We start from the raw sequence: 72089 nt of genomic DNA on the forward strand, positions 1-72089 counted from the left end.
TGGGCACAGGTTCTCAGGACCTCCTGAGGCCCTCACCGGTATGTCATCAATCTTGGCAAAATAAACTTCTAAATCGATTGAGACCAGTCTCAAATACTTTTTGGTTTACAGATAAAATGACTGAACTACACACACACACATTGCACCAATGCCAGTTTCCTTGCATTGATATTATACTATCATTCCAGAAGATGGAACCCCCTGGGAACCGGAGTAATGGGTACATAGGACCTCTCTGTACCACTTTGCAACTTCCTGTAAATCTATCATTATTTTAAGGTATTAATAAAAAGCTTTTTTAAAAAGAACATATTGAACTACACCAAATATCCTCAACCATATTTTTTTTTGAGATACAGTCGTATTCTATTGCCCAGGCTGGAGTGCAGTGGTGCGGTCTGAGCTCCCTACAACCTCCGCCTCCTGGGTTCAAGCGATTCTCCTTCCTCAGCCTCCTGAGTAGCTGGGACTACAGGTGCACGCCACCATGCCGGGCTAATTTTCGTATTTTTAGTAAAGACAGGGTTTCACCACGTTGACCAGGATGTTCTCTACTCTTGACCTCGTGATCCCCCCACCTCAGCCTCCCAAAGTGCTGGGATTACAGGCGTGAGCCACCGTGCCAGGCCCCTCAACCATATTTCTTTGGCATGCCAAAGGACTCTAGACTCTTAGCAGGTTTATCACTAATGCTGGTGTCGTGTAATTTTGTAACAACTTAGCATACTGTTGTTAGCAAGAATGACAACCTCTAATGTCCACAGCATCCCAGCCTGGTAACATAAATAAGTGAAGTAGCCTGTTTATGAAGTAACTGTAGCTTAGTGTTGACAGCCTGCGATATAGTCCTGATAATCCCAATATTTAGATTTTTCATTAACACAAAACTCCCATTAAAAGCACTTGCCACATGTGCCTCAAACAAAGCATGGTCATCGGCTGTATCTTGTCAACAGACCAGCAGAGGTGATTCCATTTGACCAGCAACTTCTGCCAGAAAGAACAAATGCAAGGCTGCCAAATTGCAGGTCCTGGTGTAAAACAGGTGCAGCTTGCTACCTGCAAGAGGTTGGAGACATTGGTAAATAAAGTCAAGATAGTGCAATAGGAGGATTGTTTCTTTCCTGGACCGTGACAAGCCCTGACCTCCTGAGAATTAAAGAACAAGGTTAGGGAAGTCTCCCGTTCAACTGAAACAGGCAGTGACATAAGCAACGCGGGAGATGGTAATGCTTATAGAGACACTGTGAGACATTGATACTCCATAGTGATGTTTAGGTAAGTGCTGCAGATTTGCTTAGTGTGAATTTAAATTACACATACGTTCAAATATGCCATGGCCACTAGGGATGAAGATGAGCTCAGTCAGATTTTTTCACACACACACACACACACACACACACACAATAATACTATTGAAACTGCCTTTGCAAAATTATGACTGAGGCAGCGAAAGAGATCTAACTTAACCGACCCCATCTTGCTTCTAACCTCCAAGCTGTCCTTGTTCATTCCCGGGCGTAGGCTGAACTAACTTTGGGAGAAACTTAGTTTATAGTTTAAACAAGGATGGTAACAGTCCTTTCCCAAAGCAGACCTCTTTCTTGCCTGAGGACTAAATTGCCTTTATAGGACTAACATTAGCCACAATATTAGAAATTATGACTTAGGAGTCACGCAGCTGGAGGCTACAAGATTCTGACCCTCCCTAAGCTGCCCCTAAGATCAGGGCTTGAGATGTTTTGCAGACTCTGCACTTGATGGATCAACTGGCACCACCCAGATGGATAAACTGGCCCATATGAACTTGTGGCCCCCACCCAGAAACTGACTCAGTGCAAGAAGACAGCTTCGACTCCCTATGATTTCATCTCTGACCAATCAGCACTCCTGGCTCACTGGCTTCCCCCCACCCACCAAATTATCCTTAAAAACTCTACTCCCTGAATACCTGGGGAGACTGATCTGAGTAATAATACAACTTAGGTCTCCGCACAGCTGGCTCTGCATGAATTACTCTTTCTCTATTGCAATTCCCTGTCTTGACGAATCAGCTCTGTCTAGGCAGCAGCGGGCAAGGTGGATCCCTTGGGTGGTTACACGATAATACAGTGCTATTATGCATTATTATAGATCTATCTAAAATATTACCATATGTAGACGTGCTCTGGTCATAAGATAGTACCTTTATGTTTTATGGAGAATTTCCCTCAATACTCTGTATATACAAGATCACTTGGAGATCGTCCAGAGTCTAAATGTGAAGCCATTTATAAGTGACCTTGTCTGTAATCAATGCTAGGTTCACAAATATGCATAGGTTCCTGGATAAGTCAAACCACAAAAAGGAATATGAAAGAACACCAGGGCTACACAATCCTTTTAGGGCAATCCTACCTGTTGTTATTATCTTTTCCTTGAAACTTTACAGACCAAGATACGTGTTCTCTCACCCATCACCTGCTTCATTGCACCCATAAAGCATTTGATTGCAGGCCAGGCACGGTGCCTCATGCCTGTAATCTGAGGCAGGCTGATCACCTGAGGTCAGGAGTTCCAGACCAGCCTGGCCAAGATGGTGAAGCCCCATCTCTACTAAAAATGTAAAAATTAGCCAGGCATGATGGCACAAGCCTGTAATTCCAGCTACTCAGGAGGCTGAGGCAGGGGAATCACTTGAATCTGGGAGGGGGAGGTTGCAATAACCCGAGATCACGCCACTGCACTACAGCCTGGACAACACAGTGAGACTCAGTATCAAAAAAAAAAAAATTCTATTGCATTTCTAAATGCCTACTCTCAGCTGAGTAAATTCTTTCCTTAGATTGAAAAATCAGAAACAACAAAACTAAAGAAAAAACAACAGAAAAACCGACCTCCGTTGAGGTAAAAAGTTGCTCAGAATTTACAAGTTCGGTTAAATAATCAGACCCCACCCTTCTGTTCCCATTATCTATTTGCAATGCTAAGTTAAACCCTTCAGTGCCCTTTTACCTCAGCTTTCAAAAACCTTAAGGTACTGAGAAAATGGTATTTTTTAACCATATATATATTATATTCCATAGTATATAATATAACATATAATATATTAAATACATTTACTATATAATACATAATATATATTATATAATATATTATATACATTTAATATATAATATATATTATATATTATATAAAATGTATATAATATATAATATATATTATATAATATGTATATAATATATAATATATATTATATAATATGTATATAATATATAATATATATTATATAATATGTATATAATATATAATATGTATTATATAATATGTTATATAATATATAATATATATTATATAACGTTATATAATATATAATATATATTATATAATATATAACGTTATATAATATATAATATATATTATATGATATATATTATATTATATATTATAATGTATAATATAATATATATCATATAATATATAATATATTGTATAATATATTATATAGTATATAATATATTGTATAATATATTATATAGTATATAATATGTTGTATAATATATTATATACTATATAATATATTATATATTATATAGTGTATAATATATTATATACTATATAATATGATATATTATATACTATATAATATATATATTGTATATTATATACTATATTATATAGTATATAATATATTATATACTATATAATATAGTATATAATGTATAATATATATTACATATTATATATAATATAAATACATATTATATATATTACGTATTATATATAATATAAATACATATTATATATATTACATATTATAAATAATATAAATACATATTATATATATTATATATAATATATAATACATAATATATAATATATATTATATAATATATTATTACATAATATATTTTATATAATATATTGTTATATAATATATAATATATAATATGTTGTTATATAATATATAATATATATTGTTATATAATATATGATATATATTGTTATATAATATATATGATATATATTGTCATATAATATATAATATATGATATATATTGTCATATAATATATAATATATGATATATATTGTTATATAATATATAATATATGATATATATTGTTATATAATATATAATATATAATATTATATGTAGTATAATATATATAATATTTTATATAATATATAACGATATATTATATAATATACTATATATTATATAATATATAGTTATATATTATATAAATATATATAAATAATTATATATATAAATATATATAAATATATATAAATATATAAATATATAAATATATATAAATATATACATATATAAATATATATAAATATATATAAATATATACATATATAAATATATATAAATATATATAAACATATACATATATATAAATATGTATAAATATATATAAATATATATAAATATATATAAATATATATAAATATATATAAATATATAAATATATATAAATATATATAAATATATATAAATATATAAATATATATAAATATATATAAATATATAAATATATAAATATATATAAATATATAAATATATATAAATATATATAAATATATAAATATATAAATATATAAATATATTTAAATATATAAATATATAAAAATATATATATAAATACATATAAATACATATATAAATATATATGTAAATATATATAAATACATATATAAATATATATATGAATATATAAATACATATATAAATATATATATGAATATATATAAATACATATATAAATATATATATGAATATATATAAATACATATATAAATATATATAAATACATATATATATAAATATATATAAATACATATATAAATATATATATATATATTTTTTTTTTTTTTTGAGACAGAGTTTTGCACTCTTGCCCAGGCTGGAGTGCAGTGGCGTGATCTCGGCTCACTGCAAGCTCCGCCTCCCGGGTTCACACCATTCTCCTGCCTCAGCCTCCCCAGTAGCTGGGACTACAGGTGCCCGCGACCACGCCCAGCTAGTTTTTTGTATTTTTAGTAGAGACGGGGTTTCACCGTGTTAGCCAGGATGGTCTCGATCTCCTGACCTCATGATCCACCCTCCTCGGCCTCCCAAAGTGCCGGGATTACAGGCGTGAGACACCACGCCTGGCCTAACCTTCTATATTAACCCTAAAGCAACTACGTTTAAAAAATAACAGGTACCTAAATTGGAACACCAATTTCTCTAATCACAGATCAGGTACATAACTTTATGGGAAACATTTCCTTCAAAGCATGACAAGGAAGGCTCGTCTGATCCTGTATTTTATTTGTGAATTTATTTCTTGAGTTAACATGAATCTATGTCAAAGTAAAACTTATATCTGAAAGAATCCAAATCATGAGCAGCTTTCTTTTTATAGTTTTTCCCTTAAGAATAAAAAAGTTGGGCAAAATGCATTTCCAACGACAATCTGCAAACAAGATGACAAGAGTCTGGGTGAATACATTTTTAAACGACTGCCTGGATCAACTGGAATTGTCATTGGTTTCTTTATTTACTGTTATTTCACCATCATCTTTAATAATCTTGTTCAATAATATTTTATAAATAAATATGTAAATGAATCAAGAAGTAAATAGAAAATGTGTCTAGGAGATACTTCATTGGGAAACAAAGCTGATTAAAAGCATTAAGTGTTCATGAATCCATTTTTGTAAGATACCTGAGTGCACCTGTGTGTAGATGATTTGATCAGAAAGAATTGTTTTGCCATGTTAACAAACAAACTCAAAGTTTTAGAGTCAAAAGTGGAAATAAATATCCCTTTTTTACATAGCCAGAGAGACGCAATTCATCACGTTCATATTAATTGTCTTTATCCAAAGCCAGGGCTGGGGAGAATCAGGGGCAGGCAGGAGATTGCATTTTTGTGACAAGCAGGAAGTTACTTCTGGCAGCCATGCACCTAGGTCAGTGCCGTCAGATACAAGGACATAAGCTGACAGCTGTGAATGAATGTTCAGATCCCAAAAAGATGACTGCAACCCCTCCAAGACGCATTCCTAGAGTATTAAAAAAAGAGGCTCACTTGGCCTTTAAAAAGGTTGGCACTCATCTCCAATAGGTAGGAAAATGATTTACAAATACTAGTTTTCTAAAAGAAATCCTGCAAGGGGCAGCGGCGGGGCGGGGGGTGGGGAAATGGGTAGGCATTCTGTTTCCCTCTGGCCACCAAAGAAAGTTTATTTTATTATTATTTCATTGGCATTTATCCTCACAGTGTTTATGTTCTTCCAGGCGTCGTGTCAGTGGAAAGCGATTCATTGATGATGAAGACATTCTGGGAGAATTTAGCGTAGGCCAGTTGGAATTAGCAGACCTCAGTCAACCAGGATCCCCTGTTGGGCAAATTCTGAGCAGGTCCAGCAGGTTGGGGCTCACCCGGTGAGGAAGACTTCCTGGGTGAGGAAGACTCCTCGACGACTCCTTCCAACACTCCCTCTGAAAAGCCTTCCTGACGGGAGCCTGGCTGCCCTAGGAATAAACAAGGGAAGGGAAGGCATTTGAACCCTTTTCCTGGGGTCCTTTAGAACCAGTTCCCCTCAGTCCCGCTCATCATATTCTCCCAATTCTTTTCACCATTCTATTTTACTGTCACCTCCAACAGAATAAATCCTTTTCCATTTTTTTGAGGCAGGAATTGTGACTCTTAATAAATATTTTTTTCTTGTGTTCTGACGATTCACTATTCCTTCCCCAAATTTTAAAAATCAAAGAAACTCCTTTCTCTCTGGTGCAACATTCCTGCCCTGAGTCATAACACAGCATATGGCCAGCTCCTGGGATGAAAAAGGGTCCAGGTGAGATGGGATGAAGGGGTGCAGATGAGAAACCAAACACCTTGCATAGCACACCAGGCTCACTCACGGCCTGGCAACAGCTCAGAGTGGAGGCAGGGCCTTACCAGTGGTGGGCAAATCCCCACTCAGGCTCCTTGGTTCCTGTCTCCTTTCTTCCCTCCCAGAATCATGTAAAATGCTGACTTCTAGGAGAAAGAAAAAGCAAGCCTCATCTTCCATCCTAAAGCAGCTCCTTAAAAACAAAGAAAACACGAGTTATTTCAGCCACCTCCAGTATTTATCATCAAGTGATTTTGTATAATTCTCTCCACTTCGCAAAATCTTCATGCTCTGGAAAGGGCTGCTGGGGATAGAATCTCAGGTCAAGGTGGGGGCGGGGGCACTGAGCAAATGACCCTGACGCCTTCTTTGGATCTGCTGTTCTATGATTTTAGTAAATTGGAGTGAGGGTCCTCCGCCTCCCACTCACAACTCCTGCTCAGTTTCTTGGTTGCTTATTGGTTTTAGTTAAAATTCTTCCCCAGTCCATCTGATGTGGTTAGGCTTTGTGTCCCCACCCAAATCTCATCTTGAATTGTAATCCCCAGGTTTTGTGGGAGAGACCTGGTGGGAGATGATATGATCATGGGAGCGGTTTCCCCCATGGTGTTCTTGTGATAGTGAGTGAGTTCTCACAAGATCTGATGGTTTTATACGTGTTTGACAGTTCCTCCTTCATGTATTTACTCTCTCTCTCTCTCTCTCCTGCTGCCATGTAAGATGTGCCTGCTTCCTCTTCTTCCATGATTGTAAGTTTCCTGTGGCCTCCCCAGCCATGCAGAACTGTAAGTCCATTAAACCTCCTTTGTTTATAAATTACCCAATCTTGGATAGTATCTTTATAGCAGTGGAAGAACAGACTAATACACCATCCAATGGAGCAATGTTACACTCAACCAAACATAAATTAAGTATTTACAGCTCAATTGGAGAGAGAACTTAGAACAAGAAATACTTAATTTCATTAATGCTCAGTCCTCTGCCCTGGGGAGTGGGATGAGACATCTACATTTGGCTGCAGTTTCTGGGGCCTCTCCTGCTGGTAGCATCTCTCTCTGTATTGTGTTATTCTAATATTTAAAGATTTGTATTTTTCATAGAGCATGTGCCCTAAACCTGTGCCTACAACATTAGCAGCTGTGCATCTTCCTGAGAAGGATAACTCCTCTGCTGTGTTGATTCAGTTTTATTCAGTTATTTTGACCATCTCAGTTTCTCCCTCTGTGTTGTTTGTAGAATCCAAGCCCAACATCCACTGTGACTCTAGTGATGCTTCCTCTTCATCCAAGATTCTCTGTCCATTGACCCCACCAGGAATGAAGTGTCCCTGAGGTCACTGTGAGATACATCAGAGTCACTTGTGTTACTTTCTTTCCCATTCCTGCAGATGCTGCATTTGCTTCTAAAGTGGAAACCCAGCCAGGGCAATGTTGAAGGCAGGCAGCTGCCAATGGTGGGATGCCAGGCATCTGAGCATAAACCTGAGCCCAGAAGGATGGGGATGGCCTGCCAGGACAATCAACTGCAGAAGACAGGGCTTCCTGGTCAGTCAAACAGTGGCAACTCTTCCTCCTTTTCCCAAAGCTCTTGGAAAGCCATAAACTCCCTGGGGAAGTAGTTTTGAATGTTCATTAAACTGGGAGGGGTTTACATTAAAAAACAATTTAAGGAATCTCGTCTAAAACCCAAAAGTCCTCTGAAGAGTCTTCTGCGGGCTCATCAAAAACCACACAATTGGCCAGGCACAGGCCTCTCATCCCAGCATTCTGGGAGGTCAAGGCAGGTGGATAGTTTGAGGCCAGGAGTTCAAGACCAGCCTGGAGAACAAGGTGAAATCCAGTCTCTACAACAAAATACAAAAATTAGCTGAGTGTGGTGGCTCACAAGTAGTCCCAGCTACTCAGGAGGCTGAAGTGGGAGGATCGTTTGAGCCAGGAGTTCAAGGCTGCAGTGAGCTGTGATTGCACCACTGCACTTTAGCCTGGGCAACAGACCAAGAACCTGTGGAAAAAAAGAAAAAAAGAAGCTACACAATCAGCATAATATAAATGTTGGAGTCACGTGGAATGGCTGTGCTCCTCAGGCCTTTGCCTTGGGTGCCAGAAGCTGAGGGGATGGAGGTTCCGTGTGAATGTGGGCATGGTGGAGGGAGGGCTGAATCCACACTGGAGTGGGGAACCTGGGTATGGGGGGCTCTAGATGAGGGGATGGTGAAGGTGGTGGCCAACACTTGTTGTGTCAACTGCAGTCAACCCTTCCTTCTCTCCAGATTCCATGCTCAGCAGCCGCATGTGGACACTTTCCATGAACATCCACATTTTGGACTGCCTCCCTTTGTTGGGACCTCACTGCCCTGGCTTCCTGTGCTGCTGGGGTGGTCAAGGGACCTAAGGGTATAAACTGGACAGTTGCCAGGAATCTTCTGGGAGAGGACTCCAGGGAACAGGGAAACCTATGGGTTCTCCCCCATGTCCTTTCTCTATGTGGTTCAGTTATGGGGAGGGGACTCTTCTGCCCCCTTGTGACCATGAGGCACCAGCCGTGAAGATGAAGCGCCCATCCCCAGGGCCTCGAGAGAGTGGAAAAGGGGACAGTGGTTGGTAAGGATGATAAGGATGTAAGGTGACACAAGGGGGATTTTATTTTAATTCTTTTTTTTTTTTTTGAGACGAAGTCTCGCACTCTCGCCCAGGCTGGAGTGCAGTGGCACTATCTTGGCTCACTGCAAGCTCCGTCTCCTGAGTTCACACCATTCTCCTCCCTCAGCCTCCTGAGTAGCTGAGACTACAGGCGCCCACCACCACACCTGGCTAATTTTTTGTATTTTAAGTGGAGACGGGGTTTCACCATGTTAGTCAGGATGGTCTCGATCTCCTGGCTTTGTGATCCGCCCGTCTCAGCCTCCCAAAGTGCTGGGATTACAGGCATGAGCCACCACGCCCGGCTCAATCCTTTCTTTTAACAAGACAAATAGTTCATGTTAGTGCCAAACCACTAGGAAATACTGATTAAAAGAAAGGGAGAAAAAAAAATTACCCATCCTTTGTAGTTCACAATGTTCCTATTGTTTCTCTCTGTCTCTCTCTCTTTTTCTCTCTCTTTCTCTCTCTCTCGAGACAGCATCTCCCTCTGTCGCCCAGGATGGGGTGCAGTGGCGTGATCATAGCTCACTGTGCTTCAGCCTCCCAGCTCAAGCAATCCTCCTACCTCAGCCGCCTGACCATAGTCACACACCACCATGCCCAGCTAATTTTTTAAATTTTTTTGTAGAGACAGGATCTCACTATGTTGCCCAGGCTGGTTTTGAACCCCTGCTCTCAAGAAATCCTCCCACCTCAGCCTCCCAAAGTGCTCGAATTACAGGCGTGAGCCATCAAGACAGAAGCCAAGCGTGTTTCTCTCTCAATCCTTCAGATTTTATTTCTTACTAATTTTCTTCCCCAGCACAGAATCAGGGAACACACTCAGTTTTCACTCTCTCTCTCTCTTCCGTCTCTCCTAGCTCTCCAATTCCCAAATTAGAAAAACCATCAGCTCTGAATGGCCTCAAGAGCTTAACTTCTAAGGCCTCCCCTGGGGCTGGCCTCCCATGCGTTGCACTTGTCCTGGTGGTTGCAGATACCAAGTTGCCTCATTGCCATTGAAGGGATGAACACACAGAGCACTCCGATGTTATTGCTTCTTAGGAGCCCGGATGGAGCCGGCTCGTGTACACTCACAGAAAGTCACTTATTTGCTTATCGCTTCTTGAGTCTCAAGCACAATCTCTTTGGAGGATTGATGGGCTGATGGGGCAACAATTCAATGCCAAGATAATCCAGCCACAATAACAAGCAAGCCTTCAGAAGCACTGAAATAATTGCATGGTCTAAGAGTTGGCTCCAAACAGTGATTAACGCAGGAGCGGCAGCCTTTTCAGAGACCCTCACTGGCCGCACAAAAGAATCAGGCTCTGTGCTGATAAAGGAGCATTTCCAGCCAGTGCAGCTGATAATTAAGTGGCCTTGTCAGAAGGCTTCGATGTTTACCGATGCGGTGGGAAGATGTGAGTGAAAACATACATTTAAAAGGAGAGGAAAAGAATATTAAGAATTGCCTTTAAAACCACTTTGATGTCAACAAACTTAAAAACATGCTGCAAAAATAAGACACACAATCCTTTACTGAAGGCATCATTATAAAAATGTGGCTGAGCTTGACAGAAGCCTGAAGGGTACTTTTGTGGGATTTCTAATGCTTATGTACATGCACTATTGAATTTTTAGGTATGTAAATCGTGGCTTAGTGAGGATGGAGGTTGTTTATTTAACAAAGGGACAGACAGGGCTCAAATGCACTTAGAATGAAGAGACTCAGGCTTGGCCAGGAAGCCTCCATGTCCACAGCGAAATTGCTTTGCCATTAGACCAGATTGAGCCAGTGATAAGCAAAGTTAATGCACCACGTCATCCTCTTCACAGCGAATAACGCTCAGCATGCCTGGAATCATCTCCTTGTTTATTACAAGCCATGCAACCCTTATCAGCACCCGCATTTATGCACATCGTGATTATTAAACAGCAAACAACAGATTATGATTCCAGTGTCTGATCAGGTGAATGTGGGTATCCATCAGCAGCCGCCAAGTTATCTGCAGAGGGGCAGTGCCGTCCCTCAGAGCTCCAGCTTCGATACAGAGTTTCCTGTGCTCAGATCCTAGCTGGGCAGCTACTAGCTGTGCAAACTTGAGCAAGTTCCTTTCTCCCTCCCCGTGTCAATTTCATCTGCAGTATGAGGATGATAGGGTGGAAGACTGAATATAAAAATGGACAATGGCAGGACCATATATGACATTAGAATGCTGACCCACTTCCTCTGCAAAGACCAGCCCAGGAAAGCAAGCTACAGTTTCTGCAATCAGTGCAGAAGAGTCAGGACTTGGTAATGTTTGCCCTCACTTTCTACTCAAGATCAACCAGAGGCAGCCAAATATGGGCCCCAGAATAATCCTGGAATATGTGCTGCTTCTAGTTATCCCACACAGCCTCCAATCTGGGCACACAGGAAGTCTTGCTTTTTTTTCTCTATAAATCTTTCCCTCTCGTCTCCCTGCCTTTGAATCTCTGCCCAGCATGAACCATGGTGGCTGACTCCCTTGTTTTAGAAAGATCTGGATAAAGGGCCTGTGTCTGTTCTCATTTGGTCTTTGTCTACTTCCACATAGTAATAGTACTTATTTTAATGTTGTGAAAATTTGATTAGTTAGTAAACATAAAGGGCTTAGAGCTGTGCCCAGAACTTTGCAGGTGTTGGCTACTCATATTGTTAGAGTCTCCTAAGCCCTAGACCAGGGGTGCCCAATCTTTTGGCTTCTCTGGGCAATAATGGTAGAAGAAGAATTGTTTTGGGCCACACATAACATACACTAACACCGACAATAGCCAATGAGCTAAAAAACAAATCTCAAAAAAATGTCATAATGTTTTAAGAAAGTTTACGAATTTGTGTTGGGCCATGTGTTGGATAAGCTTGCCCTAGACTCTTTAACCATGTTAGTAAGAACTGAAGGCACCTCTGCTTTCCTCCCTGTTCCATACTCTCCTGAGGCAATGAACAGACAGCTGTGTTTCTGCTGGGATGAGGAGAAGGAAAATAGGCAATAAAACAATAACTAAAACAATAACTAAACAATAACTTAAAATAACAATAACTTAAAACTTAATAACAATAACTTAAAGTTATTGCCCAGAGTATAATTTTAGTCATATACATGAAAACAACCTGAAGCCATTTCTATTCAGGAGAGGGTTGACCATTTGGGACAGTCAACTGCAGAAGATGGCTCTGCCTGGTGAATCAACAGTGATAAGGTTTCCTCTTTTTCCCAAAGTTCTTGGAAAGCCAGAAACTCTCTGGGGAATTAGCTTTGAATGTTCATTTCTCCAGGAGGGGTGTTCTCAAGGTTAAAAAAATATTAAGAAATCTCCTCTAAAACCCAAAGTTCTTCTGATAATATAGCCTGTGTTGTGGGCCATATTATCACCCACAAAACCCAACCTCATGGGAAAGAGTCTCACAGGGCCTGCCTGCTTTTGTACAGATGGAAAAGGGGTGACATGCTTCTGTTGGGGGTGCACAGAGGGACTGAGCAGTTCTTTGGGGACTCTTTGGCTGTTATCATTCAGCTTTCTCCAGAATCAGCCAGGCCTAGGAGACTGCTAGGCATGTATATAAATAGATAGCCCCAAATGGATACTTTGGCCCAAGAGATGATAAATTGAGTTGCTCTCCTCTGTGAAAACCAGAAATGGAAAGAAATGAAGCAAAAGCCCAGAGCAACATCATAGCACAGGAGTCTGGATGGCATGCAGAGTTTGTGCTCATTTGAGAGGTGGGAGTGGGGGCAGGGGGTGTCCTTAGTTCTCTATGCAGAGATAAGAACTAGGGTTTGTATCTCTACAGTTGCGCAGAAGATATTAAGCCTTCCTTTCTAATAACATCATGATCATGCAAACCTGCAATTTTTTTCTATTAACTTGCATGTTCTTTGATATTTTAGGTTAAAAAAAAAGTATATACATGTCACATTTTGAATCTATTCATCCATAAGATAACTTTTTTTTTTTTTAAGACAGGATTTTACTCCCAACAGCCAGGTTGGAGTACAATGGCCCAATCTTAGCTCCCTGCAACCTCCCCTTCCTGGGCTCAAGCAGTTTTCCTGCCTTAGCCTCTCAAGTAGCTGGTACTACAGGTGCATGCCACCACGCCTAGCTAATTTTCTGTACTTTTTGTAGAGACAGAGTTTTGCCATGTTAGCCAGGCTGGCTCCGAATTCCTGAGCTCAAGTGGTCCGCCTGCCTTGGCCTCCCAAAGTGCTGGGATTACAGGCATAAGCCACCATGCCTGGCCATATGACATCATTTTTTAATAGGTAATACATTATTAAAGGAAATATCTATTTAAAGTCTTGCCATTGTAGGTAAAAGAAAAAATAATCAGTTGAGCTGGTTCCAGAGAATCCCTGAAAAGTCAAGCAAAAGAAGGCTTTCCCCTTAGCGAACAGCTGAAAAAATACTTTCCAAGAGTTTGATAAGAAATTCTCTGACAACGTAGATGCCAGATCAATTTTTGATTAGGAGTATGTTGTGTAAGTGCCTACTCTGTTCCAACCCAGTGCTGGGATCCCCTGGCTAAAACCCAATGGAGATGATCACCTTGAGACATAACACTGCCAAGTGCCTCCCCACCACTGCGTCTGTTTGCAGTATCAGCAAGGGATAATTATTGAAAGGTTTCTGGTGGTCCCAGCATCCCTTAATTATCCCACTGATCACTTTTTGGAACTGATAGGAGAAAACGTTAGGAAGCAATTGGTGTGCTGGCCAAAAGAATCAGAGTCAGCAACTGAACTGAAAGAGTCTCCATTACTTAGAAACCAAAGCCTTGGTTCCAATTCTGTTTTTGGTCTTTATAACAGTTAAGGTAAAATGAGACAATAAAACAATCAAAACCAGATATAGATATAGATATAGATATAGATATAGATATAGATATATAGATATGGTGGGAAGTTTATTTCCCACTCAGAAATTTCAAAGCCAATGCCCTTGGTGAGTGGCTTTTCTCCAGGGGATGTTTAGGCTCTCCCATCTTTGGCTCCTTCATTCTAACATATGGCTTCTGAGGTTCCAGTGCTGCTGGGCACTGAGCAGGTGGGGGAGGATGGAACATGCAGGATTATGGATGGGAGCTTCACACAGGTTGGTCTAGGAAGGCAGTGCCATCATGTTTGCTCCCCTGCCACTGGCTGGAAGCCAGTCCCATGACCACAGTGAACTTCCTGGGGGCTGGAAATAAAACATAACCAGGAAGGAAAGCAAGTGGGTTTGGGGAACAAGGATCCAGTCTCCTCTTCCATCTTTAGGAATCCATGCAGATTGCAGATTTAGCTAGGCGTAGTGGCACACTCCTTTAGTCCCAGCTACTCGGGAGGCTGAGGCAGGACAATTGCTTGAACCCGGGAGTTGGAGGTTGCAGTGAGCCAAGATCACGCCACTGCACTCCAGCCTGGCAACAGAGTGAGACTCTGTCTCAAAAAAAAAAAAAAAAAAAAAAGAATCCACGCAAATACCAGTATCAAAATATCTCGTGTACTCCATAAATATACATGCTTACTATGTACCCCCAAAAAATTAAGAATTAAAAAATTAATAATAATAATAATACAGAATCCATCAGAGAGGCTTCCGGTGTAACTAGGGAAGTGTTGTAAACTTCCAAAGACACAAAGGGTTAGGGCACAAACATCTTCTGCCTGTTTTCTTCCAGAACTAAAGCAATTTGACATGACATGAGAAAGGCTTAATTCATTCATCCATAATTTTAAAAATAAAATGCTCCATGTATCAAAATATATAAATGCCACAAAGTGGATGCCAATATGTAGAATACAAAATAGGCACTTTTTCCCCAACATGAAAGAGAATTGCAAAAATAGAACACAACAAAAACATAGGAGTTGATGGTTTATATACAAGTATATTTCAGACAGAAAATTTGCTCTCACTTTTATTTCATAGATATGAAAATCAGCAGGCTTTAGATTAGACAATCTTCATTGAAACCATTTGCACCACCAAAGACACAAAAGGAAAGCAACATTCTTAAGAACTCACTTGCCACTAGTGGGAAGTCACAGAGCTTACACACGTATTTGCATGGCCGGGCTAATGCCATATAATTGTAATATAATAGTGAAAATATTAAACATGGTATCATCCATCATCTCACCTGCAATAGAGCTTTAATTGAACAAAAACCCCACGAGATAGGTACTATGAAGTATTTCTCTTTTACAGATATGAAAATTTAATCACTCAAGATGTGCTTTGCATGCGTTGTTGTGGAGGTTTGTCTTAAAACATCCTCAGTCATAGTGAGGTGCTGGTTAATGCTAAACCAGGGAGAAAGATAGAGCTGGCCTGCGTTTCAGGCATAAAACTCTTAGCATGTTGTGTAGAATTTCAGTTAATGGGAGAGAAACAAAATGTAGTTGCTCACGATTCTATCCACAAATTTCTAGCCCAGGATAGGCACAGCACCTCGTCCTCCCATTGACATGTCTAAGACGAAGGATAAAGAGGCAGAAGGAGGGGAGAGGGTGCACAGGTTTGATTCAAGGTGCAGGGATTCTGCAGTTGAAGGATGGATGTTCTAACGCCTCTTGAGGGCTCAAGGCAGAGCATGGGGGTGGTTTTTAAGTGCTTTGAAGTCTTGTGTGGTTGACAGTTGCAGCTCACGTATAGCAGAGACACTGCCTTCACGCTGGGAGAGCCTCCTGTTGCATTTTGGAAGCCCAGGTTCAATCACCATCCAACAGCTATGATGAGTCTCCATTTCTAAGATGCACATCGTGGTGCTGAGGGTCCCTTGTACAGAAAGTGGGAGGAAAGTGAAGCCAAAGATATTCAAATATAAAGCTCTTTCCTTTAAAAATGTATTACCTGTAAAAAAAAAAAAAATATATATATATGGTGTTGGCTGGGCACTGTGGCTCACAACTGTAATCCCAGTACTTTGGGAGGCCAAGGAGGGCAAATCACCTGAGGTCAGGAGATCGAGACTAGCCTGACCAACATAGTGAAACCGTGTCTCTTCTAAAATACAAAAATTAGCCGGGCGTGGTGGCAGGTGCCTATAATCCCAGCTACTAGGGAGGCTGAGGCAGGAGAATCACTTAAGGCCAGGAGGCAGAGGTTGCAATGAACTGAGATTGCGCCACTGCACTCCAGCCTGGGTGACAGAGCAAGACTCCATTTCAGGAAAATAAAAAGAAAAAGGTGTCATATGGATGAATAAATTTAAAATATGATATGTATACACGATATATACATGCAATATGATACAGCCTTTAAAAAAAGGAATTATGTCACTTGTAACAACATGGATGGATGGAAAGAGCATTATTTTAAGTGACATTAAGACAGGCACAGAAAAACAAATACTGCTTCACTTACATGTGTAATCTGAAAAAGTCGATCTCATAAAGAGAGAGAAGGAAGGTGGTTGCCGGAGGCTGGGGGCAGGGCAGGAATGAAGAAAGGAGAGATGCTGATCTAAGGGTATGAGTTTCGGTTAGACTGGAAGAATGGATTTAATGATCTATCACATTGCATGATGACCACAGGTAATAATCATACATATTTCAAAATTGTTAAAATAATAAATTTTCAATGTTCTCACCACAAAAAATTATAAGTTGATAATGTGATAGATATGTTCATGGGTTTGATTGAATCTTTCTACAATACATACATAGATCAAACTTCACTTTGTACTCCATGACACATACAATTATTAGTTTTCAATTAAATCCATTAGTCAATAAAATAGGATGTCAGGATAGTATACAGTACAAAAAATACTTGATAAGGTGATTGATAAGGTGATATATTGATTGATCATAAATTCTTCTGGTTGCCTTTTTGCAAATTCACTTATTAGATCGTCAAAATTTATACTTTTGGCAATTTCATTTTCCGTCTATGTAATTGAAAGAGATGTCGGTTGCTTTTGGAAAATGCAAATGATTTTTGATAATTTTTAATTTTGAGAAGGATCTTTCTGCTGATGCAGCCGTTACTGGAGCAATTAAGAATACTTTATAGGCTGCAACAAATTTGAGATACATTTCTGGAAAATTATTGTGAAATATATGTTTTAGTCCACCATGAGCTGATGATACTTGCAGAATGATTTTTCTAAAAATATTTAAATATTTATATACGTCGATTTTGTGTCAGTCTGGATTGAATTTTAAGTGAGAATTAACACAATGGCATTTTAACATTTCCTTAGACATCTCCTGTACCTTACAGGGGTCTTTAAAAAAGTGGAAAGTGGCTTCATGATTTGTTTATGATTCAAAACATGTTCTACTGCTCCATTATCAGTTAAGAAAACTTTATTTTAAATTATTTCTTTGTTAATGACTGGTTCATCCAAAGCTTCATATGAAAATAGAGTTATTTCCCACTGAATGCAATGATCTTTCAATTCAATGTCTATATCTAACCTGTGGATATTTGCTTTGCAATGTTGCAACAGTTTTCAAAACAAGAGGTTCTAACTCAGAAGCCTCCTCTAACTCCATTATATGCTTTGGTAAAATTTCCATGCGAATGCTTTTATTTGGTAATAACTACTGACGAGTTTCTATCTTTGTACAGATGTCACAGAAATGGACTCTGTGGGCTGACAGGCCAGCCGGCCGCCCACGGCTTGTCCACGTGCTGCTCACATGAGCCCTTTCTCTCTCCTGGGCAGCTGCTGCCTTCACCACTGTTGATCTTTCTGCTGCTGCTCCATCTGCCAATCTGGGCCCAGGTCCTGGCCCTGCTGCCCTGTTGGGGCCTCCAGGAGCCCCAGCATGTGTGTGTGGGCAAGGTAGCCCAGCCAACTGCCCGGCACCCCTGCTGCCCACTGCTGTAATCCAAACAACACAGCTATTTCCTTGGCTCATTTTTCTTCTAGCATTTGTTCAACGTATCCCAGAAACCCAAAGAGTAATCTCCTTTTTCCCTTCTCCTTATTGGCACGCATGTCATTGGTGGCCTCTGTGCATTCCAGAAAGTCTGGAAATGGTTCAGGAAGAAAAATACAACTCAAAATGTCACAGAACCTTTTCTCAGGTAATGACAAGGAGACTCAGAAAGCTGTCTTTTCCTTTTACAATTTTTAAGTGTGATGACAGCTGTAAAAGAACCTATAAATGAATGGAATAAAGGTTAAATTAAGCACCTGGTCTCCACCCCATTATATCAACCTGGCATCATTACTACCTGTAAAAGTCCCTGTGACATCCCATTGTGATGTGGCTCAGGGTGAAGAGAATTTTATGTGTAGGGGGAGAAAAGCCTGTTTTGACAACCAAGACATCACGACCTTTCGTTCACAAATAATACTGTTGATTGAAGCTACCCATGATGGCTCCCTTCATGACCCCAACCATGATGCAGCTCCTTTTGTAAAATGCCAAACCCCATTTGCACTGAAGCTGTGATTCTGAGGTTAAAACAGCATGGGCTCTTTGCTCTGGAGAACATCATTCCACGAAACTAATTTTTTTTTTCGTTGCTCACTATGCAAACTCTTAAGATGGAGAATTGCTCACACGGAACATGGCACTATCTCCTCGCCTCTGAATATGAATGCGAGATAGTCTAAGCCATTCCATCACACTGTCCGAATAAGCTGCAGTCTTTTCCCTCTAGGTACAAAGAGGGGAGTTCAGGAATATTGTAAAATGCCTTTCAATCTTGTTTTAAACTCAGGGCCCTGTCTGCTCTAAGCAATTTTTGAAAGGAGGCACTGTCTACACTGCAACTCTTGGAGCCCCAACACTTCCCAGGAACTTTTTTGTTTCTGTACCTTTTTCCATTTATTTCATCCAAAACCATGCTTTGAGCCAGGCACAGAGCTGTTTGATTTAAAAACAAAAATTAAACATTGTCTGTCTCCTGCCATCATAAAATTCACAGTCAATCTGGGAGACAATCAGCTAAAACTTTGATAGTAATACAAATTCAGGGATACCCCTGAAGGAAAGAAGACTACAGTGACAGGTAAGTTTTGATTAGTTATCAGAGTATGTTAACAAAGACTTATTGATGTGATTGTGTTACGTATCTATTGCTGTATAAAAAAATTACTCCAAGCTGGGCACAGTGGCTCACACCTGTAGTTCCAACACTTTTGTAGGCCAAAGCAGGAGGATCACTGGAGCACAGGAGTTGGAAAATAGCCTGGGCCACATAGTGAGACCCCATCTCTACAAAAAAAATTATCTCAGTGTGGTGGTACATGCCTGTAATCCCAGCTACTTGGGAAGCCGAGGAGACAGGAGGATTGCCTGAGCCCAGGAGTTGGAGACTGCAATGAGCTATGATTAGCATGGGAAGCAATGAGACCCCATCTCAATAAAAAAGTACCCCAAAAATTGGCAGCCCAAAACAACACACAGTTTTTTTTTGTTTTTTTTTTTGAGACAGAGTCTCATCCTGAAGCTCAGGCTGGAGTGCAGTGGTGTGATCTCAGCTCAGACACCAAAAGAGCTGGGTCTACAGGCATGTACCACCAAGCCTGGCTAATTTTTGTATCTTTAGTATAGATGAGGTTTCACCACATTGGCCAGGCTGGTCTTGAACTCCTGACCTCAAATGATGTGCCCACCTTGGCCTCCAAAGTGCTGGAATTGCATGCATGAGCCACCGTACCTGGCCACAACACACAATTTCTGATGGCTAAGAATCTAGGGGCAGCAGAGCTGGGTGGGCTGGCAGAGGGTATCTCGTAAGGTTCAGTCAAGCTGTTATGGAGGCTGCATCATCTGAAGGCTTGAATGGGGCTGGTTTACTCATGTGGCTGGCAGTCTCGGCCCCTCCCCATGTTGGCCTCTCTGTAGGGTGGCCCGGGCATCATGGCAGCTGCTTCCCCAGAGTGATGAGAGAGAGAGAGAGAGAAAAACCAAGATAGACATCTTTCATGACCAAATCTCAGCAGGGACAGCCCAGCATTCCTGCCGTATGATATTCCTCACACAGATCTGCCGTGGCCCAGTATGGCAGTCATCTACATGGGAGGTGACACTGAGGACAGGGACACTGGGGACCATCCTGCTGACTGCCTACCCCAGGGACCTCCTTGAGAACACGAGCTCAAGCACATATTCTAGTTAACTGTGATATTAATGAAAAGTTTAGAAAATGTCAACACGGGGAAAGTTGAGGTCTAAAAAGCCTGGATGCCTTCTTTAAAATCAGTTACTCTGCTGGATACATCCCTTTAATCCCTGCAGATTGCTCTCCTTCTTCTCCACCTGGTCTCTACCTGGAGAAGGAACCCAGTGTAGCCACCACCAAGGCATGGGGTGCTTTCTGGCACTCAGTTGGGGTGGACCAGTGGAGAACCCTAGGGGAAGAGTATGGATTCCTGGCTCCATCTCTGCATGGTCACTACAGGCTAGCTGGGACCCACCCCCAATTCGCCACTCTTCTCAAGCTGTCCCTCCACCCAGCTGTCTCTCTAGCAGCAACTCCCTACTCTCACCCCTTCACCCTTCACTCACTCACTTCAGAACTACACCATCACGCATGCATCTCCTAATAGATTTAATGAGCTGGCACTCATAGACCATACAATTCACCCACTTAAATATACAATGCAGTGGTTTTGACTGTATTCACAGATGTGTGCAACTATCACCACAATCAACTTTTAGACACTTTTGTTACCCCAAAAATAAATCACACACCTGTGCCCTGCCACCCTCCAATCTATCACCCTGAGCGACCACTGATCTACCTACTGCCTTATTAGATCTGCCTGTTCTGGACATCTAATGAAGTGGAATCACACAAAATTCCCCACACATTGTTAAATTGGTTCTTTATTAAATTAGAAAGCCAGCCAATCTGTCGTGCTACCTCTTTTATCCTGGGACCTTAACTGACATCGCTACAGATTAAGTCAAATGTAAGTACGTTCTTCTGTCTATAGATTAACAGGAAAACCTAAAGTTATATGAGTCACAGTAATCTGAAGGTTCAATCCTTTGTTGATAACCTAAATAACATCAGTAAAATCTAAGAAATGGAGAAAGGGGTAGAGACCCTGAATATGCCTCTGGTTCTGCCAGTCCTTTGCAGAAGAAATAAGTCCATGTTTCATCTTTTAAATCTTTCATTCTTGATGTTCATCATGTGCCCTGGGTTAAAAATAAACTTTAAGTGTATAGCTAGAAGAAAGAAAGAGAACAATGAAAATCAGAGATGTTGTCTCCCAAAGGACTAGGCATCGCAGGGACGGAGGAAGTCATGATGAAATGTTGTCTATCTATTGGAAAGCCAGGAGCCAAAAGGGACCTGGGGGTAAGAATGACAAACAGGCAAAGAGACAGAGCATCTGCGAAGCGCAATGGCAACACGTAAGAGTGCAGCCGGTAAAGCCCATGCTTTCAGTCATCTTATGTAGTGCAGGAAAATACTAATTATGATAGAATGTAAAAATATATCAATAAATACAATGTATAATAAAGTCGGTGACCAATTGTGTTTAAAATTTTAATTAATTAGCTGGATGCAGTGGATCACATCTGTAATCTCAGCACTTTGGGAAGCCGAGGCAGGAGGATCGCTTGAGCCCAGGAGTTTGAGACCAGCCTAGGCATCATAGTGAGGCACCCCCGCCCCCCAGCCCACTACAAAAAATACAAAGATTAGCCGGGCATGATAGTGCATGCCTGCAGTCCCAGGTACTCAGGAGGCTGAGATGGGAGGATGGCTTGAGCCCAGGAGGTCCAGGCTGCAGTGAGCTGTGACTGCACCACCGCACTCAGCCTGGGCAACAGAGTGAGACCGTGTCTCAGAAAAATAAAGTGAAATAAAATTTTAATTAATTAATTTTAATCCTCTACACAGCCAGTATAGGGGTTGCAAGCTCAAGCTATGCAGTCGGCATCTGGAGCTAAAAGCCAGCGTTCACTCCCGAGGACCTTTGTCAAAATGTGTGACTGCCCTGAGCTTTATCCATAAAATAACAGTAATAACGGTACTACTCTATGGTTTTGTAGTGAGGACCAGAAGTGGTGATTTGTGAAAAGCACTTATACCCAGTAATTCTTAAACTACTTACTCCAGCACTTGGCCCATGGCAAATTTCCTGGTAGCCATATGTACATATACACATGCTTTTAAATACATAAACGTATGTACATATACTTTTAATTTACTACTAAGATTTTATACATTTTCCAGTAGTTTGTATGATGAACATGTATATACCTCCCTTTAAAGTTAAACAATAAAAAAATCTTAATTTTTCTACCTTAAAATCTCCTCTCATCACGTCATCCAATGATAGCCGCTGTTAACATCATGTTCCTATTTACTTCTGCTTGTTTCTCTGAAGATGTACGTGAGTGGGTAAACACGATGTAATTTGACATTGCGGTTTTTAATAGCATATCACAAATATTTTCCTGTTATAATTTCATTCACAAACATGGTTCTGATAGTTACATAATATTACACCATATGATCATTTCCTAGTTTACTTAGCTATTTCCTATGGTTGGATATTCTTGGCTTGTTTCCAATATTTTTCTATTCTAATTCATCTCCAACAAAAGTCATCATCTGTGAATCTTTCTCTGCATCTCTAAGTATTTCCTTAGAATAAACTCCTAGAGTGAATCTGTTAGCACATTTGTTTCTCTCTTTTAATTAACAACTGGAAAATGATTATTGCAGACACATTCTCTTCAAGTGAATATTTCTTCTCGGCTGAACTTTGCTTTACTGAGTATTTTTCCCTCCCTTGGCTGCATTTTCATTCTTCTTTTGCTGTTTTGCGTTTCACTCCCACCTACAAAATATCCAAGTTCCCTCTCCCAAAATAAAACCCCTCTTGGTTCATGGCAGAGTCAACTTTGTTCAGCTGTCTTTACCCTGCAGGTCCAAAGGTCTATTGCCCAGAGTATTTGCTGAGGGGATAAGAGGTGCCAGGTCCTCATCAGAGTAATCTTTGCATCTTCCATTTTAGATGATGAGGCTGAGGCTAAATAACTTTTTGTGACTTGAACAAAATCACGCCCGTCATTTTGGAGCAGAGATTGGACCCAGACCATCTGACTGCAGTGCACTTGGTTACTACACAACAGCCCTGGAAGCTGCAACCTGAGGACCTCCAGCCTCACATGAATCATCTTCATCCACCAACCTTCTCCCATCTGGGTTCCCACACTCCTCCCATCACCCAGCATGGGGGGCCTCATGGTGGTGGTTGACCCTTCCTCTATCTCCACCTGCATATGGGGCACATTCTCCCCAAACCTCACTCCAGTCCAATCTCACCTCAACCCCACTGTCTCGCTCATAGGGTTGAGGAAAGACAGAATAAACCCTGGCTGGGAAAAGTCACTTTAGTCAATGTACGGTCAGTTTTACGTGTCAGCTTGGCCAGGCTAGAGTCCCCAGTCATCCAAACGCCCAGTTGACTGTAAGCAAAGACTATCCTAGATAATTTGGTCGGCCTGAGACATTCAGTTAAAAGACCATAAGAGCAGAACTGAAAACAGAAAATTCTGCCTGTGGACTGCAGCGCCAGCTCCTGCCTGAGAGTTTCCAGCCTGACCTTCCTAAACTTGCCTACTAATCCCCCACAATTGCATAAGCCAATCCCTTGCAATAAATAAAATAGATCGAGATGTAGATAGACAGAGATCCAGATCCTACTGGTTCCATTTTCCTGGCAGAACCATGATGGATATGATATATGTCCCATAAAGAGCCTCCCAGTGGTGTCTTTTTGTTTTGTAAAGATGGTTTTAATCCACAGATTTAAGAGTGATATATATATGTTAGTGATATATATATAAAATATATATCACTCTTATTATATATTATATATATTATATAATATATAATATATTATATTATATAATATATTATATATTATATAATATATATAATATATTATATATTATATAATATAATATATTATATATTATATAATAATATAATATATTATATATTATATAATAATATATAATATATTATATAATAATATATAATAATATATAATATATTATTATATAATATATAATAATATATAATAATATAATAATGTGATTATATTATATATAATATGTAATATAATAATGTATATATATTATATATGCATTATATATAATGATTTTCTATCAAATGTATATTTAAATCTACCTACTTGTGTTATATATTTATATATGTGTGTGTGATATGTATAATTTTAAAATATATCTGTATAGCTACTTAATTTGTATTTCCAGCCCAATTCAGTCTAGTGACAGAAAATATAACTCATCAAGTCTGGGTAATCTCAAATAATTCGGCTAAATTCCTCAATTCATCAATTTCTCCCTCCTCCAGCCTCCGCATAATTGATTCTAACTTTCAGGGAGTTGAAGCAGCACTGCCCTGGGGGGCTCTCTTCCAGCTCTCAGCCCCTCCCTGCACAGCTCTGGTGCCCACGGGGATGCGCCCACGGGGATGCAAGGCCCTGTATGACCATCAGACCTCCTGTCCTCACTTGAGATGTTTATTTCTAGTCCCCAGTCCTGCCCCAACCACAGGATGTAACCCAGACCCTGGTCTCTATTCCAAGATTCATCCTTGTCAAGCGGTTCTCAGCAGCATGCCTCTGCCACGCCCAGTCACAGAGGACGATATTGGCTCCCCTCTTTATGGGGGGAGGATAAAAAGGATCATATCCCAGACCCCTGGGCTTAAGGCTTCCATGTTCCCATCTCTACTCTTTAATGCCAGGATGACATAGGGTACTTTCTGCAGGCATAGACAACCAGGCAGGAAGAGGGGCCCATGTTCCTTGTAATCTCAGATCACAAGTACCCTCTGGGGATCTATCACCCCAAGCTTGGTGCATGGACAAGGGGTACCTTATTCTCTTCCTTTCTTCTAAGACTATGCACTGCCTCTCCCCCAGGCAAATGGAATCTTGTCAATTCCAAGTGAGTTTGGAAAAACTCATTCTTTTTTACTTATTGTTTAGATCGGAACCTAAAATCGAAAGTTCCAGGAAGCTCAAGTTCTTATAACTAAAAAGGCTTTTCTCTCTCAAGAGCATTGGCTCTGTCTTTTCCATGTTCTACTTTGAAACACAAAAGCTGAGCTCGACATTGATTTAATTGCTTTTTATTTGAATGATTGCTATAAGTGACACCTTTTGGGGCAGTATGTCCTAGCTGGTTGAATTAGAGTTGGGAAACACATTGCAAGAAAGGGTAGAAAGAGGCATACTTTATTGAATCTTTTGGAGTAACTTTTGTGCCTGTTACCACAAGCTTATTTTTGATAAGATGCTTCCTAACTTTCCTCGCTCACCCCTACCTCATCTCAGGGCCAAGCACGAAAGTTGTTTTATACATGCTAGGTTTGGCTGATTTCAATGTGACTTCCCCAGGGCAGAAGAGACAGTGGTTGAAGGATGAAGAATCAACCTACCCGGGGGAATCAAAGATTGATCCCAGGGAATGGAGCAGATATAATTAAATAAGTTTTTTCTTTCCCCAGTGTATCTAATATTCATTTTTGTATTTACTTGGAGCAAATGAATTTAAATGAATTTTTAGTTAGAGTTAAATCAACTCATTAAAACACATTGAAGGAATTAGAAATGTAAAATCATTTCCTGCTGCAATTCATTCATCTCTAAGTCTATAACTGACTTGAATCTAGGTAAAGGTCATTGCTTAAAGGGGACAGTGGCCCTTATTCTTGCAACCTACAAACTTTTACAGTTTGCATGGAGTTTTCACATCCATGAACTCAAGCAAGACTGAATAGGCCTGTATGGTGAACAAACAGGAGTAAATGCCTCCACTATTCAGGGGAGGAAAGTGAGCTCAAAAAAGTTTAATATTGTTGCCTAAGGATACTCAACCAGCAAATGGCAATATCGAGACAGGAGCAGGTCTTCAGTCCAAACCCACAGAGCAGAGCTTGCCCAGGAAGCTGATCATTCTTGTACCACCTTCTCCATCACTGGACCTACACCCTGCCCTTCTTTACCCAGCTCTGACCTCTCAGATGCTGAACCTGGGGTGCCCTTGTCATTGAACTTCGAGTTGCATTATTTTCCCATTGTTTTACCTACAATTAACTTGCCGTCTTTTTTTTTTTTTTTTTTTTTTTTTTGAGACAGAGTCTCACTCTGTCGCCCAGGCTGGAGTTCAGTGGCACCATCTCGGCTCACTGCAAGCTCCGCCTCCCAGGTTCACGCCATTCTCCTGCCTCAGCCTCCTGAGTAGCTGGGACTACAGGCTCCCGCCACCATGCCTGGCTAACTTTTTTTTTTTTTTGTATTTTTAGTAGAGACGGGGTTTCACCGTATTAGCCAGGATGGTCTCGATCTCCTGACCTTGTGATCTGCCCACCTCGGCCTCCTAAAGTGCTGGGATTACAGGCACGAGGCTCCGCGCCCGTTCTATCTTGCCTTATTTTTAAAAGTATTGCTCACTCTAATTTTCTTCTATACTAACAGTTTCATGAAGAACATTTAAAAATTTAATCAATCTGATTTGTGCTAGGTGACATGGATAAAGTAAGAAGCCAGCTTCTTGTTCTCTAAATATATAGTTGATAATTAGATAACAACCTAAATTTCCTTCAAAGTGATTTAATTTCCATAATGTTCCAAATTTGCATATATACTTGGAGTGGTTTCATGGCTATATTCTTCTTGATGGACCTGTCCATATCTGCATGAGTACAATGTTGGTTAAATTACTCTAACTTTAATTTTTATTTAAGTGGCTAACCAGGCTGACCCCTTGAATTTTTTTTTTTTTTTTTTTTTTTTTTTTTGTGGTTCTTTAACATTTTCTGGGACTTTCTCACTTGTATTTTTTCAGCATCAAAAATCTTATTATCCATGTAAGTACAACTTTTTTTAAATTTAAATTTAACCAAAATTTAAAACTACGCAAATTAACAATCCCACTCATGGAAAGACATGGTCATTTTCAGAAGAACAGAAGTTCCTGTACCACAGTGAAAATACATCAACTGTTTGCATGTTTGAGTGTGTGCTGTTGTTCCAGTGCATGTTGGTGCTTGATTCATTTCTTCCTCAGTGGCCTTATATAGTGTGCACTGTCATATCTCCATCTTACAGATGAGAACAGTGAATTTTCTCACTTTTATCTTATATCAAGTTAACTTTTGAAAATTTTTTGTGAAAATCCAATAAATATCCTACTAGAATGCTAGCAGAGTTCGTCTCACATTTTTAGATTAATGTGGGGGAAAGGAGTTCTCCCTGATGTTGAATCATACCCAGAGAAGGTACATGTCATTGGGCAGTCTTTCTATAACATGAGTCTTCAACAGAGTTCTATTGTTTTCGTCATATAATTCATACACATGTTTATCTCATTCTTATTTATTTCTGCATGTTTTATGATGTTTGTCACTATTGTGGAGAAAATCCCTCATTATAGTTTTTGGAAAACAAAATATATAAATATTGGCTAAGAAGAGAAAGCAAAATTATTTATTTTGCAGACAATATAATTACTTTTAAGAAAACCCAAGAGAATCTACAAAAGTATAGTATTAAAAACAATAAAACAAAATATGTGGATAATACCAAAAAATATAAAAATCAGTAGCTTCCTATAAAATAATTACTTCACCTTAAAAATTACTTTCCTATGGAAAGGAAGTTGTATATATATTTTACATAAACGCCTAATATAAATCACAAATTTTACGTTGAAAAATGTTCCCTTCTAGTTCAGGCATTATTTGCATCTATAAAATTTTAATTGCTTCTATCAATATGTAGTGTTTTACTTATTAGGATATTTTAAAGTATTATTTTTTAAATCACATTATGCTCAGCAAGTCACTAAGTACATCTGACATTACCCTTGCACCCTCTTTCACCGGCATGCAGATGTGCAACCCGCAAGCAACTTGTCACCACTTCAAATGTTGGTGAGGATAGTGGAGCTGAAGAGCACTGTAAATTACTGTGGGATTAGCATGACTAATGTTTAATTAACTGGGTTCTAGAAAGACCAGAAGATGTTCCGCCGTTTTCCCTGGTGGAAATACTGCCCCTTTGAGAATGTGTCTCGCACAGCCCCCTCCCGCATCGGTCCGTGCTAGCTCTGCAGCTTTATTTCATCAGGCTGGAGTCTCCTTTTCTCTCCCATGCTACAGTTCGTGAACAAATGCTGTGGATGCCATCAGGACCAGCCTCCTGGTTCCTTTATGACCATGCGGTCACAAAGCGTCCCTTGCTTGGAAGGGGTTCAATGCTCTGCTATCACGGTCATGAACTTCTTCATAGTTTTTAAACAAGAGGCCCCACATTTTCATTTTGCACTACACCTTGCAAATGATGCCATTATGTCCTGTCCAGGCTCTGATCACGTCTCGCTGTTGCCTCTGTTGACATCAGGTCCTGGCCACCATCGCCTGTCTCTTAGAGGACAGTACAGGCCCTTCAAGTGCTCCCTGCAGATGTCCTTACTCCAGCCGACTGTGGAATCTCTCAACCAACAGCCAGACAGAGCCTCCTAAGCTCTGCCCACCCAGATGGTGTCACTCCTCTGCTGACCCCTCCCCTGGGGGACCAGCTCATCAGAGTCAAGGCCAGGGTCATGGCATCGGCCTCCCAGGTTCACCCCGTCGGGGCCCACTGTTCCGCCTTTCCCCAGCCCTCTCCCTCACTCCTCAGTCACAGCAGGATGGCCGCTCCTGTTCCTCTAGCACGCGAAGACCCTTCTGCCCAGGGCCTGGCATTGTTCACAAATCCTCCTCGCCAGCGGCACACAGGACTCCTGCACCTGCCTCCTTCAGGTCTCTTTACTCAAAAGGAGCAGTGAGGCCTTCCTCAACCAAGGTCATTAAAGTTCTAAAGTTAGAAGGGTTGTCAGCATTAGAGAGTAAAAATACAAGACCCGATTAAATGTGAATTTTGGATTAACAATAAATAGTTTTAGTATAAGTATATCCCCAGTAGTTCATGGGAAATATGTATAATAAATATATGTACAAAGTGTATGCATGTGTGTATATATGCATAATATATATAGCACATATATATTTAGTATATGTATATGCCATGCATATATAAATTTAGTACAAGTATACTAAATATAAGTGACATATATATATTTAGTAAAAGTATACTAAATATAAGTGGCATTGGACTTTATGCACATGGTCGGCAAAAATAGTGAAAAGTATGGTATAAATATACATATATGATATAAATATGTTATATATACGTATGGTATATTAGTGTATATATTTATTTTACTTATATTAAATATATACATAGTATATCTAGTATTACATATACACATAGTATATATAGTGTTATATATACATAGTATACAGAGTATTATATAGAGTATATATAGTATTATATATACATATATAGTATATACACATAGTGTGTATGTATAGACTATGTAGTATAGGTAGACTAAATATATAAACTAATATAGCACACATATATATCATGTTTCTACCATATACACACATATTTATATCATTTTTTTCACTATTTTCACTGACCCCTGTGCATAAAGTCCAATGCCACATTCACCACCAGTGGCCCTATAGTCCTCCCATGTATTATTTTTCAATTGGATGTGTTGCTATCTGGCGTGCTATATATTCGACTTACTTATCCTTTTAAAGAAATTGTCTGGCTATCTCCTCTGATCGATGGCCATAGGTGGGTGAGTCACCTTCATTGTCCCAGGTTTAGCTGGGAACCAGGGATAGTGTCTGCTTGGATGGTAACTGAAGAATGCGTAATTATCAACCAGGCATTCTTGGGACAGCCACCCTCTCCCTTGTGCCCAGAGAGACCAGGTAGGTCAGTGCACAGAGAGAGTGAGCAGAGGGGAGACACAGAGGCAAGTCAGCCCCTTCCTCTGGCTCCGGGTCCTTTCTGGAGCTGGCTGTGTACTTGCCCTGGGTCTCCCCCAAACACAGCTCTTTAATAAAAACCTTCTTTTTCCATAAGCTGACTCAAGCTGGTTAATGTTACTCACAACTAAAGAAGTCTTTTTAGCAATATCCTAGAATGAGGCATTATAGAAGCTTCTGTATTTAAATTCTGAAAGTTCTTCCCTCAGTCTGACCCCAATCTCCATGAGGTGCATCTCTTTCCTTATGCCCAGGGGATGCTAACAACTATTACTGCAGCAGTCTGTGGCTTCAGGTTTAGCGCCAGAGCTGCTCTTGAGAACTGCCGGGGTGACAAAGCAGAATTCCAGCGGTGGGGATCTGACATCGGCACTCTCTCAAGCTCTCCGTTCTAACCGCAGAGGACTGAGAGCCACTGATCTAGACAGGATTGATTGGAGGTCACACAAAGGGTGGCCGTGTTGGGCCTGGATCCCAGGCTTCCGGACCCTGTAGCTGGATTCTATCTAGTGATGCGTCCTTGATGATCAATTTCTTTTGAACCTGGTAAGGCTGCCTGTTCCTATCATTGATGACTCAGTATCAGTTGTGATTTTCCAAGAAGAATCTGCTTTAGTGAGGGTGTTCACAATGTATGGGCTTGAGAACGCATGTCTTCTTGCTCACAAGGATGGATGGTCACATTCAGGAGTCATTCACAAATCCGCTTTCTTCATATCTTTGGAATCTGTTCCCTTTTTCTCACCTCTGCAATTCCCCTCATTCAAGCCCTAAGCACTCCCTGGCTGTCTATGCATCCCCTTCTGTAACCTCCACCCCATCTGTGACCATCCATTTCATGTCTGCCTTCTCTGCAAGCTCTGTCAGAAAAAGGAGGCCCTCAGAGGCACTGGCGTCTCCACCTCCAGCACGCAGAACAGCTCCCTGCAGAGGCTGAGGGCAGCATCCATCCCTGTGGAATGAATTAATGAGGAAGTTCCTTCCTCTCCCCAGGGCAGTGCCTGCCCCAGGGCACAGGTAAATTCCTGACTCCTGGGGACTCACCTCATAACAGTGTACGTCTTTCTCTCTCTAAAGACATTAGCAACCACTAGATCATATACACAGGGAGTGCAGGGAGCACCCTGCAGTCTGCAGCAGTAATTTCCGGCTGGAAATGAGACCAGGCTCCGAGAACTTGAAATGGGTTATTTTGTTTGTCTGTTCGTTGCTTGGTTGGTTTTCATGTTATCTTTTCATCTGCTTCACTCTCTCACTGGGGCTCTTCTCTCCTTGCAGAAAGAAAATATGTTTCAAATGACTTTGCCTGTCAGTTCCCTCTGCTCTGTGCCAGCTCTGCGCAAACTTCAAGAGCTCTCAGGCTCACACTGCCCTGCTCCTCGGTTTGCTAAGGGAGATGCCTTCAGCTGCCTGTAAGGTTGGTGGGGTACGTGTCCTGCTAATTAACCTGTTAGCAAACACTGAGGACAAAGAAGCCAGCTGTCAGTTGGTACAGAGGAGAGGAAAATTCAAATGGTGTGACTTGTACTCGCCCCTCAGAGACATCACTCACCTCTACCTGTTTCTGGTTGGGAGAAACAGGATGTTTCATCGCAGGCTGCAATCAGTCCTGTTATTTGGCCCAGAGTGAGCCAGGGCCTCCCCGCAGACAACTGCCCGCTCCAGCATTGCCTCTGGATGGCAAGATGTACCCTGCAAAGGATGTGGAGGGCATAATTAATCCCCAAGCTATTACACTGTGTCCAAAGCACACGCAGCTGAGAAATATAAATGGAGAAGGAAACTGTGGGTGCAACTCTGTGTATAAGTCATTGCTTTTTTTTTTTCCTTAATGTTGGGAGTAAAAGGTTTACGTAATTGGTAGAATTAAGACGACTTTTTGTAAAGGCAGAATTCCTTTCTTCATATAAGGCACAAAATTTCCTGGAATTTCAGAAATTTAGGGGGATGACTCCCAAATATTTGTGCCTCTTGTGCCCATTACAAAAAATACTCAAGTGAAAAGCAACAACTTGCATAAGTCAGTAAGGTTTCCGAATCATGGAGCCTGCGTAACTCAGTAAAGTTTCTGAAGCATGGAGCTTGCATGAGTCAGCAAGGTTTCCAAGCACGGAGCTTGCAGGAGTCAGTAAGGTTTCCAAGCACGGAGCTTATATGAGTCAGCAAGGTTTCCAAGCATGGAGCTTGCATGAGTCAGTAAGGTTTCCAAGCATGGAGCTTGCAGGAGTCAGTAAGATTTCCAAGCATGGAGATTGCATGAGTCTGCAAGGTTTCCAAGCATGGAGCTTGCATGAGTCAGCAAGGTTTCCAAGCATGGAGCTTGCATGAGTCAGCAAGGTTTCCAAGCACGGAGCTTGCAGGAGTCAGTAAGGTTTCCAAGCATGGAGCTCTCATGAGTCAGTAAGGTTTCCGAAGCATGGAGCTTGCATGAGTCAGTAAGGTTTCCAAGCACGGAGCTTGCAGGAGTCAGTAAGGTTTCCAAGCATGGAGCTTGCAGGAGTCAGTAAGGTTTCCAAGCATGGAGCTCTCATGAGTCAGTAAGGTTTCCAAGCATGGAGCTTGCATGAGTCAGCAAGGTTTCCGAAGCATGGAGCTTGACTTGGGAATGGGTTGGGAGGGTTTGTAGGAAGAGAATTTCTTTTCCTTTTTTTTTTTTTTTTTTTTTGAGAGGGAGTCTCAGTCTGTTGCCCAGGCCAGAGTGCAGTGGCAACATCTCGGCTGACTGCCACCTCCGCCTCCTGGGTTCAAACCATTCTCCTTCCTCAGCCTCCCGAGTAGCTGGGATTACAGGGGTGCACCACCATGCCAGGCTAATTTTTCTATTTTTAATAGAGACGGGGTCTCACCATGTTGGCCAGGCTGGTCTCAAACTCCTGACCTCAGGTGGTCTGCCTGCCTCGGCCTCCCAAATTGCTGGGATTACAGGCGTGACCCATCACGCCCGGCCTCTTCTAACTATTTTGAAAAATAAAATAGATGATGGTAAATTATAGTCACCCTGCTGATTTATCTAACACTAGGTCTTCTTTCTTCTAGCAAACCATATATTCGTACCCATTAATCAACTCCTCTTTATCTACCTTCGTCCTTATCTTTCCTGGACTCTTGTAACCACCAACTTCCTGTCTTCATGAGATGCCTGTTTTTATCCCCCACATATGAATGAGAGCTTGCAATATTTGTCTTTCTGTGCCTGGTTTATTTCACTGAACATAATGACCTCCAGTTCTATCCATGTTGCTGCCCATGACTCGATCAGTCTTTTTTTACAGCTAATATTCCATCCTGCGTCTATATCACAGTTTCTGTATCCATTCATTCATTGATGGGCACTCAGGTTGATTCCACATTTTGGCTACTGTGAATAGTGCTGCAATCAAGATGAGAGTGCAGGGATCTTTTTGATTTATTGATCTTCTTTCTTTTGGATACCCCACTTGGTAGTCAAATTACTGGGTCATACTGTAGTTCTGCTTTTAGTGTTTTTTGAGGAACCTCCGTATTGCTCTTCACAGTGGCTGCACTAACATAGGTTGCACCTGTGGACCAGGGTTCCCCTTTCCTCCCATCCTCACCAGCATCTGCTATTGCCTGTCCTTCAAATACAAGCCATTTTAACTGAGGTGACATGATGTCTCATTGGAGTTTTGAATTGTATTTCTTTGAGGCATAGAGATGTTGAATATTTTTTCTTTTTCTTTGTTTTCTTGAGACAGGGTTTCACTCTGTCGCCCAGGCTGGAGTGCAGTGGCACGATCTCAGCTCATTGCAACCTCCACCTCCCGGGCTCAAGGGATCCTTCTGCCTCAGCCCCCTGAGTACCTGGGACTACAGGTGTGAGCCACTACATCCGGCTGATTTTTGTAATTTTGGGTAGCGATGGGGTTTCACCATGTCGCCCAGGTTGGTCTCAAACTCCTAAGCTCAAGTGATCCACCTGCCTCGGCCTCCCAAAGTGCTGGGATTACAGGCGTGAGCCACCACACCCAGCCCATTTCTTCATATTTAAAAAAAGGAAAAGAAATTATCTTCCTACAAATGCTCCCAACCCATTCCCAAGTCAAGCTCCATGCTTCGGAAACCTTGCTGACTCATGCAAGCTCCATGCTTGGAAACCTTACTGACTTATCCAAGTTCCAACTTTTGGCCATTTGAGTCTTTTTTGAAAAATGTCTATTCAGATATTTTTCCTCCCTTAGACCATCACTCTCCTTACTCTCCGTGTGGCTACCATTAGCATCCTCTCCTAATTTACAGCTTAGCAGCTGCTGAGAACTAAAAAATCAGATAACCAAGATGGTTGGTGTCGAGTATAAATAGATCCCGAAGTCTTTGCATGAAAATATTGTGAAACACATTTTCATTTTTGGAGTCATTTTTTATTAGTAACATCCTGATAGTTGAATCTGGTAGATAAGTGACTTCCAGTTACCAGTTCAGACTGGCTCAAGGTCAAAGATAAGGGCTGGGGGGTTGGATCTGGCTTCTGGGTGCCATAGATCCAGGTGCTGAAACTATGTCATCTCTTGCTTGCCTGGGTGGGCTGCAGCAAGTTCCAGGCTGCAGCCTTCCAGCTCCGTGGCATTTAGAGAGAGCTGCCCCTTGTCAGCAGGTACAGCAAGAACCCCAGGAAGATCTCACCTATAAGCAGAAGACAAAACAAACAGGAAAAAAAAAAACCATCCTGGGAAGTGTAAACAGCTCTGGAGCCAGGAAAGGTGGGTGAGTGAACATCCTTTAGGCCCCAACACACAGACTGGGAGGGAGGGAGTCTGGATCCTCGAAGCAAATTGAGCAGCTTCTACCAGAATAGTAGAGGGGTTGCTGATTAAACAAAAAACATATATTCATAACTTCATTTAATTTTTTAATGCAGTTTCTTTTTCTTTTTCAAAAACTTTAATTTCTGGGATACATGTGCAGAACGTGCAGGTTTGTTACATAGGTATACATGTGTCATGGTGGTTTGCTGCACCTAGCAACCCGTCATCTAAGTTTTAAGCCCCGCGTACGTTAGGTATTTGTCCTAATGCTCTCTCGCCCCTTCCTCCCCACCCCTCCCTCCTGACAAGGCCTGGTGTGAACCAACCCAAATGCCCATCAATGGTAGACTGAATAAAGAAAATGTGACATATATACACCACGGAATACTATGCACCCGTAAAAAAGAATGAGTTCATGTCCTTTGCAGGGACATGGAAGAAGCTGGAAGCCATCATTCTCAGCAAACTACCGCGGGAGCAGAAAACCAAACACCACATGTTCTCACTCAGAAGTGGGAGTTGAACAATGAGAACACATGGACACAGGGAGGGGAACAACATTCTTTTCCTTTATCTTATATTTGTATGTTGAGAAGCTAAGAATGATTCTAATTTAGGCAGTTCAAGCAGTGTTTTTGAATCAATTCTACTCTACTTTATGTTGGATGTCTCCACAATGGAAGATATTAGAGGAATATTGGAGAATAGGGTGATGAGGCAATAGGGGTTGCTATGAGCCATTGAAGACAGGCTAGGGCATGACCCTTTTTGTTCCTGAAATCACTCTGGGTGCTATAGCAACTCATCCCCTGATGGAGACATTATCTGCACAATCTCACTGCATCTGCCTCGTCTCATCTCCGAAGACCACAGCGGCTGAGAGCAGAAAGATCACCAGCAGGTCACCCCTCATTCCACGCTGAAGTCCCCTCCAGCACAACCACACCGCCTGGTCATCCAGCCCATGACCTCTCAGAGGATGCACAAAGGGAGGGCCCAATAACTTTTATTTACTTATTTTTATTTATTATTATTATTATTTGAGACAGAGTTTTATTCTTGTTGCCCAGGCTGGAGTGCAATGACATGATTTCAGCTCTGCAAACTTCGCATCCTGGCTTCAAATTATCTCCTGCCTCAGCCTCCCGAGTAGCTGGGATTACAGGTGCCCACCACCACACCTGGCTAATGTTTTGTATTTTTTTTTAGTAGAGACAGGGTTTTACCATGTTGGCCAGTCTGGTCTCAAACTCCTGACCTCAGATGATCCACCTGCCTCAGCCTCCCAAAGTGCTGGGATTGCAGGCGTGAGGCACTGCACTCAGCCCCCAATAACTTTTTAAGGCTCTAAGAAAATGTCTTTTTTAAAATTAATTAATTAATTTATTTATTTATTTTTGAGATGGAGTCTTGCTCTGTCACCCAGGCTGGAGTGCAGTAGTGAGAACTCGGCTCACTGCAAGCTCTGCCTCCCGGGTTCACGCCATTCTCCTGCCTCAGCTTCTCGAGTAACTGGGACTACAGGAGCCCGCCACCATGCCTGGCTACTTTTTTTTGTATTTTTAATAGAGACGGGGTTTCACCACATTAGCCACGATGGTCTCGATCCCCTGACCTCGTGATCCGCCCACCTCGGCCTCCCAAAGTGCTGGGATTACAGGCGTGAGCCACTGCGCCCGGCCGAAAACTTCTTTTTTTTAATGAAGGAATTACAAAACGGGCTTTGAAGTAATGTAGAATACACTTATATATTTACAAGTTGACATGGGGACACACTCCCACAGAGTGCACAGTGACGTGAGTGTAGTAACTTAATGTGGTAAGATTACATGACCCCTGCACGTGATGAAGTCTGGCCATGAGCCCTGTGGGAGGAAATTTTGATAAATGTCTTCCTTCAATCATTTCACTGTCTGCGTCCTGGTTCTGAACTTCAAAAGTTGCATGTGAAGTCTCTTGCGAATATGAGACTCGGGCCACATAGCCGATCGCACTCACCCATCATCCAAGATGTCTGCCTGGGCTCTGATCTGCTCTGTTCTTGCTTTCCTCCAGGGACGGGTGGCTCAGTACCTCACAGAAGCAAGTCCTGCCTTTGGAAAGGAAGTTCTTTACTATTTTGATATGAAATATGCCTGCTTAGTTCTCAGAGCAAGAGTGTCAAGAGTACACAGCCCAAGAGGCCCGGTGGAAGCTGCAGCCTTCTTACCTTCTTATGTTGGAGATGGGAAGCCCCAGAATGTCCCTTCCACAGCGTTCTGTGGTCGGCAAGTCACCAAGCCAGCCTGGATTCCAGGAAGCAGAAAGGGAGTTCCCTTCCGCCTCCCTAATGCCATGGAATGGGGAAGGGTACAACTCTAGGATCAGACCCAAAGGGAACTGTTGTGAATCTTGATTTTGTGACTTCTTGGCTATTGGATTTGGGCCAATTATTTGTCATCTCTGTACCTTAATTTACTCATCTATGAAAGAAGGACTAAAAATACTTATCATAGGAGAAGACAATATGTAAGCCACTTGGCAATGTGCCTGGGACCTAGTGAGCGATTCTTCTCACTTATTATTGTTTTCGTCATCATCGACATCATCGTCACCATTACTTTTCATTGTCTTTGGAAATTTGGACAGAGACCACAGGCAGATGCGGTGCCGTATTCCCACAGGGCTGGAGCAGCGGGTGTGTTTTTCTGTGATAGCAGCGCTTCCCGGAACCAGCAGGGTACACGTTATTTGACCTGAAGGGCGAGGGAGTTCAGAGCCTACAGTGATGAGAGAAAGCCCTGAGTGAACGTTTCCTTTCAGCTTCGTGAGAGGAAGAGTCTAAATAGGGGAGCCATCCCCAAAACCTGACCACGAGCAAGGGTGCAAAATAGGGTGCAGTCTCTTCACATATCTAGACAGGAGTATGAACCTCCTTGGGAGCGTGCAGGCTGGCAATACCCGTGTGTGCATGTACGCGTGTGATTCCTGTGTGTGCGAGCTTCTGTTTATGTGTGTGAGTGTGTGCATGTGTTAGTATGTGTAAATGTGTGGTTTATGTGTGGTGGAGTGAGCACATGAGCATGTAAAAGTGTGTGTGCATGAACAGAAGTATGTATGTGTACTGCATATGTATGTGTGAGTCTGTGTGGCATATGTGTATGTGGAGATGTGTTTGTAGTGTGTATCCGTGTGTGTACCTGCAAGTATGTTTGTGTTTATGTGTGAGTGGTACGTAGTATCTATACACAGGTGTGTACATTGTGTGAGTCGTGTGCATGTGTGTGATGACTCTGTGTTTGCGAGTGTGTGTGCTGCATGTACCAGAATGTGTGTATCTGTGTATGTGAGGGTTTATGGGTGAGTGCAATGTGTCTGTATGTGGGCATGTATATCATGTGAGTTATGAATATGGGTGCAATGTATGTGTGTATCTTTATGAGTGTGTTGTGCTTGTATCTATACATGTGTGTGCACGTGTGCATGCATACATTTGTGTGTGTGCATACATTTATGGGTGTGATGTGTGTGTCTGTCTGTGGGTGTGTATGTTGTGTGAGTTGTGTGTATATGTGTGATGAATGCATGTGTATGTGCATGCATGCATCTGTGTCTACTCGTACTTTATGGGTAAGAGGTGTGTGTGTGTGTGTACATTGTGTGAGTCGTGTGTACATTGTGTGAGTCGTGTGTACATGTGTGATGAATGCATGTGTATGTTTGTGCATGTGTGGTGCATGCATCTGTACATGTGTGAATCTGTGTGTATGCATATATTTATGGGTAAGATGTGTGTCTCTGTATGTGGGTGTGTACATTGTGTGAGTCGTGTGTACATGTGTGATGAATGCATGCGTATGTGAGTGTGTGGTGCACATATCTGTGCATATGTACATCTGTGTGTACACATATATTTATGGGTGAGAGGTGTGTGTCTTCATGTGGGTGTGTATGTCATGTGAGTCGTGTGTACATGTGTGATGAATACATATGTATGTGAGTGTATGTATAGTGCATGTATCTGTGCATGTGTGAATCTGTGTGTATGCATATATTTATGGGTGAGACGTGTGTCTCTGTATGTGGGTGTGTACATTGTGTGAGTCGTGTGTACATTGTGTGAGTCGTGTGTACATGTGTGATGAATGCATGTGTATGTGAGTGTGTGGTGCACATATCTGTGCATATGTACATCTGTGTGTACACATATGTTTATGGGTGAGAGGTGTGTGTCTTCATGTGGGTGTGTATGTCATGTGAGTCATGTGTACATGTGTGATGAATGCATGTGTATGTGAGTGTATGTATAGTGCATGTGTCTGTACATGTGTGAATCTGTGTGTACACATATATTCATGGGTGAGACATGTGTCTGTACGTGGGTGTGTAATTGTGTGAGTTGTGTGTACATTGTGTGAATCGTGTGTACATGTGTGATGAACGCATGTGCATGCATGTGTGTGGTGCATGTGTGCATCTGTGTGTACACATACATTTATAAGTGGGGGTGTGTGTCTGTGTGTGGCTGCGTGTGTTGTGTGGGTCATGTGTACATGTGTGATGGATGTATGTGTATGCTTTGCTTTGTGATGCGTGTATCTGTGCACAGGTGAACCTGTGTTTTTCTCCCTTGTTGAAAGGCAGGATGACACGGCAGTTAGGAGCTTCTCTGGGGCCTTCAGGCAGACGGTCTGGGCTGTGTCCTGGCTGTGCCTTTTCCCAGCCCTACCTGCAGTCCTACACATCTTCTCCACCTCCAGCGGCTTCTCCTTCTCACATCCACCCTCTGCGAAGGCATAAATAGTAGCAACTCCCTTCTGGATTCTATGAGGTGATAATTACATGAGATGGCAGAGCCTGGAGCACGGGAGCTCCTCAGTGACTCAGTCATGTTCATTCCAAGGAGTTCAGGGTCCTTGCCGTCTGCAAACCTTTCCCCTTATTTTCAAGATCCTTGAGTCTGACTGTCAAGCAGTAACATTCCAGCCTCAACTACAACAATACTTGTAGATGGTAAGAAACATTGAGATAGAGGAGAATTTCTTAGAGAAGGTCAGGGTCTTGGATTCCTTCATAGAAAAGAAAAAAGGGCCAATTTATGTCCTTTGCTAACTCAAGGCCTGATTTAAAACCGTAACCCATGGGTAAAAATGTAAAAAAGCTCAACCACAAAAGCATGTATGGGGACGTGTTCCCTGCTGCTGGGAGGGCTATAGGGCTGGGTGCCATTATGTTCATGTACAATGAAGAGTGGGAACTCCTCTATGTGGGGCCAGCCACGAGCCTGACCCCATGCACAGCATCTCATTTAAGTTTCTCCACGTACCCACAGAATGGAGCTTCCACTGGACCCCATGTCACTGGTGAGGGACTTCAGGCAGAGAGAAAGCTCATCCTTTGCCCAAGGTCACACCGCTGGTAAAAAGCAAATGAAGTTCAAACTGACCTCCTCATCCCTGCCCTTGTCCTCCCAACAGGCTCCTCACAGGTGGAAAAATCAACCCCTACAGCAAACTCATTGTTTTTTTGACCTCTCCTAAAATTAAAATCCAAGATCCCTCATGAGCTCTGTGATCTTGGGTAAGGTGTTTTTTTTTTTTTCACCTCTATGGGTTCCAGTTTCCTCCAAAGAAAAACCAAGGGTTTTGCAAACATTTAATTGTCAGTGCACATCATGCCAGTTTCATGTCCTTGACCTTGGGAGAAGGCTGGCCAGTGGCCAGAACCGTCCTCTATGCTCTGAGGCTGAGAGGCGTCAAAGCAAAGCTCTGTGACACACATTACCTTTGAGCCCCCAAAGAACATGAAGGAGCCCAGCCTGGGGGGTGCTTCTACTCTCTCTCTCCCAGTCCAGACTCCAGCTACTTCCCCTAAAGAGGAAGGCCATGCTGAGTGTCTCCAGCTGAGGACGTGTTACTCCAAGACTCATCTCCTTTGATGTCTGGTCTCGTTAGCGGCTACGGTGGTATAGGTGCTGACTGGGTTAACTCCATCAATATTCTCCTTCTTACTCACCTACTTTGCTGTTTAATAACATAATACATATTCTTGTATCTTTTGCTTGTAGTTTCTATTTTGTATTATGAAATGCCCCTGGATTCCTTTGAGTCTATTTAGTCAGAACATAAAAAAGCAACTATCCTGCCATTTACCTCTTTCCATTTTACTACTCAGCATGATCTTGAATGACTCTAATATTTTGCATTCATGACAAAAATATACAAAAGGTGACAGATGAAATGTAGGTCATGCTAAGTTTTTTTTCCGGCCCAATAAAAGTGCAAGTCCTCTAAAGAGATCTTTCCCGGAAAATATGAATATGGCAAAGGAATGTAAAAGGAAGGATTTGAGACTGAGGCCATAGTAATCATTTTAAAGCAGTTACAAGCACATTTGCAAGTAAATACATCCATTTCTAGGCGCTACCTAGAGCTGATGTTGGCAAATACAATTCCGAGAAGCCCTCAGAGAAGGAAAGCATTGTTTGCTAAGCAAGTTGCCGAGATGAGATCAGTGGAATAGAAAAATCTTATTTTTGATGACGTGAATCTAAATGAGTTATGGGGAGAGGTAGGAACTGGGAGTGGGGACGTCTCTTCCAAAAATAAAATCCTGAGATTCTGGGATGTGATCTGCCCAGTTGATGCAGTACTTTGATTTTTACCCTTAGCATCAAGTTAGGTAAGAAAAAAAAATAGAGCGTTTAAACTGTAATTAATCAAAAGCAGTTTCTCTATGGGTGAATTTCATCTTATAGGTTAATCCTTTGTTCTGCATGAGTTATAACACTTTGGCCTTCCAGGATCAGTAATCCAAGAAATCACATTCACAGGTACTTGGAATTAAATTTTTAACCTATCTTTCCTTGGACACAATTCAACCAACAGCCGTAAGTATCATTGGTATGATTAGAATCAAGATTTCTTGTCTCTCTTGAAACATTCGAATACCTGTCTGCACTGGACTCGTCTTTCTGCAGCAGCGATGGGCTGGGGCCGAGTGGCGTTGACTCCATCAGCCTGGACATTGACACATGGCTCTTCCCAGCTACCAATCTAGCCATGCTCCTCACTCAAATTACCCAACGACCCTTCGAGCCCGAGAGAGGTCATCCAGCTGAGAACTGTTACGGTAATCTACAATTGGGGGTCTTCACATTTTATATCCATGAGTTTAAAATAAAACCTCAATGACCACCACAATGAAAAACTATGGACACAATATTTGAAAAAGACAGTATAACACATGAGTATTTACATTAACTATAAATGCGCGAGTCAGACCAGATTCAGCCACCACTGCGCATATTGTTTTTGATTTGATTTGATTTGGGAATGCAGTCGTGCAAGTGAGACCTGCTTCTTTCAGCCTGAAACACAGCTCAGCTCTCCACACGGCACTGCACTGCTGTCTGCTCTCGCACTCTGCTTCTCTCCCTCTGCCGGGCCCTGGAGTCACTGGATTTGAAACCCTGGTCCCGGACCTACCTTCAGCCAGACTTTAGATTCTGCAATTAGAGATATTCTCACTGATGCACCTGCCAATATCTATTCTATGTTTTAAAGCAATAGAACCTCACATTTTCACTGGGTAAAAGGCAACTGATACCTTTTTTAAAAACACACACACATTTTTTTCTATCTTCCTTTGTATATCTGTATGGCTGGCCACATGACTGACTTTAGCTCTGTGAGATACAATGAAAATGTCATAAAGAATGCTTGGTAAGTCTCTGGAGAAAGGAGCTAATTCAGTTAGAAGGAATCTTTTTGTCTTTCCCATTCAGTTTTTATGCCAGCCTAAAAAACAGATGGGATGGCTAAAGTTTCCATAGCCACCGTGGGCCCTGAAGTGACCTTGAGTAGGAATTCATGTTCATTATTGAATAATGGTGGCTAAGAAGCAGCCAGGAGCACAAGTCCTTGTAACAGCATGGAGCTGCCTTATCTGCTGTGGATTTCCCCAACCTAGACCACTTTTACAGAAAGGAAAATAAACACCTACCTTATTTAATCCATCGTTATCTTGCAAACTCTCTGGGTCCTCTCTCAGAGATAAAGTAAATCTTAGAAGTGTCACAAAGCATGTAGGCTGCTGATAACCTTATTGCATGTAGGGTTGTGGAACATTTCTCATAGCAGGAGTTATGGGCCACACAACACAAGAGTTATTAATACCTACAAGGTCCGAGTCCTATCATTTATGCTCACCAATCCTCACCAGAACCCTAAGAGATCACCACTATTATCCTTGATTTTCAAATGAGGAAGAACAGTGCAAAGAGTTTGCATGAAATTATCCAAGTCACACATCTCGTAAAGAACAGAGGTGGGTTCATTCTTTCATTTCTTCTGCTGGGTACCATCAGTCTACCTAATGTTGGGCTGAACACCAAGTATGGAAAGATGGACACACTCCCTGCCCTGGGAAAGCTCACACTAGACAGGGGTCAGAGGCACACCAAGAGATACATCCAAACCTACACAGAGCATTCCACGCTATCCAGTCCCTCAACTGCAGGTTTCCTGAGGGCAGGATCTGGGTCTGTCGACTTACCCAGTGCTTGGGGTATGGAGAACCCAAGAAATATGTGAATTGTCATGGAATGAAAAATATATGTGTATATTAGAACAAATAAGACACACCTAGTGCATTCTCAGGACAAATAGTTAGAATAAGGTTAAAGCAGAGTGAACTAAACACCGCTGTACCGAGGTGATGGATAACCTCAATCCCTTGACTCGAACATGATGTATTTTATGCACATATCAAAATATCACAAGTACCTATAAATAGGTGCAAATATTATATATCAAGAAAAAAAATACTGCTGTAAAGCTCCTCCGTGTTATGTGACCAGGGTTGACAGTGCTGTCCGTTGTCTACTGGGAAATCAGAGACCATGAATGACACCTTCCTCCACCTGCCCAGGCCAGAGGTGTGTCAGAGGAGAAGCAATAAGACAGGAGTGGAGAGCTGGAAATGTTCCTCATCATTTCCAGTTAATTGGCTCCCCTGGGAGCACCAATACCAAAAATGCCTTTATTTTAAAAGATGATTTTTATTTAGTATTTTTTTTCACATTACTGATGGATGTTTCTAAATATTAGAACAAATGACAAGCAAAAGCAATGCTGTTTATTTTTAAACATGCTCATGGCCTAATGCACCAAGCCAAGGGCCTTTCACCAAGATCCAGGAATGGCAAAAAGGAAGACAAGACGTGCCAAAACAAACTTACAAAAAGTGGAACATTGTTAGAATGTTTATATTTAACAAAATAACTCCCGTAATAGGAAAATAAAGTGCTATCTAATAATGAAATTCTAAAAATAATTAAAAGATTGTAAAGAGTTATTCATCCACTATGTGGATCCAGGTGTGAAGTGTGTGGACGTTTTCGTCAGACCTGTGATTGTATTTCTAAAGCTGAATGTATATGAACCATGTGTCAATTATTTCTAGTTTAAGTGGTTAGACATTTGTTAATAGGGGTCACCAGGATAAGAGAACTTCCATTGTCTTCACACAGGGTCAGACTTTGCCAAGAAGGAGAAAGCCCTCCTATCCTTTAAAAATCTTAAAGATAATTAGATATTTGTTATAGCTGGGCAGCTGAAACAACTGACATTTATTTTCTCACAGTTGTGGAGGTTGAAAGTCCGAGATCAAGGTGCGGTCAGGGTTGGTTTCTAATAAAGGTTCTCTTCCTGATTTGTCAATGGTCACCTTCTCCTTGTGTCCTCGCATGGCCTTTGCTTTGTGCATGTATGGGGCGAGATCTCTGGTGTCTCTTCCTCTTTTTTTTTGAGACAGTATCTCATTCTGTCACCAGGCTGGAGCACAGTGGTTCCATCTCAGCTCACTGCAAACTCTGCCTCCTGGGTTCAAGTGATTCTCCCACCTCAGCCTCCTGAGTAGCTGGGACTACAGGTGCCCACCACCACACCCAGCTAATTTTTGTATTTTTAGTACAGACGGAGTTTCACCATGTTGGCCAGGCTGGTCTCCAACTCCTGACCTCAAGTGATCAGCCTGCCTCGGCCTCTCAAACTGTCTTCCTCTTCTTATAAAGAAACCAATCCTTATTGGATTAGGGCCCCATCCTTATGACATTAATCAACCTTAATGACCTCCTTAAGGGTCCAAACTCCCAAAACTGTCACACTGTGGGTTAGGGCCTCAACATATGAATTTGGGGGGAACACCATTCAGTCCACAACAAGGTTCACTTACATTTTTTTTCTTTTCCCTTTAAAGTAGAAAATATAAGTAAATACTCTTTATAAACAGTTCTGCAAATTGTAGGTTTCCTGATGGCTTGGATTCCAAAGAGGAACTTCAGCTTCAGGCAGATGCTCAATATTAGTTCCCTAGAGAAATGAGGTGTTAGTTCACTAGCTCCCAATGAACTAATGAAATTTGTTCATTGGTTCCCAAGAGAAATGAAATATTAGTTCACTAAAATGATGCAAGTCAAAAGGAAAGAAAAGGGCCAGGGTGTCGTGGGCATGATTGTTTTAGGAGAGGGAGGACACACAGGGCTTCCTGCTACGTGAGAGTACACATAGACAGTGAGGAACCTGTAACTTCACTGTCATTGGAATTGCTTGCTCTGTGGCCCCTGGTACCAAGACCATCGCTCATGAGTGAGCCATGGGGAGACGGAAATACAGGCAATGTGGGTTCAACATAAGAGTCTTGTTTCTGTTGTTTTGTGTTTTATAATAGTTTATACTTCACATTTTAGAATCTTTGTGTTTAGTCACTCCAATATGAACTCTGAACCTACAGTCTTCGTGAGCTTGGGTTCGGTAAATATTTCATAGATAAGACACCAAAAGCATGATTCATAAAATAAAAAAAATTAAGAAATTAACTTTCATCAGAATTCAGTTTTGCGCTCTAGGAGTGACATTGTTAAGAGAATGAAAAGACAAGGCACAGACTGGAAGGAGATATTTGCCAGCGCATGCTTGTAAAGGATTTGTATTCAGAGTACATCAAGACCTCTGAAACCTCAATAATAAAAAACAAAAATCCAAATAAAAAAGGGCAAAATATATGGATACTCTAATAAAAAAAGATGCAAATGTGCATATAAAAATGCTGATCATTATTAGTCATTAGGGAAAAGCAAGTCACAATCACAAAGAGACACTCCTGCACCTCCATTAGAATGTTATTGTTGTCCTTTAATAGCAGTACCAGGCCTGGTGTGGTGACTCATGCCTATAACCCCAGCACTTTGGGAGGCCGAGGCAGACAGATCACTTGAGGTCAGGAGTTCAAGACCAGCCTGACCAACATGGTGAAACCCCGTCTCTACTAAAAATACAAAAATTAACCAGGTATGGTGGCATTTGCCTGTAATCCCAGCTACTCAGGAGGCTGAGGCAGGAGAATCACTCAAACCTAGGAGGCAGAGGTTGCAGTGAGCTGAGATCAGGCTTCTGCACTCCAGCCTGGGCAACAGAGTGAGACTTTGTCTCAAAAACAACAACAACAACAACAACAAAAGGCAGCTAGAGCCATATTTGAAAGGAAAATTATATCAATAAATGTACATATTAGAAAAGAGCTGCCCTGGACTTGGGGACTCGGGGTAAGCCCCATTTCAGCAGAGGAAGTGTAGCTGGACCTTCAGGACACCCAAGCTTCCTTCCTAGCCAGGGAAGGACCTGGGTGAAGGAGCAAGACTCTGTCTCAAAAAAAAGAAAAAAAGAAAGAACATTCTGTATCTAGCTCTGGGAGGGACCCAGAGCTACTGGAACCCTCACACATTGCTGGTTTGTATGCAGAATAACACAGCCACTTTGAAAAATAATTTGACAGTTTCCTACATGATTCAACACCCTATAACCCGATGATCCAAAGATTCCATTCTAGACATTTACCCAAAAGAAATGAAAATAAGAGATCACGCAAAAAGCCAGTAGGCAAATCTTCGTAATGGCTTTATTCGTGATCACAGAGGACTGGAAATCAGCCTTGTGCTCTTCATCTGTGGTATGTGTGGACATGGGATTACTACTCTTCAATAAAATGTAACACTCCTGTGAAAACATAAATCAGAATGCTTTCTGGTATAAGAAAGATGTTAGATTCAAAAAGCTCCATGCTTTATGATTTCATGTGTACGACATTCCAGAAAAGTTACATCTCCAGAGACAAAGTGGACCAGAGGTTGCCAGGGCCTGGCAGTGGGGTTAGAGGTTGAGTTCAAAATGATACAAGAGAATTTGGGGAGAGTGGTAAGACTTTCTATTTCTTTTCTTTCTTTTTTTTTTCAAAGACAGGGTCTTGACCTGTTACCCAGGCTGGAGTGAGGTGGTGTGATCACAGCTCACCGCAGCCTTGACCTCCCAAGCTCAAGCAATCCTCCCACCTCACCCAAATAGCTTGGACTATGGATGTGCACCGCCAAACCCAGCTAATTTTTTTTGTTTTTTTTGTAGAGATAGGGTCTCGCTGTGTTGGCCAGGCTGGTCTCAAACTCCTGGCCTCGGGCAATCTTCCAACCTTGGCCCCAAAGTGCTGGGATTACAGGCATGAGCCACCGTGCCCATCCATTTTCTGTTTCTTGATTGTGGTAGTGATCACCCAGTGAAAACTCAGGCCTGCGCATTAAAAAGGGTGACCCTTATAGAGTGCAATTTAAACTACAAAAAAAATGTAATACTACTTCCAAAAAAGAAATTTGGAGACCGACCTCAGGCAGGGGTGTGGGAGAAGGATAAATAAATAACAGGCAGAAATGAGCATGGTGTCTTTGTTGGTAAAAACAAAGAAAAAAATGAGAAAAGAAGAGAAAAAAAAGAAAAGAGGAGAAAAAAAGAAAAGAAAGTATGGGAAAAGGAAAAAAACAAAACAAACACAAGAAAAGAAGAGTCCTGGGGAGTTACAGAGGAAGAGCAAGGTCGGTAACATTTCATGATCCCAGATGCAGCAGGCTCACTCACCCCTACCCAATGTTCTGAATCCTAAAACAACGCTCAAACAAGGTCATTTTGCATAAAGCCAGCCCCACGAGCTCCTGGAAAACCCCTTCAGTCCTTCCAATGTCTGTGAATGAGCATTATTTTGATTGCTTTTATTTTCTATCCTTTTAATAATTTGTAACTTTTTAATCATTTCAGACACTAAAACGTCGTACCATACATTTCACAATTTGCATTACTTATTTCTGGCTTTTAATTGTCCTATAAAATGATTACAACTAACCCTGTACACCCTTCTGTCCCCCGCCCGCCCCCCCGCCCCCCCCACACACACACACTCAGACTTTGGCTTAGTTGAACACTTTTTTTTACTGAAGAACCCACAGGGCCATGGAGGATTGCAGTCAGAAGGATCTCAGGCTTTGGCCACACCTGGATGCTACCCCTAGGTGAATGTTCCGGTTCGCGGCGTGGCTGGGATTCCTGAGCCTGCTGTGTCTTCGGGTAGACCCTTGAGTCATCAGATTCTCCCCAGCTAACAAGGGCCAGCTGCACATGAATCTGACATTAGTGTCTCCGGTTCCAACCAGCGAGTGGCTCAACATTTTTCCAATGCGTGTGTACCCTCTTGGATGGTGAGGGAAGTCAGGTCGAGGGATATAAGAAATGCTCCCATCACTCAAGGCAGTCCTAACCTCACTGGGAAAACAAGATTCACACTGAGCATGCAAACAAGCACAGCTGATGGTTAAATGATGCAGGCCCGACTCACAGTGCTTGAGGGTTCCAGGGAAAGGAGGTAAGCCGGGAACCAGGGTGCGCTTCCTGTAGAAGCTGGGGCTGGAAATGAGATGCTGAGTACTTGGATTTGTGGGAAGAAGAAGGACATTCCATAAAAGAGAAGTTGATTGAGATGGATTCTTACTCTAGTTCCATTGCTTTGGATAATCATGGCTTAAAAGCACAAGATTAAGAAAGCATAGACCGGCCAGGTGGCATGGCACATGCCTGTGATCCCAGCACTTTGGGAGGCCAAAGCGGGAGGATCACTGAAGCCCAAGAGAGCAAGACCAGCCTGGGTAACATAGCGAGACCCCCGTCTCTATCAAAATATTATTTGGGCATGGTGGGATGCACCTGTAGTCCTAACTACTCGGGAGGCTACAGGAAGATCCCTTGAGCCCAGCGTTTGGGGCTGCAGTGAACTATGATCACAAGACCTTGTCTCAAAAAAAAAAAAAAAAAAAAAAAGGGAAGATAAGACAACATCCACTAATCCTGCACTTTCCCACAAATCATGTATATACACACAGGCTCTCCCTCCGCCACTTCTCCCACAGCCAAAGTGGAAGATCAACAGTGCAAGGCACAGAGGCAGAGCATTTAAGGAAAACACCAGCTCTTAGTTTTCTTTCTGCCCCTGACCACAGCTCAGCACTACTCTGGCTCTGAGCCTCTGGCCTGCCTCACACACATAGTTACACCTGGGATGCAAAAGCAAAGGACGATGGTAACTTTTGAGACGCACACTCAGGAAATGATCTTAGACCTGCCCTTACAAATGCCTGGGTGAAAATGATGTCTTACAAAGACTTTCATGGCTAAAACCAACCTATGTACATAACCCGATTTTTGGCATTTGTTGGATTGAGACGTGATCATCTTATTCCTGGGGAACACACCACTGCAACTTAGCAGTCTGTTTTTCAAAGACAGTTATCGGGTGAAACACACCAGTTATCTTGCCTGCCAAAATCATTTGCTCAGAGATTATCCTCCCAATGGAATGGAGCTCAAATCAATCAAAATCTTTGGGGGTGGAGGAATAATGAGAAAATATAGCATGACATTTTGACCATTAAGCCTATGATATAAATATCTCTAAAATATTGGGGGCTTTTTCATTCCAGTATTCCTAGCAAAACCAAGGTCTTAGAATTTACATTTAGCCCCTGCTGTGTATAAAGCTAGATTTAATTTACTTATTTTGGTAGGTATTGGTAATCGTTATAGATATACCTTTTTCTTATAATTCTGGTAGTTTGTAATTTAGTTCATAAGTCACACAGCCAAACCAAGTGCTCACATTGTAACATCATGGAACAAAAATTACTGAATTTTCTAAGCTCATTACTGATACTAATCTTCATGAATACTATATCGAGATCCAGAAGACAGAGAGAGGTAAAGAGAGAGAGAGGAGAAAGAGAGAGAAAGAGAGAGAGAGATTTTTATGTATAAAGAGTAAATTTTGCATTCTTTGACATTTAAAAGAATAGTTGCAGTATTTATGTCCATAGTATGCTTCAAATCAGAAGGCTCTTTGAGGAAAACTCAGAAGTGACATTTACTTATTTGTACTTTTAAGTTCTGTAGCTTACACAGATGATGCATAATTCATGCCAGAAAGCATTTGGCTCAACAGAAACTAATTTAGTTTATCCCCTTCCAACGCAACTTCAAACACACGTATGAGAAAATGTGTGGATTTGGGGCTGGGATGTGGACATGTGTAAGAATACAGTAGATTTAGATTAAATAATTTTATTTGGGTGCCTTTGGAGGTCTTCCAATAATGCCTTTAATCATTGTATTAGAGTCTTGATTTATTTCCCTTGGATTATACATTTGAAATAAGCAAAGTTAGACATTGGCATTATCAGAGTTAAGAGAAAATGAACTAGGATGTTTTCCTTGTGTTCTGTTCCTATGCTCACCATGACATAAAAATGTAGAGTAATTAGTATTGACTTACTATAATGACAATTTCTTGTAATCGAACACTAGGTGTGTTTGAACCAGTTACAGACAGATAATCTTGCATCTTCAAAGATGTGTGCTATGTTCCTGTTTGGAAATTTTTCTTCTCAGCACAATAGACAGCTCTCCGGTTACAGGGCAGCCATGCATTTGGACAGAGCCAAACCATCAAATGTTTAAAAAGGACAGAGTGGAAGACACCTGCCAGCACCCCCATATGCATCAGTGAGTCCCTGGACAGCACTTCCAGTAAGTCCAGACTGCCAAATTCCACAGGCTTAACAACTGAATTTATGATAGTTGGAGAGTCAATAATTTCATCACCCATGTCCAGCCTGTCCCATCCATCCAGGTATGTTCCTACACCTACATAGACCTTCTGCGAGGGAGCATTTTTGGAACATTAATTTATGTGACAAATGCACAGAGTGGAAACAGTCTCTAGCACAGTTTTACCTAAGACAGCCTCCAATAAAGACCCTGATGTCCTTCATGTCCCCAAAGCGGAAAACAAAACCAAAACCCTGGCTTCAGACAAGCCACAGCGACTTGCTGAATGGTCAAGTCCTCTCCCTGTGGCTCTCCTGCTACACAGAGCCAGAACCATTGCTCAACGTGCAGAAGTTGGGAGGGAGAGTTTTACCCTCAAAGCAGCAAAGTTATTTTTCTAAAAAGTAAATAAATAAATAAAATCTCCAATAATAAAGCTGATTTTAAGAGCTAGGGGCCTCTAATATTAAACAAAATTCTCTTTTGATAATAACCATATCAAATCTAGTTTGAAAGAAGCACAGACACAGTTCTTGCCATTCAAGCACTGCTCAGAGCCCCTTACCAAGGTTAACTTCACTATAATTAAGACGTTATAATTAAACCCATTCTGAATATGGGGAAACAGGCTCAGAGAGGTTGTGTGGCCTGTCCAAGATCACACGGCTTAGGAGTGGGAAGCCAGGACTCAAGTCCAAGCATCTGCTCTAGGGGTTCCTGTTCCCACCTGCTGTCATCTATCTGCCTCGTGGGAGAGGCAGACCTGTGGTTCCTGGGGCAGGGGCTTTCTTGTGAGCTTCCTGTCTCATGCCACCACCCCCAGTTCTTCCTGCTCTTTCATACGTTTTATCATGAGCAAAATATAATGCTGCTCTTTTGTGTGAACAACCTCTAACAATGTTCTCGCGTTTTGTGCTATTTCCCCAGGAAACAGATAAGGAGCCTTTGAATTCCAAAGAACTCTTGAAGTAAAGATCGGATTTCACAGAGAGAAAAAGGTCTGGTGTCCAGTTGGCCAGTGGCCCAATTTGAAGGAGGAAGGAGGAGTATGGCTTCTCCCCATTTGTTTCCAGCACCTGAGGACATTAAATGGGTGCAGTTGGCCACCTGCTTAGGTAGGTGGGCTTCAGGTTCCTCCGCAGAGGTCCCTGTCTCTATCTTGGCTTGAAAGGAAGACAGGCGGTTATCTCTGATTGGACCCTGTGGACCTAGGACAGAGTGCCCAAGAGTAGCAGCCATGATAGACCATGGACCCGAGGGTTCGTCTGTTCTGCTGGACACTGAGCCCCCAGGGTGGGAGAGCCTGTCACAAGAGTGAGGAAAGACAGTCCTCCAAACTCCCTAGACTGGATTTCCTGCCAACCACTATAATGGAAGCTGAACTAGACTGGCTTACCTTTAGAAATATAAAGAAATTGACATTTGTTGCACGTGAATGCATCTTGCTTGTATATTAGATTATTTGAGGGAGTGTAATAGGCAGAATGCCCTGCCTTGCTCAAAAGATGTTTATTCCTTAATCTCCAGAATCCAGGAATAGTAAATGTGTTCAACGTCAAGCACAGACCCTGCAGATGTAACTACTGGTTCATACCTTGGGATGGGGAGACTATCCAGGTGGGATCAATCTAATCACATGAACCCTTGAAAGCAGACAACTTTCTCCAGCTGGACACAGAACAGATGCAGCAGAAGTCAGAAAGCTTCAAAGAAGGGAGGGACTTGATATGTTATTCCTGGTATGAAGGTGAATGGACAAGAAATGGAGGTGGCTTTAATAAACAGAGAGGGGCTCCTGGCTGACAGCCAATGGTGAAATGGGGATCCCGGCCCTACAGCCACAAAGAACTGAATTCTACCAATAATGCAAACAAGCTAGAAGCAGATTCTCTCCTGGAGCCCCCAGATAGGAGTGCAGGCCAGCGACACAGGGGAACCAGGAGAGTCCCCTGGGACTTCTGACCTACTGAACCGTGAGACGATAAATTCATGTTGTTTTAAGTCACTAAGCTTACAGCAGAGATAGAAAACCAATACAGAGAGAGAAATTGACCAAGCTTTACAACTACTACACAGAGCGTGAAGAGAGAGGGAGCCCTCCTAAGAGTGTGTGTGATAATACGGAAAATAACCCTTGAGTGGACACTGAGCAGCAGAGAGCTTTCCAAAGAGTACCCAGGCAGGTTTTCCTGGAGGAAGCAAGGGGACAGCGGGCTCTTAAGTCCCTGGTTGGACGATCAGACTCTGATGGAGAGGAGAGGAGTGGATGAATGAATACAGGTGCAAACACGGAAATAAAGTGCAGAGAAAATAATCACCTTCTTGGCCTCTCTTTACTTGTCTAGCATTTAGTAAGGAAGGTTTTCACTGAGGTCCACTGTCTCATGCAGCAATTCTTTGGGACAAAAATTCATTTTCATTGTTTAAATGGGAAGAAAAAAATCAATCTGCATGACAAGGACATTTTTAAAGGCTAATTTAGTGAAAATTGTTTGAAAAATGTAGAAAATCATTTTTCCCTAGTAGTCTGGGTCTGAGTTCTTTTCTATTTATATGCAAATGTTGGATGTCTGAGCCTATTTTATGTTTTACAATTTTGAAATATTGCCTATTTCACAAACCTGAGATTAATGAAGTCCTGATATGATAGTGAGGCCTTCTGGAAAACAGTTTTAGAATACGCATTCTGGAATGTAAATTTTTTAACAGGTATTCCTTTACTCTGCATAAAGCCAAAATGAACATTTTAATTTTTAGCTATAATGTATTCAATTTTTTTTCTGACATTACTCTAAGAACATGTTGATCTTTTTTTTTTTAAAGAAAAGCAATTAAATGTTAAGTTTTAAAAATACACAACCAGCTTCTTGGAAGCAAATCCAAGTGGCCAACACTCTAACTTTGCCTGGAATTATCTGCAAACATCTACCTATTTAGTAATAACCTTCTGCTTCAGAATCTTTTTGTAATTATTCAATATTTCCCTGGGTTTTATCTGATTGCTTGTGTTTTCACTATATTTAATGTCCCCTCTGGAGGAGAAGCTTATCATTCAGATTTGTCCTAATTATTTGTTTTTTAATTCACTGTTGCATAATGAGAAATTATAAAACACTTTGGCTCATGTAGAAAGATGGGTTACCAGAGAGCATTTGCTATTTGGAGAAAGTTTTTTTCTTATTTTTAACCACCTTCCTGTGTGGGAAAGAAAAAAAGCTCAACTGAATATAGCTTTATTTCTATGGCCCAGGAATGTGACTGGAATATCAGCCGGAGAGAAAGCAAGGCAGCGTGTCTTCGCCTGGTATTATTTCTCATGTCTTCAAATTCAGAAAGGGTCTAGGGCAGGGATCCCCAACCCCCAGTCCGTGGACAAGTATCAGCCTGAGGCCTGTTAGGAGCCGGGCTGCAGAAAAGGAGGTGAGTGGCCAGGGGGTGAGGGAAGCTTCATCTGTATTTACCACTGCTCCCCTTGCATTCCTGCCTCAGCTCTGCCTCCTATCAGATCAGCAGTGCCAGTAGATTCTCACTGGAGCACACACCCTATTGTGAACTCCATATGTGAGGGATCTAGGTTATGTACTTCTTATGAGAATCTAAGCAATGCCTGACGATCTGAGGTGGAACAGTTTTTTTCTGAAACCATCCCCCACCGCCCTGCTTCATCTGTGAAAAATCATCTTCCACAAAACCGGTCCCGGGTGCCAAAAAGGGTGGGGACCGCTGGTCCAGGGAAATCAGAAAGAAGAACCACTTTGCAGCAACTTCGTGTGCTCTGAAAATCCAGTCTGGCCAGCTCAATGCAAGTGGAAATTCTACAAATTCTTCAGGTGGTTGCCTCTGCTGGGTTTTAGTATTTTCCCCTCTCTGCAGAAAATCAGTTTTGTTCCTCTTAGTTTCCTATTCCGAAGTCCCATCTCTCAGTAGCCTGGTTTCCTCTCACGAGATGATCTCAAGACGACAATATGTCAGAATGAGCAATAATAAGACATGCGTGCTTAGCTCCTTGCCTGCAAACATCTTATCTCGGTGTGCAATGCCTTCATCAGAGACCAAATTTCTATTTATTTTGATCAAAACAGGAAAATCACCTCACTTGTAAAAGTAAAGGGAGATTGTTGATGGAAATTGCAATGTATGTATGAAGGCCCTTGTGAGTGACTCTCTAGAGGGTTTTCTCTACTACACACCTTGCTTTTAAATGTATTACAGAGTAACACATAACTTTCCATTCTGTTACACTATCCCTTGAACTTGCACCTTAAAGAGATTCTATGGTTGACCTTAGAACAATGCAGAAGTTATGGGTGCTGGCCCATCATGCAGACAAAAATCCTCCTAGAACTTCTGAATCCCCAAAAACTTGACTCCTATAGCCTACTGTTGACTGAAAGCCTTACCAATACCACAAACAGCCAATTAATTCATATTGTGTATGTTACGTATTACATATTGTTTTGTTTTGTTTTTGAGCTGGAGTTTTGCTCCCGTTGCCCAGGTTAGAGTGCGGTGGCACAATCTCGGCTCACGGCAACCTCCGCCTCCCGAGTTCAAGCAGTTCTCCTGCCTCAGCCTCCCGAGTGGCTGAGATTACAGGCGCGAACCACCATGCCCGGCTAATTTTTGTATTTTTAGTAGAGACGGGGTTTCATCATGTTGGCCAGGCTGGTCTCGACCTCCTGACCTCAGGTGATCCATCTGCCTCGGCCTCCCAAAGTGCTGGGATTACAAGTGTGAGCCACCCCGCTCAGCCATTATATACTGTATTCTAGTAATAAAGTAAGCTAGAGAAAAGAAAATGTTATTAAGAAAATCACAAGGAAGAGAAGATACATTTACTATTCATTAAGTGCAAGTGGATCGTGGTGAAAGTCTCCATCCTCATTGGCTTCACATTGAGTAGGATGAGGAGGAGGAGGAACAAGAGGAGGGGTTTGTCTTACTGTCTCGGGGGTGGCAGAGGTGGGAGAAAATCTATGTAGTAGAGCAGCAGTCCCCAACCTTTTTGGCACCAGGGACCACTTTCATGGAAGACAATCTTTCCACGTTTGGTGGGGCAGGGGCCATGGAGATGGTTTCAGGATGATTGGGAGCGCATTACATGTCATTGTGTACTTCATTTCTATTATTACTACATTGTAATATATAGTGAAATAATTATACAACTTACCATAATGTGTAATCAGTGGGAGCCTTGAGCTTAGTTTCCTGTAACTAGATGGTCCAATCTGGGGTGATGGGAGACAGTGACAGATCATCAGGCATTGGATTCTCACAAGGAGAATGTTGGCCAGGCTGGTCTCGAACACAGCCACTTATACCCAAGAGATGAGAGCCAAGAAAATCACAACCTTGGAAACCACTTTTGTGATATGGTAGAGCTACTGAACAGCTCTCGCACCACTCCCCTCCATGCTTACAAATTCGAGCCATTATCAGTGGGGACTGCTTTGAGGAACTGAATATACGAATATACAAAATATGTGGTTTAGCCTAGAAAAGGATAGAACTCTGACCCTCTAGCTTTGCACAGGAAGCCAAACCACAACTTCTGCAGCAATCAGCCCGGAATGGTCAGAACCTGAACGGTGACTCCCAGCTCCCCACCTTTTTTAGAAGCAAAATTTATGAATGTCTTTTATTAATCATGATTTTAGTGTCATACCTGAAAACATTTTTCCCACCCCAAGGTCACAAAGATGTTCTATTTTTTTTTTCACGGTAAGTGACTAAAATGTTTATTATTTAGTTATAATCTTGACAGAAGGGACTTGAAGAACTTAAAGAAAAACCCTCCAAATGTGTTAATTTCCTCAAGAGTCAAAGATCCATTATGTTTATCTAACAAATAATTTCATGCTCAAATGTCAGTGATTGGTTAAAACTTTATATCATTGTATCCAGTTTCCCTTTCTAATTGTCCCTGTTTACAACTCAGGACCAACCAGAGAAAACAAAATAAGCTCTCCAAACCCATGACAAGAGATGCCCCACTTCTAGTTAGCTCTCCTCCAGCTTCCCCATGACGACCACCTCCAATCCCATCCTTGCACACCCAGGGCCTTCCCTTTTGTCCACCCTAAGCTTTCCCACTGTTTGGCCTGGCTTCGAGTTTCTGCCAAATGCAAGCAATGGTGGCTGACTTCCTCGGCATAGGAGCTCCGGTAAGCAGCAGGTGCTGTTCTCATCTGCATGGGCTTCACTTCTAGAGCTGCTACTTTCAGTTGAATGCATCCCTGCTGAACACACCTTTCTTCCGCTACATTATACAAAGACATGTAGATTTTTGTAGATCAGTTTCCCCAGTTGTTTGTAGTCATATTACCTGGTTCTTCTGCCTGCTAGCCCTCACTGCAGTTGTAACTGCATGAGAAATTGTGAAATGCATTAGTTAATATTTGCTTGCCTTCCTTGATTCCCTGGGGGACAAGGAGCTGAGTCTAGCTGGCTGATTTCCATACCACAATCCTCTAATGTGGCCTCTGACACACAGACAATATTTTAAAGTATTTGTCAAATAAAAGGTAAAAGAATAAACTAAATATTGATTCACTTTTTCCACATTGCCAGAGTTAATAACCCTGGGGCAACCTCCATTCATAGCGGATGAGAGCCATTGGTTAACCCCCCAGCTTCCTACCTCACAGATAGGCCTGTCCATGCTTCTCAGAGGTCCCAGTGAAATTGAGCCACTGCTGTGTAGAGCAAGAATGTTGAAAATGCACCATTATATTGGCTTTCTCTCCTTCCCTCTGTCATCCTTCCTGCCCTTTCATCCTGATTCTTCGGGGAACACTTTCCTGAATCAATTTCCTGCACCCAGGAATTCACTGATATCACCTCCAGTGTTTGGACTACATATCACTGAGCAGTGCTTCATGTGGGACAAGCTCTGCTGGGAGGACCAGTGTTTGAGCTAGGACTAAGATGGATTTGATTGTGTTTGAGATGGCAGAGAGTGTTATAGGAAAGGTGTCCGGATCCAGACTCCAAGAAAGGGTTCTTGGATCTTGCACAAGAAAAATTTCAGGGTGAGTCCATAGAGTAAAGTGAAAGCAAATTTATTAGGAAAGTAAAGGAATGAAAGAATGGCTACTCCCTCTGGTTGCCTATTTTTATGGTTATTTTTTAACAATATGACAAACCAAAGGTGGGTTATTCAAGCCTCCCCTTTTTAGACCGTGTAAGGTAACTTCCTGATGTTGCCATGGCATTTGCAAGCTGTCATGGCGCTAATGGGAGTGTAGCAGTGAGGACGACCAGAGGTCACTCTCATAGCTATCTTGGTTTTGATGGCTTTTGGACAGCTTCTTTACTGCAACCTGTTTATTAGCAAGGTCTTTATGACCTTTATCTTGTGCCAACCTCCTATCTCATCCTGTGACTTAGAATGCCTTAGCCATCTGGGAATGCAGCCCAGTAGGTCTCAGCCTCATATTACCCAGCTCCTACTCAAGATGGAGTTGCTCTGGTTTAAACGCCTTTGACAATAGGAATAAACTGTCAATACAGAGGGAACCACATGGTGACGGGAAAGCACGGGGTAAGATCAACACATGGTGAGCGTCCAGACAGCCTGGCGCAGGTGTTTGAATAATGAACCACAAGCCACACCTGCAAGGGTAAGCTGAGTTCTTAAAAGCTAGGGAGAGATGCCTGTGCCTTATTTTATTTTATATTTTATTTCAACAGTGGGAAAGTGTAGAGGTTTCTGAGTAAGTAGAAGAAGAGTTAGAATAAAAACTGAAAGACTAATTTGACTGTACCATGAAGGGACCTTGAGTTTGAACTAGAACAGGTGAAGAAAACAGGTAGTGAAAGAGCAAGGGCTGGGCACGGTGGCTCACGCCTGTAATCCCAGCACTTTGGGAGGCTGAGGCTGGTGGATCACTTGAGGTCAGGAGTTCAAGACTAGCCTGGCCAACATGGTGAAACCCAGTCTCTAATAAAAACTACAAAAAATTAGCTGGGCGTGCTGGCAGGTTCCTTGTAATCCCAGCTACTCGGGAGGCTGAGGCAGGAGACTCACTTGAACCTGGGAGGCAGAGGTTGCAGTGAGCGGAGATCGTGCCATTGTACTCCAGCCTGGGCAACAAGAGCAAAACTTCGTCTCAAAAAAAGAAGAAGCAAGACCACATTAAAGGTGATTGCAAATGACCTTCACATGGATCTTGCTTCGATTAATAGCAGCTATAATATAAAAGTAAATTTTGAAACTGATGAGAACATTTGAACATAGACTGAGTTTTAAATGACCTTGAAGATTTTGACTTTTGTTAAGTATAATCATTGTTTGTGTCTTAGGTGAATGACCTCATGTTTCAGATGCGTATTAAAGTATTTAAAGGTGAAGTGTCGTGATGTCTATAATTCACTTCGAAATGGTTCAGTGACCATCGTACACATCACCAAATGAAGTAAACATGGCAAAATACCTACAACTATTGAATCTGAGTGATGGGCATGTGGTACTCTTTGTATTCTTTTTTTAAACTTTTTGCAGGATTGAATATTTGTAAGAAGTGTATTTATAATAAAGAGAAATGACGGAACATTTCACAGTAAGCACACTCAGACTCTTTTTCTTTTTGCTGTGTTTTCTTATCTGGAATGTTTTCTGTGGCAGAAATTGCTGGTTATCGTTCTTACTAATAGACATTCTTCCTGTGCCCCTGCTGACAAAACCCTGCTTTGATTCAGACATACCAGGCCTGGGGAAAGAAATCGGAGTTGCTCTAAACTGCTCATGGAAACACCATCCCCCTTTGGCTGATACTCACTTTCCCATCATCCCTTGAAGCTAGGGGTGACCATGTGATGCAGTCCTGGCCAAAGATAAATGAGAGTAAGTCTGCTGGGAGTTTTTAGTTGTTTTTGTTTGTATTTTACTCACCAATAAAAAGTGGCAAGGATAAAACATAGCTCTCTTCCTGAATGCTTTCATACGAGAGTATGACTCATAGAGCAAATGCAGCCGCCTTGTTCCCATGAGGAAGAGTCCGAGAGGATTGCAAGTTGCTGATCCAAGGCCCTATTGTCACTGTGTGGCCCAAACAACCCTGAATCCATCTCTGGAGTTTTTGTAATATGAGGTCATTTGTTGTCTTTCTCATGTAAGCTACCATTAATCAACATGCTGTCAGTGGCAGCTAGCAACCCCACGTATCATAATCTGCTTACCTTCCTAAAGTTGAAGGAAAATAATTAAGTATACAATTTCTTTAATGTGGTACCTAAAAAATGGAACTGAAATTCCAAATCAAGATCATCACAATTCACATATGTTCACTGTCTACAGAAGAGGATAAATTAGAACTCCAGGGAATTCTTCTAAACTCAGGTTTGCCAACAAGTTTACCTGAAGTTGCCTGTTTCCCCAAAATATCAAAAGCTGGTGGGTGCCATCTCTTCTGTTCTTTTGATGGTGGCAGCTAGAATCGTTCTTTGCTGTACTGATCCCCTCTTTGATGATGGTTTTGAGAAGATATAATCGAACTTCAGTTTGCCAGATGGGCAAGTTCTTGGTTCAGGCCTTGTTCAGAGGAGCTTTCAGGACCCACTTTTCCATATCTCATGTAAATGGTTGGAGAAGAGAGAAGATTTCAAGACCAAAGTCACTGGTAGTCAGGTATTTATTCCCAGCAAGAGAATCACATGCATTAGCTTGGCTTTGAGGAATGCAAATGCTCTCAGTGAGTGTGGGGTGCAAGTGTGCAAATGCAGTGTCGTTTTGTGGTTGTTGTTATTTTTGTTTGCTTGTTTTTTTTTTTTTTACAGTAAGGGCCCTGAGTGCAGGTTTTGGGGGTGGACTGCCTAGGTACTGCCCACAGCTCTGCCCTGCACTGGCCAGCCAAGTCTAGGCAAAGTAGGTTTTTTATGAGGCCCCCTGATAATCACAGAACCTACTCATACATAAGGCAGTCTTGAGATTAAAATGAGACAATGCATGCAAATCACATCCTGGGTTTGCCTGGGAATCTCAGTAAATATAAAATAAAAAATATGATGATGATGATGATGATGATGATGATGAATAAAGATAGTTTTTCTAAGAGAGGTTAGAAATCTGCCCAACTAACAAGCAAGAGAGCTGAAGGTATTTTTTTTAGCAGCTACTATTCAAAATTGGTGTCAAGCTTGTATCTTGAAACCTTACTGGGAATAGCTCACAGTGTTTGGGCAACACGTATCAGGCACCTTGTAGAAAACTGTCAGGACAACTTCCTTGGACCTGGGCTTACTTGGTCCTAAGATTGACTTGTGTTCTCTTTGGCATAGCAGTTTAGCCTGTGCACTAAATAATATGCAGTATCTGATTCAGCAACTCAGCCACTGAATCAAACCCTTTGCATGGATGATGCCATTTAATCCTGAAACTCATTTTCTTTCTCCTCCTTCTGTCTCTCTTTCTTTCTTTCTTTCTTTCTTTCTTTCTTTCTTTCTTTCTTTCTTTCTTTCTTTCTTTCTTTCTTTCTTTTTCTTTCTTTCTTCTTTCTTTCTTTCTGTCTCTCTCTTTCCTTCTTTCTTTCTCTTTCTTTCTCTCTCTTTCTCTTTCTTTCTTTCTTTTTCTTTCTACCTTTCTTCCTTTTTTTGATAGAGTCTCATTCTGTTGTCTGTCACCCAGGCTGGAGTGCAGTGGTGTGATCTTGGGTCACTGCAAACTCTGCCTCTTGGGTTCAAGCAATTCTCCATAGAAATGGGGTTTCACCTTGTTGGCCAGGCTGGTCTTTTAACTCCTGACCTCAAGTGATCCTTGTGCTTTGGCCTCCTGAAGTGCAGAGATTACAGGTGTGAGGCACTGTATCCGGCCTGAAACTAATTTTCTGGGTACAGATAATAAAAATGAGACAGAGTTTAATTAAAACGTCCAGGGTTACACAGTTAGAAAATGTCTAAGCTGATCTTGAACCTTGATCTTCTGAACTCAGTGAAGATTATGATCTTTACTAATCTGCTCCATCAACAAATAATTCTTGGTATGTTAATAGAAACCTTTACAGTGCATTTGAGATGCAATTACCATGACAGAAGATTAAAGAGTAGAACCTCCGATGACTAATTTGATGAGACAGAAACTACCAAAAAGGAATGAAGAAGAAACATAACTGGGAGCCTCACCCACTAATCTTTCATATAGCCTGATAATACCCCAGGGATGAAAAATAAAGGAGCGTGGATTTGACTTCCCCATCTGAAGCTCACATGACCCTATTTTTATCCACACAGAGCACTTGAGCCGATGAGATTTGGCTGTTGATGGATCAGGTCACTTCTCTGTGGAATACACGCTCTCGTTTTTGCACTTCTGTCTCCTCTCCCAGTACAAGAGAAAGCCTCATGGCATTCACAACAATTATAAAATATTGCACATAATTCCAATGCTTGATTGTCTTATTATGCTTGATTTTGTAATGTCATGCCTTACCCACCCCTAAATTATAAGTAAATTTAAATTTAAAACAAATTTTTTAGCATTTTTTAAAGAATTTCAGAGTATAGTAGTTTCTTCATTAAGGACTCTATGGAATGCTTCAAATTGGATTTTGGAATCTGTTTGAAAATTTCCCCTGGAACCATGGTAGTGTGGCATCTCACAAAGGGGTTGGGTTCTATATTTAGCCTACAAGGTTAAAATCGGAGTCAATATTACTCTTGAAAAGCTCTTTTATTGATTGTAATATCCAGGAAACTTGTTTTGTATATACAAACTGAGTAAATTGTATATATAGTGTCCACACTAACAAATGTTATGGAATAAAGAAAGTATATGAGAAATACATTTTACAGCATGATTTTTGTATTATTGACTGACCTAACACACACTGTTGAACTGACTTAATTAAAATAATAATATAACTTAAATACTTTTTAGTTAGCCTACAGTCTCAGGGCAGCAGTCATAGTTTAAAGCACAAAAAGTCAATATTCTCATTATCTTTCCCTTGACTGTGAGGGGGAGTTGGGAGAAGATACTGTGGAGAAAGCGCCCTGTGATCAGGAGATCACTTTCTGATTGTGTAGTTGAATGGTGTCATTCCTACCAAATGGACAGCATGTCAATAACCACAAAGTCAAGTCTACTGCAGTCGATAGATTTAGACTTTCATCCCAGCTTCAGAATCGAGCCTCGGGGAATGCCCCAAAGGCCCAAATGCACATCCCTTCACCTTGAAAAAAGATAGATTCATTCCATTCACTCCCTGTATTCAAGTGATATGAGAAATTGCACCTGGGTGGGGGATTATTACTGAAAATCCTCAGGAAACTCCTTAAATAGAGTCTGCAGCCCACCTTACAGTGATTTTCGCATCTCAGGAAAGAAAGGAGCATACATGACATCAACAGCCCTCAGACCACTTTTGTGAAGATGTTTCACTCTTTCTAGAAGGGAGGAGAAAAAAAACCTGGAGGTCTTCATTTCCAGCTGCTTCGTGCAGGTCTACCCCTTCCTTGCTCGCTTTGTTATTCATGTTGGCACAGATGGATCAGGGAGTAACTTGTCCTTTTGTGGTCCAAAAGGAAGCTATCCCTGGACTGCACCATGAATCCACAGCTTCTGCTTCATGAAATGATTTCTTAAAAAGGTCATCATTCCCCCTCATCTACTGCAAGCTCATCTGTTAGTTCCTACCAGGCTTTACCCCTAGTCTGTGAGATGCAGGTGCAGAGGGACACACATGAGAAATGGGAGCCGGGATCCGAACCCAGGGCTACCCAGGCAGGGCCAACGTCCTCCCAGCCCCTGCTCCTGCCCTACAAGGACAGAGGACCTGAGTGGGGAGGCGAGGGCGTGACCACAGAAGAGGATCATAGAATGTTGTCAGGGACATCATCAGAGGCAGTACTGAAATCAGCATAGAAATTTAAAATTCCCCAGAGGACGGTATGTTGAGTGAAAAAGGACCGTCATAGAAAGACAAATGGCACATGATCTTGCTCATAGGTAAAATCTGAAATAGTCAAACTCATAGAAGCAGAGTAGCATGGTGGTTGCCAAGACTGGAGGATGGGAGAAATGGGGAGAGGCTGGTCACAGGGTGGAAAGCTTCAGTTACATAAAATGAGTCAGTTCTGAAGATTGAATGCTCACAATGTCACTATAGTTAATACTGTATCGTACACAGCACTTGACGTTTGCTAAGAGAACAGACCTTAAACCTCCTCACCACACACACAAAAGATAACCATTTGAGGTGATGGATACGATAATTATCTTTAATGTGGTGATCATTTCACGTATTCACATATCAAATCAAATTGTACATTTGAAATATATATATTATTTGTCAATTATGCCTCAATGGAGCTGAAAAAATTAAAATTTCAACACAGAATATATGCTCCCTTGCTTCATTAAGATAATAATAACTACCATATATTCTTTCCAAAAACGATCTAATTTAATCCTCATATTAACCCTAAGTGGCAAATTCTATTACTATCTTCATTTGACAGGGGAGAAAAGGGAGGTTGAGAGAAGTTCACGTGTCCAAGATTGCAAAGCTGATACGCAGTGCATTAAGAGCCTGGACTCCGGGCTGAATCCATGCTGGGAACCCAAACTCTACTGCCCCGAAAGAGGGAATGAAAGGCCGGTAGTGTGTGTGTGCCTGTGTGTATATAGTTTGAAACATATATCCAGATTTAGCTTTAAATTCGAAATGGAAACAAAGAAAATATTTGCAAAATCTTTTCTGGAGGTTGGTTTCTCTCCTACTCTTACCAGGATAACAAAGTATGTTAATGTGTATGCTTTAAAATATATGCCTGAAAATATCTGGAATATACCTAAAATATCAACATTCCCAAATGTTCAAATAAAATGGCTTGGTTATAACTGAGAGCTGGAGGACAGGATGGGAACGGAATCTTGAAAGGTGGAGACATCTGCAGTCACATAGCGCCCCCATTTTATCTTGGACACCAGGGTGTTCTAGGGCATGCAAATTTTCTTCTCTCAGAAACTTCTGAAGAAGAGGTCAATTAAGAACACTAGGGTTTCCTCTGTGTTCCAGCACAGGGCCCATCACCCAAGGGGCTGGTACCAGAATTCTAAATTCTCATCTAGCATAGCATCTCCTCTCCTTTTGAGTTGATTTCATCTCACTTTAGGTGTAAATTCCCTCGAATCAGGGGCCCATCTGCAAAATGAAGAGTACCCATGTCTGCATGATGGTGGTGATGGAACCCAGGGCTGCCTTTGGTGACCATGAGTATTTCTACAGAGAAACCATATGGTTTGAACAAACCACAGGTCACAAATTCAGGTGGCCAAGATATAAAACTCTTCTTGTTATATAATTCCAATTTCAGGGCACCCAAATGGACTAAAATAGCCCATATTAAAACATTTGGAAAAGTTGATATTTTCAATATTTTCTATCACAGATGGAAACACTGAATCTTGGAGAGATTAAGTAACCTGCCTAGGGCCACCCAAATGGACTACTTCTTAGTAGTTGATACAGCCTTTGCCCATTTCCGTGGTGTAAATACTCCTACCACCAAGCTACCCAACAGATTTAACAACTCGCTTGCAGATTTCCTGAAATTTTAACCTCTGCTCTCCTAAGACTGTAAAATACAAATATTTTAACTACTTCTTAGACCATTTGGGCGGCCCTTGGCAAGTTACTTAATCTCATTAAGACTCAGCATTCCCATCTGTGATGAAGGGGTAATAACAGACCCCACATCATAGGGTTAGTAGGATGAAATGAACCGATATATGTAAAACGTTTGTAAAATTGCACAATACATTATTTACCATTGACGGATATTGGTCACTGTCACTATGGCTGTTATTATTGTTTTGTGTTTTCCTGCTTTTTCCCAGAGATGTTTCAAAATCTCAGGAAGCATGTGTAGTATCTCAGCCATAGGGTCCATGTTGTCATCTGGCCATGCGGCTTCCACTGAGATATCTCTTAAGGTGTTAATCCTAGGTACTGAGGCCATCTCATTTGCTCTGATTCTGTGCTTTCCAATACTTCAGCCACTAGCCACTTGTGGCTATTTAATTTAAAACTAAGTAAAATTAAAACTTGAGCTCCTCAGTTGCACAGTCACATTTTGAGTGCTTATAAATATCCAGCCGTGGCTCGTGGCTGCCACATCGAACGGTAATGACAGAGAACATCCCCATGATCATGGCAGGTTCTATTAGGCAGCAATGATCTACGTTGTTCTTGCTCTTTTCTGAAAGGCCACTCCTCACCCAGTGACTGTGGGTTTCCTCTCTGCTGTTACCGAGTCTGCAGGAATTCTTTCTGCTATCCCCATACCCTATGAGCTGTAAGAAACCATACTTTTGTGGCTGGGCCTAGTGGCTCACACCTGTAATCCCAGCACTGTGGGAGGCCGAGGCAGGTGGATCATGAGGTCAGGAGATCGAGACCATCCTGGCTAACACAGTGAAACCCCGTCTCTACTAAAAATACAAAAAAAAATTAGCCGGGCCTGGTGGCGGGTGCCTGTAGTCCCAGCTACTTGGGAGGCTGAGGCAGGAGAATGGCGTGAACCCGGGAGGTGGAGCTTGCAGTGAGCCAAGATCGCACACTGCACTCCAGGGTGACAGAGCGAGACTCTGTCAAAAAAAAAAAGAAGAAACAATACTTTTGTTAGTAGTATATACTTACGATACTATAGAGAAATAAGAGAAAATTGGGTTTGATAAAATGTAAACATAGTAGTAGCAAATATAATTATTTTTAAAAACGGAGAATTTCTTCCTTTATATGAAAAAATACATAATTCTATATTTGAAGAAATAAAATATTTATTATATACTTTGTGTTTATTGACATGGTTGCTACATTCTATGCATCAGGTAACTGTTATAATGTAATCTCCATTTAATAAAATAGAGATTAACAGAATGTACCAGAGAAGTGTTAAAATGGAGATGAACTGAAATATTTTGACATACCAAGTGGAAAGAAGAAAATAAAAAGAAAGATTGTACTTATGAATTGTTAGAACTTTTTTTTTCTTTTGAGAAGGAGTCTCACTCTCTCACACAGGCTGGAGTGCAGTGGCCTGATCTTGGCTCACTGCAACCTCTGCCTCCCCAGTTCAAGTGATTCTCATGCCTCAGCCTTCCAAGTAGCTAGGATTACAGGTGCACACCGTCACACCCAGCTAATTTTTGTATTTTTAATAGAGATGGGGTTTCGTCATGTTGACCAGGCTGGTCTCAAACTCCTGACCTCAAGTGATCCGCCTGTCTCAGCCTTGCTGGGATTATAGGCCTGAGCCACCTCACCCGGCCTGTTATAATAGCTTTTTTCTCTCCATTTTGCTTATGAAGTCATTTCTTTGGGTACGGTGCATCAGTATGTTTACCGTTATGTGTTTGCTGTTATTCTGCAGTCTTGTAAATGTTTACTTACATGGGTTCAAAAGGTGAGGTAGAGGGAAGAACACAAAATGAGGCTGACAGCCCTGATATTCTTAGAGTATGCTCTCTTTCCCTCTGTTTTTCCTCTTGCCATAGTCCAGGAAATGTCCTACTTGATTTTCTAGGCAAGAGTCCTTTCCATTTTTCTCTGAGGGCTAGGATTTGGAAATCCAAAAGTTGGGCGAAGAATATTCATTTCCAGTGGTGTGTTCTGATTTTGCCTGTTCCCACGGTGTAAATACTCCTGCCACCACTGATTTCAAGCTACCCAACAGATTTCACAACCGGCTTGCAGACTTCCTGAAAAATTAACCCTCTGCTCTCCTAAGGCTGCGGGAGTTGGCACCAGCACACCGCTGCTGTTTTTTCTTCTTTCTCCTGTCTCATCTCTCCCTGAAAGACAAAGTGGTGATGAAGAAAGGGCCATGATGTTAAAAGGAAAGAAAGAAATGAGAGAGAAATCCGTCAACCCATCACAATATCATTTTCCATAACTACATATTAATTCCACGTTACCTTCCTGTGACTTATAAGACTCTGGGGTTTCCCAAATTTGGGATGCTGGCACCACCACCTAAGGGAAAACAAACAGGTGTCTTCTCTCCCAAACAAGAAACCCATCTTTACATGGTCAAAGCAGGTTCTCTACTCTGAGAAAGGAGGCGAGAACTTTGCTGGACACAGTTGGAGGGGAGATGTAGCCAGGAAGGGATGTGCTGGATTTTTTTTTTTTTTTCCGAGATGGAGTCCCACTCCGTCACCCAGGCTGGAGAGCAGTGGCATGATCTCGGCTCACTGCAACCTCCGCCTCCCGGGTTCAAGCAATTCTCCCATCTCAGCCTCCCAAGTAGCTGGGACTACTACAGGCGCCTGCCACCATGCCTGGCTCATTTTTGTATTTTTAGTAGAGACAGGGTTTCACTTTGTCCGTCAGGCTGGTCTCAAACTCCTGACCTCATGTGATCCACCCGTCTCAGCCTCTCAAAGTGCTGGGATTACAGGCATGAGCCACCGCGCTCAGCTCTGGAATTTTCATTAAGGCACGGCTGCTACTAGACACGTTAGCATCCTGAAATACCCCTCCCACAGGCAGAGAGAAGGCAGCAGCATGTTCTGGGTGAGATGTTAGCACCAGGGAGAGTCCTAATCTGTGATTGTTCCTGTTTCGGAGAAAAAGTTTGTAATTTACTCTCTGTCTGCACACGGCCCCCTCTAAAACCATGGAGTTCTCCATGTGCCTTTTGGCAAATCCAGCTGACTTCCTACCTTGCCCTCAATTACACAGAGAGGCGTGGGAGCACTCGTGCCCCCTCGATGACTGTTTCGTCCCTTTATATATCGTTGTGGGGTTTTAAAATAAAAATGAGTGGTTTTATTGATTACATAAAATTTCAGCTATATTAATATATAATTTAAACATTAATAATTGGAAAAAATGAGGCCGGGTGTGATAGCTCATGCCTGTAATCCCAGCACTTTGGGAGGCTGAGGCAGGTGGATCACATGAGGTCAGGGGTTCGAGACCAGCCTGACCAACATGGTGAAACCTCGTCCCTACTAAAAATAGAAAAATTAGTGGGGCGTGGTGCCATGTGCCTGTAACCCAGCTACTCAGGAGGCTGAGGCAGGAAAATCACTTGAACCCGGGAGGTGGAGGCTGCTGTGAGCTGAGATTGCACCACTGCACTCCAGCCTGGGCAACAGAGCAAGACCCTGTTTCCAAAAAAAAAAAAAAAAAAAAAAAGAATTGGAAGAAATGACTTAATTTTTACCAAGAATTATCTATAAATATGGCAACACATTCAGTGCTCAGTGACAATTTTTGAACAACCATCAAATATCTATTTTTCAGATAATCAAGAAGTCATCATTCAAGCTTTCTATTAAGCCATGTTGCAGTTAGCTCTATACACAAATATCATTACATCTGTTTTTTTTTCTCCAGCTAATGCTCTTTTTCACACAGATATAACCCCCAACTATTAATGTTACTATAATGTGCAAACTATGTTAACTTTAGATCCACAAGAGTTGCTTCGAATAAGTTTTACCTTGGAAAGCTACAAAGGCATGAGGCCTTAGTCTCAGTGAGTCTCTAAGTCCCAGTAATTCAGAGCAGAACCACTTTCAGACTAGCAAACACACTACCTGGAAGTAAACATTCAGTCATGAGAGTTGAGAACAATTTCTTAAAATAAAACAAATGTTGATAATGCTCATGAATAGATTTTGCACCAATTTTTGGAGGTGGATTCTCTGCGTGCCAGAGTTTAGTTCTGCTACGTAGGAAGGTGCCGTGGGCAGGTGCTGTAGGTGAAGAGTGAGTTCTCTGGGAGCTTCACTCCTAGCCGAGCACTCAGGACAAGATGCACAGGACCAGGTGCTCTGGGACATGGGTCATCCTTATTCCTCTTCCCTTGGATTCCTGCAATTCTGATTTCATTTCAGCATCTGGAATTTGGCACTGGATTACATGCATCCTTCAGTTCCTCTGTCTGAGACCCAGGAAAGTGGGGCTTGGTTCCCAATGCACTCCTGCAAATATATCCCCCCAGCTTGTGCAATGCCTTGAGCAATTGCTCTTATAGTATCCAACAAAATGGTCAGGCGCACTCATCAAATTTGCCAATTACTGTACTTCCCCGACAAGTTGTGAAGTTCTGATTCCAAAGTTTCAGAGTAGAGCCTTGGGAAAAACAAACGAACAGGCAAACAAACAACAACAACATATATATATATATATATATAGCACAGCAATTCACAAGATTCTGCTGCAAATGGTTTGGGACTTACCTTCCACCAGCTGGAGTTCAGACTCCATTTCCTGTTAACTGAAACTGGATTTTGTGATTCACTCTCTGGTTCCAACTCTTTTCTTCCCCTCCAAAATGGAATGCTTCCTCCCGACTGATACAGCCAACACTTGTTGAACGCTTGCTATCTGCCAAGCAGGATGTTAAGCACTTTGCTTACAGTAGCGCCACGAAATAGCAAAACAATCACTTTAAGTTCTATTATTATTCCCATTTTACAAACTGAGAAAGTGAGGCTTGGAGGTCAAGTATTGCCCAGGGTCCAAAGCTAGTGCCAGAGGTCAGCCCCAGATCCAGGTGTGTCTGACTCCGAAACTCCTGCCTCCACGTTGTCTGAATCATGATGCCCAACTGCTTGCATCTCTCCCTCTGCCCCACCTCTGTGACTTTCAGAGACTTAGGTCTTTACCTATAAAGTAAGGAAATCTGCTCAAGTTTCTGCCCATCTCTGAAGTTCTAAAAGCCTAGCTGAGCTCAGCGTGTATCCTCAGTTAAAAACCCTTCAACTACATTAAACTCAAAGCAACCTTCATCTGTTAAACACCATCGTTTATGAGGGCCCACAATTTCCAGGTCCTTTTCCAAGCACTGGGAACACAAACTAAAAGAGAGCGCACCTGCCTTCGCATAGCTAACTGGAGTCTACCTCGGGAGACGGACAGGTCTGATGCACTGTATTACCAGGGCAACTGGCAGAAGAACTTCAGTGATGGTACAGGTTGCTGAGTCAGGAGAAGGAGCTAGCTGGGATTCAGGAATCAGACATCAGGGTGGGCTTTATAGAGAAGCCAGTATTTGGAGGAGTTTCTGAACCTGCAGATATGAGGCACATTCAAATCATAGTAACAACTACAATATGTTGAATGCTTACAACGTGCCGCATACTGCACCCTTCATGCTTTAGCTCACTCATCTCCACCGCAGCCCTGTGGGTGGGATGGATGCCTCGTCATCCCCATTTGACAGATGAAGCCTGAGTCTGGGAGGGGTCCCATAACTCCCCAGAGATCACCTCCCTGGCAGGAGGAGCAGCTCAGCTTCAAGCCCAGGCAGTTTGAGCCAAGCGCACGGGTGTTGCAATCACAGCATAAAGAATAGCATGTGAAACTGCACAGAGAGTTAAGGAAACCTCAGTTATCTCCATGAGGACCAGGACAGATGAAGCAGGGAAAGGAGGAGAGATGGAGAGGAAGATGAGGGCAGATTTCAGTGGATGTGGTGGTACATGCTGAGAAATCAGGGCTTCTCTGTGTGAATAACAGGAGACCTTTCATGGCTCTTGAACAGGAAGAAGCCATACGATCAGATTATTTTTTAATTGACAAATAATAATTGTATATATTATGGGACACAATGTGATATTTTGATATAAGTACATATTGTGGAATAATTAAACCAAGCTAATTAATATATCCATCACCTCATATATTTATTCTTAATGGTGAGAACATTTGAACTTATTCTCTTGGTAATTTTGAGATACACATTTTGAGACATAACTCAAGTGGTCCTCTAATGAACCAATAAGGGTAAGAGAGAGTGAAGGCATATAGCTGATTAGACCTTTCCACAATCGGGGAGGCAAGCGAAAAAGAATGATTGAGGAGACATTTTAGAAGCTGAATACCAGGCTGGACACAATGGCTCACACCTATAATCCCAGCACTTTTGGAGGCAGAGGTGGGTGGATCACTTGAGGCCAGAAGTTGGAGACCAGCCTGGCCAACATGGTGAAACCCCATCTCTACTAAAAATACAAAAATTAGCCAGGTGTAATGGTGAATGCCTGTAATCCCAG

General features: G+C 41.7%; 2 long non-coding RNA genes across 2 annotated transcripts, besides 2 other annotated features; one reads left to right on the forward strand and one right to left on the reverse strand.

Annotated features, from left to right (window-relative positions):
- Positions 1–6195: 6195 nt before the first annotated feature.
- On the reverse strand, positions 6196–37355 carry LINC02369 (long intergenic non-protein coding RNA 2369). Its single transcript, NR_104647.1, has 5 exons — positions 37339–37355; positions 37128–37222; positions 31919–32058; positions 6943–7070; positions 6196–6512 (listed from the first exon to the last, which is right to left on the reverse strand). It is a non-coding gene; the product is annotated as a long intergenic non-protein coding RNA 2369 (long non-coding RNA).
- Positions 29130–29630: an enhancer, noted in NCBI's record as "H3K4me1 hESC enhancer chr12:128594461-128594961 (GRCh37/hg19 assembly coordinates)". NCBI's record gives its function as "activates a minimal SCP1, AML or CMV promoter by ChIP-STARR-seq in primed H9 embryonic stem cells {active_cell/tissue: H9 hESC(primed)}" and the evidence as "EXISTENCE:reporter gene assay evidence [ECO:0000049][PMID:30033119]".
- Positions 30984–32183: an enhancer, noted in NCBI's record as "CDK7 strongly-dependent group 2 enhancer chr12:128596315-128597514 (GRCh37/hg19 assembly coordinates)". NCBI's record gives its function as "activates an origin of replication core promoter dependent on BRD2, BRD4, P300/CBP, MED14 and CDK7 cofactors, with strong dependence on CDK7, by STARR-seq in HCT116 cells {active_cell/tissue: HCT116}" and the evidence as "EXISTENCE:reporter gene assay evidence [ECO:0000049][PMID:35650434]".
- A 75-nt stretch (positions 37356–37430) lies between the features above and the next one.
- On the forward strand, positions 37431–41166 carry LINC02368 (long intergenic non-protein coding RNA 2368). The gene is made up of 3 exons (NR_104648.1): positions 37431–37991; positions 39753–40121; positions 40441–41166. It is a non-coding gene; the product is annotated as a long intergenic non-protein coding RNA 2368 (long non-coding RNA).
- Positions 41167–72089: the final 30923 nt, after the last annotated feature.

The sequence above is a fragment of the Homo sapiens genome, chromosome 12 (genome assembly GCF_000001405.40).
Source record: "Homo sapiens chromosome 12, GRCh38.p14 Primary Assembly".
Classification (NCBI taxonomy): domain Eukaryota; kingdom Metazoa; phylum Chordata; class Mammalia; order Primates; family Hominidae; genus Homo; species Homo sapiens.